At 34.5% G+C, this 72089-nt stretch overlaps 1 pseudogene; it reads left to right on the forward strand.

Annotated features, from left to right (window-relative positions):
* Positions 1-5288: 5288 nt before the first annotated feature.
* Positions 5289-56417, forward strand: LOC124095222 (large ribosomal subunit protein uL30-like; annotated as a pseudogene).
* Positions 56418-72089: the final 15672 nt, after the last annotated feature.

Genomic DNA, 72089 nt, shown 5'->3' on the forward strand with positions numbered 1-72089 from the left:
TGGGCATTCTTCCTCATATTTAGTGTGACTATTTAGTCTTCATTGTATTGGTTTTACCTGGTGTTTCTGCCTTTAAACAAAATAAAAACAGGCTAATAGTTTTTATTTATTTGGGCTCTAAAGAAAGAAAAAAGTACTGTTATTAAAAATTATCATGAGACTACAATTAATAGCAGAGAAAACATACTGAGAAGATAGATAATGGTTTAGTGCTTAAAAAATAAAACCTATGTTGGGGACAGAGAAAAAAGTAAAGACACAGATGTATCAAAGAAAAGCAACCCAGCCGTGTGCAGTGGCATACCCCTATAATACCAGGTGCTCCAGAGGCTGAGGCAGGAAGATCTCAAGTTCAAAGCCAGTCTCATCAAAAGCAAGGTGTTAAGTTAAAATACAAAATAGGACTGGGGATGTGACACAGTGGTGGAGTGCCCCTGAATTCAATCTTGGTATACCCCCCAAAATAAGCAACCCAGAAACAACAAAAGGGTGTTTGTTCTCCAAGTTGATCAGAGTCATAGAACATTCCTAAGTTTTTATAATCTTTTCTTATTATCTTATGATCATAATGAGTAGGGTTTGGGAATAGTCCATAGGAAGGGAACTTGAATTTGGTGGGCTTGGGTGTTTGAGAGTATGATGGTTCATATTCAAATGTTTTCTGACAAGAAATGCAGATGTATTGACTTCAATTCCTTTAGAAGAGTACCCCAAAATGGGATAGCTACTTCAAATGGTAGTTCTATTTTTAATAATTTTGAGGAAACTCTACAGATATTTCTATAATACCTATACTAATTTACACTCCCCCAGCAGTGTGAATGTGTTCCCTATTCTCCCCACTCTCCCCACTCTATCTTTTGATAATAGCCAGTTTACAATTTAATGGACTTATTAGCTACCCTGACTTATTCAATATTATAAACATATATCAAAACATTACATCATACTCCACAAATTTATGGAATTATTTTTATCAAAAAAATAAAATCACACAGAGAGAGAGAGAGAGAGAGAGAGAGAGAGAGAGAGAGAGAGACATGACAGACACGACTTACCTCATTTGTTTCCAAATTAAAAACTCCATACATCAGAGTTCCTTGGTTCCACAAACACAGAACAGATTTGGTTGCAATAAACAGGGATTAACAACATTTTTGAATAATTTTGACTTTAAAAGCAGCTTTCTAATTTCTTATACTTATCAGGGAACTACCTGATTATTAACAAACACACTTTCTCCAAAAACCAATTTTAAATAAGTGTTAGGACAACACAGCCTGTCTTCTGATTTTTAAAAAGTTACTCCTTCTTTCAGTTGATTTAAACTAGAAAACCTGGAGGTATAAACCTTTTATCTCAAATTCCCCAAGATACCCAACCCCAATAAAATAATAAGTCTGGAGTTCTGCTTCCTAAGGCTCCTGGCAGATTTGCACTTGCAGTTTCTCTGTGTAGCTCATTCCTTGGGTGCTATTTTATTTTACTGAGTACAATCACATCCTTGTTTGTTCTGAAGCAGAGACTTGACAAGTCTGTGGACTGTGTGTGCTATTTATTTGTAGCACAGTAAGATATATTTTCAGCCCCTGGGTGAAAGTTATTAGATTAGCACCAGAGCTTACGTGTTTGACTGTACTGGGAGCAAGATATGAAAAATCAGGGCTTTGCCCTCTTTCACTTAGTATTTCTGTTTTGTTCCTTAGTGAATCAAATTTGTATTATCTAATGTTTTAAGTGGAGAACTCATATTTTTCCAGAGTTTAGAGTACTAACCTTGTTTCTCAGTCAGAAGTAATGTCCTTTTACCCTTGAGGGGGAATCTATTGTATTAGGCTGAGCCCACAAGTCACCACGGGTAAGAGATGCTGGTTAACTGTGAATGTTTACCCACAATGGAGTGATTTACATCTTGTGATTATTTGCAGTGCAGCAGATAGACAAAATTGTGTGAAAAGGCCATGACATAAATTCTGGTGAGTGATAAGCCGTCTAGGTTCAAGGTGTCTATTCAACATAATGTAATTATGAACTCCAGGAGGGGTTCTGGGTGAGGAAGACACGTAAGCCTACTTAGTATTCTTCCTTGAATTACCATTTGATATAGTCTGGATTTCGTCCCCCACCCCCCTGCCTGCCTTGCAAGTGAAATTTTACTGTGATGATAACAACATTGACTACATGTGGTTTTTAAAAAGGTCCTTCTTTCATTGATTACTTGGTTTTATGATTGACGAATGCTGCAAATTCATCTCTAAATTCTGTCAATTTTAGCCAGGCACAATGGTGACTCCTGTAATCCCACTACTCAGGAGGTAGAGGCAACGGAATTGGAAGTTCGAGACCAGGCTGAGCAATACAGTATGTGACCCTGTTTCAAAATAAAATATAAAAAGTGCTGAGGATGTACTTATTGGTAAAACTAAATGTTCAATCCCCAGTACTGCAAAAATAATAAATAAACTCCGTAAATTTTATCTATTAGTGTCTTCACATCAGTTTACGTCCTTCTCTCTATTACTCTTCCTGGCCCTACTATGTTCCTGTTTATCTGAACTTGGGGAGGGCCACTGGGAGACTCAAGATCAATGCATTCAAGCCCCTTTTCATTTTGTTCTTCACACTACACCAGCATAAATGTCGAAGAAAGCAAATCTGGCCACACACCTCCCAGATAATACTCTTTCCAATTGGTATTAGAATGAAGGGCAAAACCCATATTAATCAAGCGTGCAGAGTTTCATGTGGCCCTACCCTTATAGGATGAATAATTATATAAGCCTGTTTGTGCTAGGCATAGTCCTGAGCAAGGTCTCAGTATTCTTCAGTGACACAGTACTCACTGTCCATGTCTCCAGCCTGATCACGAGCTCTTTTTGCTTGGCACACAGAACTCTCTTTCAGACCCTTGCCCTTGTCCTGATCTCTCTTTGTCATGTTCAGCCACTTGATCTTTCTATTCTTTCACTGGACCTCAGCTGCAAGGTCCCTGCTACAGGAAAGTCTACCTGCATTTTTTTTAAGTATCTTGCAATGCTATGAGGTCTTCACTGATTGTATTTCTCTGTAACATTTTTACATGTGAATATTATTATTTAACAAATGTCTTACTACACCATTTGAAGGGAAGCTTCTCAAGGCCAGATATGATCATTTTCTGGTCATTTTATCTCCAGTGTTTATCACAGGAACAGATGTATGAATAAACATTAGTGAAATGGGAGATTCTTACCCCTTTGTCAAAAAACAAAAAAATCTCAATTTCTGTCTGACTTAGATATGCTATATCTCAATTCATGCCACATTTTATTTTCTAATGATGTAATATTCTCTCTCCCAAGTACATGGACAGAAACAGTACAAAGAAAAAAAAGCCATGTAAAGTGCCTCAAATAATGCACAAAAATTAATGCCTTCCTCTTTACGTTTCTAATTCATTTTCTTCTTTTTTATTGAGTCTGTTTTCAAAGTTATTAGTTATTTACTTAACTGCCTTTAAAAGGTGTGATTATATATTATCAGTAGAGACTCTTTTTCCTCCTCACCATCACCCTTTTCTCCTTTCTCTCTTTCTTTCTTTTTTTGGATCCTGCTAAATTTCCCATACTGGCTTTGAATTTATAATCCTCCTGTCTCAGCTTCCTGCATGACTGGGATGATAGGTGAGCACCACTGTGTATCTTTTCCTTGCTCCATATTTTCCACATCACTGTCTACCATCTGACATAGCCCATATCTAACTTATTGTTTATGTGTGTTTTACTTACCCCAGAATGTTAAATCCCCAGTGGATAGAACCATATTTAGGACATGGAATGTATGTAATAAATATGTATGACATCAATGAACTAGTGATCACTAAGTGATCAACTTAGTTTTTACGCAGTCAGCTTTAAAATTACATCGAATGTGGGAAGTTTTTATACTTTTCTTATTTAGTATGTAATATATGATACCTACAAAATAACCTGAAATACAATAAGGAAAGTAGGATCTATAAACACATCATCCAATTTCAGTAATGGATCACCAAAACTGGGAGTTCTTTTGCATCCTGATCCAAATCCTCAGCTCCCATTTTTATATACACTCCTGAATTCATATTTTAAAATCATTGCCTGGATTTTATCTCTTATGTCCCTAAACAATGTTATTTCAATTTTTGCATTTTGAATTTATGAAAATATTGCCATAATGTAAGTGTTCTTTGTCTAATTGGTTTCTAAGGGTCATTCATGTTGAAATATTTTATCAGCTGGTATTCTGGGAGAAAATGAAATTTTAAAATTTGGTTTAAATGAATAGATTTGAATGAAGACATTGTGTGCTGTTATGTGATCAAAGAAAAGGGAACAAGCAAGGTGAGTTCATTAAGGCAGCATACCACATTGAGTTAGAGCAATGAGAGGCAGACAGCTGGTGTTCAGACTGGCTCTAGTCTTACTATCTGAAGTTAGACACATCACACACTCCTGAGTGTTTCTGTGTACTCATCGGTAAAGTGAAGAGATAGCAGTATTGACCTCATAGGACTGTGTGGTTATATGAATTAATCTAAGCAAATTACACAGCATAGTTGCAGATGTGGGGCAAGCAGTACCTAAATCTTAGTTCTCTTGTGATCATTTTTGTCATTATTGACATTACATAATGTTTTAATCTCTTCTTATGTATAAAGTGTTCTAGATTCATACCTATTTCATATTTTGGTACAATGGTTGATGATACTTTAAAAATTGTTGATTTCAATTGTTTTTTGTTATCTATTATTATAAGTTGATTTAATATTTTTACCTTGTATCCTGTAACTTTGCTAAACTCAATTATAGTTTTAGGAATTTACCTATAGATTCTTTGAGGCTTTCCCCTTTGACAATCATATCCTTTGTGAATGGTTTTTCTTCTTTCCAAATCTGTATGTTGTTTATTTGTGTTAGTTGCCTTTTGCACTTGTTAGGATGTCTAGAATCGTGTTGAATAAGAGTGTGACAGTCGATATTTTTGCCTTGTTTTGATCTTACCATGTTTGGTGTAGGTACTATAGAGAAGCCCTTAGTGATGTTAAGAATGGCCTCTAATTCTTACTCTGCTGAAAATGTCATGTATGGATGTTGACTTTGGCATTTTTTAAATACTTAATAACGTGATCATTTATTTTTTTCTACTCTAGTGTCTAATATATGAAATCATAGAGATCTTCAAATATTCTACCAGCCCTGGATTCTCAACATAAATCCAATTTAGTCATGATATTTGGTTCTTGTTTTGTGTTGCTGAATTTGATTTCCTAAGGTTATTGAAGAGGTTTGTATTTGTATAGATTAACAAAATTTGTCTGATGTTTTCTTTTGTCATCTTTGGTGAATTGTCTTATTATGATATGCTGGCCTTATAAAATAAGTTGGGGAGCTTTGCCCTCTTGTCTAAATTCTGGAAGTGATTGTGTTAGAATTTCCATAATTTCATTATTATTATTATTATTATTATTATTGGGATTGAACCCAAGGGAGCTTCACCACTGACCCACATCCCCAACCCTTTTAAAAATATTTTATTTAGAGACAGGGTCTTGCTGAATTTATTAGGGCCTTGCTAATTTGCTGAGGCTGGGTTTGAACTCATGATCCTCCTGCTGAGATACTACCACACCCACTCTTCCATAAGTGTTTTTAACAACTCATCAATTACACCACCTATCCATGAAAGAACTTTTTTAAACCGGGAAGAATTTTAACTACAGTTTTAATTAATGTTATAGGGATAGGTGTATTCTGATTATGCATTTCTTTTTGAGTGAGGTTTTTTGTTTTGTTTTGTTTTTATGTACTTAATGTCTTTGATGGAACTGGCTCATTTCATCTAAGTTGTCTAGTTTCTGTGCATGATACTATCCTTAGCACTCTCTTATTATTCTATTAATGTCAGTAGTACCTGTAGTGGTATTCTTACTTTCATTCTTGACATTGATAATTTTTTATGTTCTTTATTTTTTATGGACCCTTTGAATAGCCAGGTTTGGTTTGATGATAATTATGATGATGATAATTTTATATTTCACTGTTTTATGTTTTTTTTATTATTTTCTTGCCTCTGCCTGATTTGGGTTTCTTTTCTTTGTTTCTTTGTTTCTCTCTCTCTCTCTCTTTCTTTCTTTCTTTCTTTCTTCATTTTTGCCTATCTTTTCTTTCTGGTTTCCTAAAATAGGAACTTAATGTTTTTTGTTACTCTTCTTTTCCCCCCAATACAATAATTTAATTCTGTAGTCCTTTCTCTATAAGCTTCTTTAAGTTAATTCATAAAAAATATTTTTGCAGATATTCGTTCTTTATCTTGAATAAAGAAAAGCATGGCGTAGCCCCAATTTGGGAGGATTACAACTTTTCAGTTTTCTAAGGATAATTTTTAAAGGAAATGTCACACTAGATCTTTTATTATGTCATTTCACTGTTGTAGTTAGATACTTGATGATTTCTGACAGTCTTCTGACACATAACTCAGAAAGACAAGGAAGAGTGGCTATTATATGTCAAAACCATTTACAATATTTTTTTTCCAAAGGCAAATCCAATGGATTATTGTAATAGTAGAAACAAAGTCCTCCTCCACATGTGGCAACTCTTTTGTCATATATAAACATGTTTCTAGAAAAGTCTTCTCTAGAGGATCTAAGATGGTGGGCCAGGAGGAGGCAGCATTCTGTGTCGCTCTGTGACCTGTGTCTCCACTAGTGGGAATACTCCTTTGCTGAGAGTGATAGGGGACCCCTCCACAGCTGATCCTATGCAGGAATCACAGCCACTGTGGCACGTGGGGTCTTGGGCTTCAGCATTAGAAAAGAACTCCTGACTCCCAACTACTCGCCCATGCAGGTCTTGCAAGTCCCTTGGCCGGAATTCCCATGAAGGACACTCAGCCACTACCCATGTGCAGGAACTCCTGCCACCACTCCCATATGGATCCCCATCTACTAACATGGGGGTCCCCAGTCACCTCTATCTTGGGACTCAGCAGCTACTGCCATAGTTCCCTACTCATGGTAGCCTGTCTGCACCTGGGGCAATCACAGTCTCTGAAGGAAGCTGACAGCTGCACCACCACCGCATGCTACAGAGCTCATCTCTGAATGCATCACACAACCCAGCACACCCCACCACTGGAAGTAGCAACCTCCATCTTGGATCACCTCCATCACCATCACCATCATTAGTCAGGCAACTAACAATTTGGAACACTGGATAACCAGGTGATGTATAGGAACCCTACAGGGGCACTATAAGCCTATAGGTAAAAATGGTAATGCCTCAGATCCATAGAGCTAGAAAGGAAGACACACAAGCAACATGAAAAGACAAGGGAAAATAGTGCCCCAAACAAGTCAAGATATCACATTATTAGAATCCATGGCCAGAACAGCATATGAAATTATAGAGAAGGAGTTCAGGATGTACATAATTAGAATGTTCTGTGATTAAAGGATGATATAAGAGAGCAAATACAGGCAGCAAAATATCATTTCCACAAGAAGCTACATAAGCAAATACAGGAAGCAAAAGATTACTTCAATAGGGAGAAAGAGGTTCTGAAGAAAAACCAAACAGAAATCCTTGAAATGAAAGAAACAATAAACCAAGTTAAAAGCTCAATTGAAAGAATCACCAACAGATTAGATAACTTGGAAGAAAGGACCTCAGACAATGAAGACAAAATATATAATCTTGAAAAGAATGTAGACCACACAGCAAAAATGGTAAGAAAACATGAGCAGAACATTCAAGAAATATGGCACAGCATGAAAAGACCAAATTTATGAGTTATTGGGATAGAGGAAGGCATATAGAGTTTCAAACCAAAGGAATGAACAATCTATTCAATGAAATAATATTGGAAAATTTCTCAAAAATGAAGAACAAATTGGAAAAACCAAATTCAAGAGGCTTACAGGACACCAAATGTACAAAAATCACAACAGATCCACACCAAGTCACATTACAATGAAAATGCCTAACATAAAGAATAAGGAGAGAAAAAAAAGCCACGAGAGAAAGGAATCAAATTACATATAGTGGGAAACCAATTAGGTTACATGCAGATTTTTCAACCCAAACTCTGAAAGCTAGAATATCCTGGAACAACATATATCAAGGTCTGAAAGAAAATGGATGCCAACCAAGAATTTGTATCCAGCAAAATTAAGCTTCACATTTTATGATAAAATAAAAACCTTCCATGATAAACAAAAGTTGAAAGGATTTACAGCTAGAAAACCTGCACTAGAGAACATCTTTGGCAAAATATTCTATGAAGAGGAAATTAATATCAGCAGAGGGAGGTATTGCACTAAAGGAAAAGCTAATCAACCTAGTCAAAAGGAAAAACCTAGTCAAATTAAATAACAAAAATGGCTGGGAATACAAATAACACCTCAATAATAACCCTGTATGTTAATGGCCTAAATTCACCAATCAAAAGACATAGCTAGCTGATTGGATCAAAAAAGGATGCACAATATGCTGCTTCCAAGTGACTCATCTCATAGGAAAAGACATATCCAGACTGAAGGTGAAAGGTTGTGAAAACTCATACCATTCTCATAGACTGTGGAATCAAGCAGGACTTTCCATCCTTTTATCAAATAAAGTAGACTATAAGTTAAAGTTAATGAAAAGAAGGACAAAGAAGGACATTTCATACTGCTCAAGGGAACCATACACCAAAAAGACATAACAGTTATAAATATATATGCCCCAAACAATGGAGCATCTATGTTCATCAAAAAAAAAAAAATTCTTCTCAAGTTCAAGAGTCAAATTGACCACAACACAATAATTCTGGGTGACTTTAACATACCTCTTTCACCACTTTGTAGATTGTCTAAACAAAAGCTGAACAAAAGTGACCTGATCTGCTTCAATTAGTCTAAACAAATTATGTTTGTATACCCTTTAGCTTTACTTGATTGCAGACATTCTTGTTTTTTTTTTTGTATGTTACTGAGGAAAATAAACACATATCATATTTTCAAAAAAAGTTATAGAACTCAATAATACATCAATAACTTAGACTTAACAGACATATATAGAATATTTCATCCTTCAACAAGTGAATACACTTTCTTCTCAGCAGCACATGGATCCTTTGCTAACATAGACCATATAATTTGCCACAAAGCAAATACACAGATACAAATACACAGATACAAAAACGTAGAGATACTACCCTGCATTCTATCATATCACAATGGAATGAAATTAGAAATCAATGATAAAATAAAAAATACCCCAACAACTGGAGACTAAATGATATGCTACTGAATGAACAATGGGTTGCAAAAGACATCAAAGAGGAGATTAAAAAATTCTTAGAGGTAAATAAGAACACAGATGCAACATATCAAAATCACTGGGATGCTATGAAGGCAGTACTAAGAGGAAAGTACATTGCATGGAGTTCATTTCTTAAAAGAAGAAAAAATCAACAAATAAATAACCTAATACTATATCTCAAAGCCTAGTAAAAGAAGAACAAATCAACACCAAAAGCAGTAGAAGACAGGAAATAATTAAAATCAGAGCTGAAATCAATTAAATTAAAATAAAAGAAATAATTGAAAAAATTGACAAAACAAAAAGTTGATTCTCTGATAAAATAAATAAAATTGACAAATCTTTAACCATGCTAACAAAGAGGAGAGAAAAAACTCAAATCACTGACATATGTGATGAAAAAGGAAATATCACAACAGACACTACAGAAGTACAGAAGATAATTAGAAATTACATTGAAAACTTGCACTCTAGTAAAATAGAGAATATTGAAGGCATTGACAAATTTCTAAAGGCATATGAGTTGCCCAAGATTCAGGTTGATATACACAATTTAAACAGATCAATTTCAAGCAAGGAAATAGAATACACTATCAGAAGTCTACCAACCAAGAAAAGCCCAGGACCAGATGGATACACAGCTGAGTTCTACAAGACCTATAAAGAAGACTTAATACCTATACTCTACAAATTATTTTGTGAAATAGAAAAATAAAGAGCACTTCCAAACTCATTCTATGAGGCCAATATCACCCTGATTCCAAAACCAAGAAAAGACACCACAAAGGAAGAAAACTTCAGACCAATATCACTAATGAACATAGATGCAAAAATTCTAATAAAATTCTGTCAAATCAAATACAAAAACATATCAAAAAGATAGTGCACCACAATCAAGTGGGGTTTATTCCAGGGATGCAAGGTTGGTTCAACATATGGAAATCAATAAACATAATTAATCACATCAATATGCATGAAGATAAGAATCATATGATCATCTCAATTGATGCAGAAAAAGCATTCAACAAAATACACCCATACATGTTCAAAACACTAGAAAAACTAGGGATAACAGGAACATATCTCAACATCTTAAAAGCTGTCTATGTTAAGCCACAGGCCAGCATCATTCCAAATGGAGAAAAACTGAAAGCATTCCCTCTAAAAACTGGAACAAGACAGGGATGCCCTCTTTCACCACTTCTATTTAACATAGTTCTTAAAACACTAGCCAGAGAAATTAGACAGATGAAAGAAATTAAAGGAATATGGTTAGGAAAAGAAGAACTCAAGTTAGCACTATTTGCTGATGATATAATTCTATCCCTAGAAGACCCAAAAAAATTCACCAGAAAACTTCTAGAACTAGTAAATAAATTTATCAAAATAGCAGGATACAAAATCAACACCTGTAAATCGAAGGCATTTCTGTATATCAGTGACAAATTCTCTAAAAGGGAAATGAGAAAACCACTCCATTTACAATAGCTTCAAAAAAATAAATAAAGTAAAATAGTTGTGAATCAACCGAATGAAAGAGATGAAAGACCTCTACAACAAAAACTACAGAATGCTTAAGAATGAAATTAAAGAACACCTTAGAATATGGAAAGATCTTCCTTGTCCTTGGATAGGCAGAATTAATGTCAAAATGACCATACTACCAAAAGCACTATACAGATTTAATGTAATTCTGATCAAAATCCCAATGGCATCCCTCATAGAAATAGAAAAAGCAGTCATGAAATTCATCTGAAAATATAAGAGACAAAGAATAGCTAAAGCAATCCTTAGCAAGAAGAGTGAAGCAGGTGGCATCACTATACCAGACTTTAAACTATACTACAGAGCAGTAATAAGAAAAACAGAATGGTATTGGCACCAAAATAGACTTGTATACCAATGGTCCAGAGTAGAGGACACAGAAAGTAACTCACAGAATTACAGTTATCTTATATTAGACAAAGGTGCCAAAAATATACATTGGAGAAAAGACAATGTCTTCAACAAATGGTGCTGGGAAAACTGGAAATCCATATGCAACAAAATGAAATTAAACCCCTATCTCTCACCATGCACAATACTTAAAGTGGATCAAAGATCTAGGAATTAAACCAGAGACACTGTGCCTATAAGAAGAAAAAGTAGGTCCAAATCTCCATCATGTTGGATTAGGCCCCAACATCCTTAATAAGACTCCTATAGCACAAGAATTAAAATCAAGAATCAATAAATGGGATTGATTCAAACTAAAAAGCTTCTTCTCAGCAAAAGAAACAATCAGTGAGGTGATTTTTGAGAGAAAATTTTTACCACATGCACATCAAATAGAGCATTAATCTCTAGGGTCTATAAAGAACTCAAAAGTGTAATGGGAGCCACTTTAGGAAACACTCTAAGTCCAAATTCAGATCAATGAGAGCTTTATTTACCTGGCCAGGGACTGTCACCATAGAGACTGAAGCTCTGTGGGAGAACAGCAATTTCCTGGCCTATATCCTGGGAACTTAAAGATGAAAACCACAACACAGGGATTTCCTTAGCATCATGCAAGTAAGCCAATCACAGAAATTAGCCTGGAATTTTCCAGTTAGCAAGCAAGCCAGTACAGAAGCTAGAAAAAAAGATAATCACATTTGCAATTCAGTTAACCACATTCCAAAGTTCAAGCAGGTGATAGACAACTGTATCCTGAGTTTGAGCAGGGGTTGGCTGGGGCAAGAATCTATCTCAAAGTCATGTAGACCCATAAGTACATTCAAACCCAGGATGTAGCTCACAATGACCACCACTGAATCCTGAGTATGGTACAATTTGTGGGGTACAAAGTACAAAAAACAATTTTTATAAGAAAACAGCTTTTTTTTTAATAGAAGGCAGCAAAATGGAGTCTTCGGCTTGTCTATGACGGTTCTTTCTTTATAATTTTCTTATCTCATTTATAAAAATCTTATATCTATAATCTAAATTTTTAGTAATCTATAACCTATAACTTAGATTCTTATTGATTGTATTTGTCAGTTCATACCACAACAAAAGATAAACACCAATAAAACAAATAGCACAATCAATATATGGGCTAAGTAACTGAAAGACACCTCTCAGAAGATGGTATACAATCAATCAAAAAATACATGAAAAATTGTTAAACATTTCTAGCAATTAGAGAAATGCAAATCAAAACCACTCTAAGATTTCATCTCACTCTAGTCAGAATATCAGTTTATGAGAATAGAAACAACAATAAGTGTTGGCAAGGATATGGGGGAAAAGGTTCACTTATACATTGCTGGTATTACAAATTGGTTCAGCCAATATGGAAAGCAGTATGGAGATTCCTTGGAAAGCTGGGAATGGAACCACCTTTTGACCCAGCTATTCCTCTTCTTGGTCTATACCCAAATGACTTAAAAACAGCATACTACAGAGACACAGCCACATCAATGTTTATAGCAGCACAATTCACATAAGCTAAATTGTGGAACCAACCTAGATGCCCTTCAGTAGATAAATGGATAAAGAAACTGTGGTATATATACACCATAGGATATTACTCAGCAATTAAAGAGAATAAAATCATGGCATTTGCAGGTAAATGGATGGAGTTGGAGAATATAATGCTAAGTGAAGTTAGCCAATCCCCAAAACCAAATGCTGGATGTTTTCTCTGATATAAGGAGGCTGATTCACACTGGGTTTGGGAGGAGGAGCATGGGAGAAGTAGACAAACTCTAGATAGAGTAAAGGGAGTGGTAGGGAAAGTGAGGGGGCATGGGAGTAAAAAATGATGGTGGAATAAGATGGATATCATTTTCCTAAGTACATGTAAGAAGACACGAATGGTGTGAATATACTTTATGTACAACCACCGATATGGAAAATTGTGCTCTATACGTGTAATAAGAATTGTAATGCATTCTTCTGTCATATATAACAAATTAGAATTTAAAAAAAAAAACAGAAAATTCTTCTCTATGCAACCGATAACAGTCTGTTCAACTCTGGGACCATTTGCAATGCTCTTCTGCCACCTTCCCCAGTTGCTACAGTTATTTACAGCTATTAAATATTTTCATGATTGTACTCAAATTGGCTTGATAGAGCTGAGGAAGTGTGAAGTCTGAAACCAAGAACTTGGAAGGGTTGGTATCTTCTAGAGGCTCTGAGGGAGAAACAATCCATGTGCCTGTCTTAGCTTCCTAGTTGTTGGAAATTGCTGGAGTTCCTGGAATATAGGGGCATCACTCCAATCTCTGCCTTCATTTTTATATCACCTTCTTTTGTGTATTTCATCTGTGTCTCCATGGCCATCTTGTGAATTTTACTATTTTTTATCTTTGTTTTCATTTGATTCAAAGTGTTTTCTAAATTTCATATATTAAGGAGATTTATCTGACACTATTTTGCTATTGATGTCTAGTTTAATTCTGTGAAGGTAATTGTTAATTCTGTTAAGGTAATTGAAGTATTTTTGTATTTATTATATTCACTATTCTATTTATTTATTTATTTATTTTCTGCTTATGTTTTTAGGCTTATTTTCTTTCACCATTGTTTAGATGTATCATTTTTTTCTCATTCTAGTTTTACAGTTCTTTCAAGATGTTTATTCTCTTAATTCTTTTTGCTCTTTGATATTTGAAGACCTGAAAATGTTTTAATTAAGGCCATCATTCCCTTTCCAATCTTGGAAATTATGTCATCTAGACTTAACCTCTATGGAGAGTTCCAAAAATTTTAACCAATTAAGCATTATAATTATAACGGAGTTATACAAACTTTTTTGTTTATTCTTATTACATTTTTGATCACTTAATTTATTCCCAATTCATTCCAGAATCCAAGAGTTTGCTTCAGGGGTCATTTTTTCTTCCTTGTGTTTATCCTTTACTATTCAGTGAGAATCGATAGGTCATTATTGGAGTTTTCAAAGGTACCCATATTCTGAAAATTCAAAAAGGGTTACTCTATAAATATAAGTGGAACAACATTCCCATTACTTGTGAGACAGACTATGTGATGGTGGGTAGAGGTACTGTCCTTAGAAGGGCTGAACAGAGCATATGCATTCTGTGGGCAGCTTACTCCCAAATATAAAGAGGGATATCCTGTAAAGTTGTTTTTCATAGTTGAATTTGTTTGAATTAAGAGGAAAAGAGGGGACTAGAGTTACACTAATTCATTTCCCTTAAGATGAAGCTATCATGACTGATATATGGCAAGTGAGGAAGTAGTGTCTCTCTTTAATAGCAATAAGCCCTTTCTGTTCTTATTTAGTTAAATTACCTTTAGTTCCTTTTGGTTTTAGGGTGGTTATCTTGAGAATGGAACTTGAGATGATGGCTCTTTTTGCTCAGTATGTGGAAGATGATTTTGCTACTGTCTCATCTACAACCCACTTGTGTCAGGGCAATGGGGTAGGTGACAATCAGGCCAAAGAAAGTGCCTGGAGACAGCATGGGAGCTATAGGGTTTATTGGGAAAGTTTAAGAGATCAGTAACTGTTCAGTGGGAACAGGCTGACATATAGCCCTCTGTCCCTCAAGAATCCTAGCCCTCTCTTCTTCATGGTGTTCTGTCCACTGGAGGCTGCTCAATGAGTGACACATATTCTTTCCACAGCACCCTCATTTCCACACCCACCCTGTTGTAGGGCATGAGACCGGCCAGGGAGCTGAGGCAGCAAGGCAGTCCTTTCTCACTGGTTCTTATAAACATGCCAAAAAGAGACATGTCTTCACAGTATCAGGCACTAGGAAGGATACAAAGTAGGAAAAGGGGACACTTCGAGGGAGAGAGTGGGTCCTCTTAGAGAGAAGGATGGCATGCCCTTCCTGCCCTCCAGTTTTATTGGGGTTCCAGGAGGTTTCTGACGTCCCATCCAGGAGGAACCTAGACTTCTGACCAACAGCATAGGAACTATGTGTAGTACCTTGGGGACAGGATGGAATACTGCTCATAGAGTGGAAGTTTTTAAGGAAATTGAGTCTCCCTGTTTACCTCTCAAATTCCAGCCCCCTTAAATGGTTTATTACCATTTGAATAGCCCTCAGCATGCTTTCTTTAGGAGGGTCTTGATGTTTTTGTTGCCAGGAGGATACCAGGCCACCTGGTAAGGTGTAAACTTATCTTAAAACTGTAGCTTTTTTGACTTAGATGCCCTTATGGCTGTGGGAGGCTTTAACATTCCAAACCCCCATCTTCTAGGTGCTTATGGCTGTCACCATAAGGCTCCCTGTGGTTTTCAGTGGCCCTTCATTGTCCTTGCTCTGCTCACTCATTCATGGCTGACTAGCTACCTAACATCCCCAGTCAGAGAAGGATTTATTTTATATGTCACATAGTCTGCAGTAGCAGTGATGTCATCAGCAATAGCTTGATTAATTAGCTTGAATAACCAGTATCATAAATAGCAACTGTAATGAAGCCCATGCAAGAAAGTAGCTTTCTAAAGATACACCAATTTCCCCTAGTTACCAGTGTGCTCAAGAGAAAGCCAGTGTCCTTTAAGTTAATATGTATCTGGACTTTCAGCTTGGCCTTATTCTCATCATTCCCTTCCTTAACTTGGCTAGGTTTTGGGGAACAGAGAGGGGATTTTCAGGGACATGGTGTTTTACTATCTCCTTTTACTTGAGGGATGATGAAACCATTATGTTGAATAGGTTATCAGATTGAGTTTATATGCAGGTAAATGGTATTTTTCCTTGAGCTACATTTAGAATTTCCTTCTCGTCTTGCATGGCTTGCCCTTGAAATGTTGTGGAGGTTTAAGTAGAAGGAAATACTTTGGAGTTTTTAACAAAAATACATGTCTTTCTAAAATTCAGCCATTGTCAATTAAAATATTACCCATTTCTCTTTCTTTTTTAAAAAAAAATGTAAATTGGCAAATGATAGTTGTATATATATAGGGTGCAAAGTGATATTATTATTTATGAATATGATGTAGGGTGATTCTGTCAGATCAGGCGGGGGAGGCTTTATTGAGATATCTCCCAGGTGGAACTCTATCAGACCCACAGAGGGGACAGGGGAAGGGTCTGAAAAGAAACCGCGTGGAAGCTCGATCAGACTGGACTTTTATGGGGCTTACAGCAGGAAGGGAAGGGCTTGGGACAGGAAAAGGTGTTTCTAGGGTCCCTTGCCCCCTTGAAGTTGGTCAGAGGAGTTGGCTGAACTCCAGGATTGGCCAGGATTCTGGCAATCCGCTGGCATCTGATTGATGTTCTTTTCCGGCATGGGCTGCTTTGTTCTAAGTTGCCACTAAGTGGCCACCAAGTCGCTGCCACCGACCTAACAGATTCAATCAAGGTAATTAACATATCTATCATCTCAAGTACCTATCATTATTTTTTTGTAGGGAGAACATTTAAATAAACTGTTAGCAAATTTTGAAAAGTACAATAAACTATCATTTACTGTATTCACTACACTGTGCAATAGAGCTACAAAAAGAAGAAGAAGAAAAAAGAACCTGTTTGTGTGAGAATTCGTGTCTTTTGACCATTATCTTCTATGGAGAACTGGCTGTTCTCTGCTCTGAATTACACCATAATGCATAGAAAGCAGTTTTAAGGCTGTACCGAAACCTAGTTACTCCATTTTGTAAAGTAGAGTTTGCCAAAAGCTGCTCCATTTTGACTTTAAGTGCTGAGGTGGAATGTCTCTACACCTCATTTGTAGAAGTAAATGATGACCATCCACCTGGCATAATAATAAGGCACAAACTGACAAATATATTAATCATGCTAATAAAAATGACTACCAGGAAATTTATCAAATTAATCAGAAGCACATGGGTTTGTGGGTGTATCACACTCAAATTGGAAAAACCAGCCTATGAACTTATCAATATCAGATTACCAAATAACACAATGCCCTCACATGTGAGATCCATTAAAGGACAGGCACTCTGAGACTGGACATGGCAGCACCCTGACTCTATCACTTGGTCACTCATCATGAGTCTTCCCTGAGAAAATTACCACATGACAAACCCCCAGATTGCTGGTCTTGGGCTTTGGCAGAGCATAGTTTCTCCTGCCTGTGATGACCTTGGAAGTCCTACTCCAAGCTAACATCTCAGGCTGACACTCCAAGCTGACACTTGTGAAACTGCCATTCCTTTGGATCTTGGCCTAGAATAAGCTCTGGCTTGTTGACAGCTCTGTGCCTTGAACAAGTTCTTTGACTGTTTGGCAATCTTATCTGACCAAGCTACAGTGATTCTTTGCATTCTCATATCTGCTCTTTGCCTCTCCTTACAGTTCAATCTCCTGAACCTTGTGACTGCCTTGACTTTTCTTAGTCTTTCTGTAATGCATGTGTATGTGTGTGTGTGTGTGTGTGTGTGTGTGTATATATATATTTATAATTGTAAAATCTGATGTGTAACTTGAGTGTGTTATAAATATTAAAAATTTAAATCGGAATAAAATAACCTATGATTATCTGGCTGTGACAACCAGGCGATCCACAGTATTCAGTGAACTGCCACTGATATAAGTGGTGTAGTCTATGAGTTTATTCAATAAATTCTGACACTGTGGAAAGACACAAATGTGTTTGATCTGTGTTAATCACAGCACGTTCACAACAATTCCCCGTTTTCCTTGTCCCCCATCATAACATACCACTTTCTGCTTCTTTGAATTCCACTGATTTCAATTCCACATGTGAGAATATGAAGTATTTGTCTTTCTGTGGCTGGCTTATTTCACTTCCCATGATGTTCTCAAATTATACCCATGTAGTTGTAAATGACAAAATTTCCTTCATCTTAAAGGATAAAACTATTCTGTGTATATAAACCATATTTCTTTAACCACTTCTCTGTTAATTGTTGATTCCATGGCTTGGTTATTACAAATAGTGCTGCAATGAAAATGGGGCTCTAGGCATCTCTTTGACAAAATATTTTCAAATCTTTTAGCTAAATACCCAGGGGTGAGACTGCTGAGTCATATGTAATTCTGTTTTTAGTTTTTTGGGGAACATTCATACAGATTTCTATAATGGCTGAATTAATTAACATATGTTTTTCTACATCCTAGCTGGTTTGTGTTATCTTTCATCTTTTTGATAATAGTCATTCTGACAGATGTAAAATAAGATATTATTTTATTTTAATTTGCATTTTTTGATTATTAGTGATGCTGGGCATTTAAAAAATATATCTGTGCACCCTTTGTAAGTCTTCTTTGAGAAAAATCTATTCATGTCCCTAACCAGTTTTTAAGGTTTTTTTTTTTTTTTTTTTTTTTGTTGTTGTTTTTCTTGCTATAGAGTTATTTTCATTGCTTATGTATTTTGGATATTGATACCAAATCAGATGTATGACATGTGAATACTCTGTACCAATTCATAGGTTGTCCTTTCTCACAGTAAATTATTTTCTTTGATTAGAAGAAACTTTTTAGTTGGATGCAATTCCACTTGTCTATTTTTGCTTTTGTTCATGTGTTTTGGGGGTTATAACCAAAATCACCGCCAAGACCAATGGCAGGTTTTCTTCTAATAGTTTTTCTTTTTCTAGTGTTAGATTTAAATATCTAATATTTAATTTTTTTTGGAATATGATGTGAGTTAATTTTTTTTTGGAATATGATGTGAGATGAGGGTCTGATTTCAGACTATCTTTTTCCTTTTGTATATTCTTGTCATCTTTGTTGAAGTCCAATTTACCATTCATGGTAAGTATATTTCTGGGCTCTCTTTTATTTCATTGACTGATGTATTTATCTTTTTTTTTTTTTTTTTGCTAGTACCATGCTGTTTTAATTTGCAAAGTTTTGTGGTGTAATTTGAAATCAGGTAGCAGAATGATTTTAGTTTTGTTGTTTTTCCTCAAGATTACCTTGCCAATTTGTTGTTGTTGTTGTGTGTGTGTATGTCTCTGTGTGGGGGGGAATTCCAAGTAAATATTAGTATATTTTTCTACTTATCTGAAAAATAACATTAAAATTTTGAAAACAATTGTGTTGAGTCTATAGATCACTTTGGTACAGGTAGTTTAACATTACTAAATTTTCCATTATAATAAAATGAGATATCTTTTGATTTATTTGTGCCTTATTCAATTTCTTTCATTGATATTATAGAGTTGATAATTTTTATGATGCAAGAATATTGAATTTTGTTAATTTCTTTTCTGCATCTAATGAGATGAACATACGCTTTTTTCTTCATTCTTATTAATGTGATGTGTCCCATTTATTGCTTTGTGTATATTGAACCATCTTCCATCCTAGAGGTAAATCCCACTTGATCATGATGAAGGATACTTTTAATTTGCTGTTGATTTTAGTTTTCCAGTATTTTCTTAAGAATTTTTACATTTATGATGTTAAAGTATATTGACTTATAATTTTATTTTTTTGTGTTGTCCTTGTATGGTTTTGGTATTAGGTGTGTGCTGGATTTTTAAAAAAGAGTTTGGAAGTACTTCCTCCTCTTCAATTTTTTTTTTGTAGGAGTTTGAGAAGGATTAATATTAGTTCTTCTTAAAGTGTTTTATAAAATTCAGTCAGATTGCCATCAAGATGCTTTTTGATGGTGGGCTTTTTATTATTTATTCAATCTTCTTACTCATTATTAGTCTGTTCAGATTTCCTGTTTCTTCCTGATTCAGTCTTGATAGGTTGTATTTAATTAAGAATTTATCTATTTCTTCTAGATCATCCAATCTGATGGATGTAAGTGTTCATAGTAGTCTTTTATGATCCTTCATATTTCTTGTGCTATCAGTTGTCATCTCTTTTTTTTATTACATTATGAGCCTTCTCTATTATTTTCTTAGTTTAAGTTTTTTAAAGTTTTAAAATCTTTTTAAAAACTCAAGTCTCAGTGTTGTTAATCTTTGCATTATTTTTCCAGTTTCTATTTTATTTATTTCTACTTTGATCTTATTCTTTCCTTCCTTCTGCTAAAATAGGTTTATTTTCCTCATTTTTAGTTCCTTGAATAGCAATATTAAATTAAGATACTTCTTTATTGATTTAGATCTTTTTTTAAAAAATAATTATTTCTATTTTTTTATTTTGATGTATATGTTTATTGCTACAAACTTTCCTCTTGGAACTGCTTTTACTTTATTCTATAACTTTTGATATATTATGTTTTTATTTTTATTTTCTTAAGATGCTATTTAATTTGTTCATTGATCCATCATAAATGCAAATTTTATTAAATTTTTATTAAATGCCATTTTAAATTAAATTTAATTTGTTCATTGATCCATTGGTTGGTAGTTCCAAATTTGTTTAATTTCTATGTATTTGTGAGTTTGTTGAAACTCCTCTTATTATTTATTTCAAGATGAATAACACTGTGGTAAAAAAGATACTTGATGTACTTTCAATCTTTCTTATTTTTCTGACTTTTGTCTGATGTAAGTATAGCTACCTACCCCCAATGTTTTCTGATTTTATTTGCTTGTAATATCTTTTTTCATTCCTCCACTTTTTGTCTATGTGTGTCCTTAAAAGTGAGGTGAGTCTTTATAAGCAGAAAACAGTTGGGACTTAATTTTCTTATTTATTCTGTCACTCTATGTCTTTTTATTGGTAAAGTGTATCCATTTACATTCAAGGCAGTTATTTAGAGGTAAGGACTAGTGTTATTATGTTAAGTTTTCTGATTGTTTTGTAGGTACTTTCTCTTTTACCATCTTCCTTTGTGGCCTGATGTTTTTCTATAGTAGCATGTTTCGACTTTGTTCTTTTTTTATGTTTTGTGGATACCTTAGGATCACTTAGAATGTCTTGTATTTGTAACAGTTTATTCCAAGCTGGTAACAACTTAAGTTGGATTGCATAAAACAATGCTACAGTCTTAAGTCCCACATTTTGTTTTTAAATGTCAGAATTTATAACATGTTTTTAATGTGTATCATTTGAAAATTCATTTTTATTTACAGTTTTTATTAATAGCTTTGTCTTTTAATTCTGATAATACCAATAAAATTGCTTTACATACATATTACAGCCATAGAATACTCTAAATACAGCTCTGTTTTACTTATACATTAGATTTTTTGTGTTTAGTAATTAGTGGCCCTTTGTTTCTGCTTAAAGAAAGCCCTTTAGCAATTTCTATAGGGCAAGACCAGTGGTAATGAACTGTGTTAGCTTTTTTTTTTTTTTTTTTTCAATCTGGAAAAGTTTTTATTTCTTCCTCATTTCTAAAAGGCAGCTTTGCTGGATAAATTATTTTTGGTTGGCATTTTTCCTTCAGGACTCAGAATATATCATCCAATTTTCTCCTGGACTGCAGGGTTTCTGCTAAGTAATCCTCTGATAGACATATTGGAGACTTTCATTATTTACTATAGCCTGTTCATCTGGAAGGGCCTGCTATTGATGACCCCAGACAGACAGAACTTTTTGTGAATTTTCTAATTGTCTGGAATATTTCCTTGGCTCTGATGTAAGGTGTGGCTGTTGGATGGGCTATGTTGTCTGGAAAGACCACTGTCTGGGTTCTGCTGTCAAGGGACCTATTGACTGGGTATAGGTGATGACTTCTGGTCAGGCTGTGATGGATTCATTTGGCTGGGAAATTCCACTATTTGGGATCTGCAGTTGGGCAATACTGTATTCTGAGATCTTATTTTAACCAGTGGCTCAAAATGGTTGAAATTCTTCTTACATTTCTGAAGGCAACCAGTTCAGCTTTGCACGGAGGCTATGAAGTTGGCCTGTATCTCAGCTGGCAGGAACACAGAGGTACCACCAAGATTCATTCACTGGTCAACATGACCTTTCACAACTTTCTTCGTTTCTATTTGACCATGGGCTGTGTATGTGTGCCATTTCCCACAATATCTCCCATATGGTGATGCCAGACTGGACTTCTTGAGAATGCTAAGGAATCTGTATATCTGCCTCCAGTTCTCTTTATCCCCTCCAGTTCTCTTTATACACTACACTCCCAGGGAAAACTTTTTGCCTATTGTATTGACTCAAAGAAGGATGGCATCTTTCCTATGCTTCTAATTCAGTTTACATTTAGTTCTTTGGATTTCCCATGTGTCCTAGTCTTATTTTCAAGGATTGAGGTTTTCAAAGAAATACTCTTGTCCCTGATGTGATGTGAGGCCTGAGATTATTTCCTCTAATTTGCTAATTTGGAAAAGCTTACTCCTCATTTCTCACAGCAAATCTCCATTTCTTTTCACCTTTCCTTCATACTTCTTATACCTCTCTGCTTCTGTGTTAAATTTGATGCAAATTTTCCCATTTAACTTCCTGCTTATTAAACTTATCTTTAATTGTATTGAATCAGTTATAAACTTCTTTATATGTATTTAAATTTCACTGTATATAATGCATATATATGTGATACTTCACACATATAACGATTTATGATACATAACACAAAATATAATACATATATAAATTCTAAATATTTGTTTTTATGATTCTGGCCATTTGGGTATTTAGATTGCCTTTACTGTGTGTGAATCTTCAATTTGATAGCTCATTGTAAATGACTCATCTTAATTCCACTTGACATTGGCTGGCTGTAGCTTTTTTCTCTACATTTCATCTCCTCAGAACAACCTGATTTCTTCATAAAATATGGCTGAATTCCAAGAGAGATTATCCCAAGAGAAGGTGGAAGTTTCCAGGTTTGTAAGGTCTAGATTCAGAAATTTGTAGAGCGTCTCTTCTATTGATATTGCATTGGTCAGGCAATCAGAACTCGATTTCTAAAGAGAAATTTTACCTATCTCTCAAAGAGAACAGTGGTAAAAAAAAAAAAAAAATTGGGGGACATGTTTCAAGCCTCACAGAAAATCAGAGAAATATAGAATAAAGAAGTTATTTTTAGAAACTTTAAATTGTTTAAAAAAAACAGTACTAGTTGTTGGGCATATTAATTTTGGGGGATCACATTAGGTCAGGTACATAAGTAGTGTTAGTCATAATTCATCTTTGCCAGAATGCCCCCACTTTTGTTTTTGACACATTCTATAATTCTTGAAACACAAATGTTTAGACATTTGTTATAAAAATATTTTACTTTCATTTTATTGAAAACATTTCAGCCATCTCTACAAACTCAGTGAATGTTTGCTGATTAGTTGAAGAAATATCAATAAGAATGGTACAATATTAACTTTGAAAAGACAGGTCTATTGTTGATTTAGTAGAAAATGGCAATAAATATACTTTGACAATAAAGTTCAGTTTTTTAATGAAATACACATAATATTTTCTACAAACTTGCCACTGGAACTATTTGATATTTAAGAGTACTATTGAAACTTTTAGGGGCACAGTTTCTCATAAGCTAACATTTTAAGGTCTAAGAATGAATTATTTTTATATCCAGATGAACTTTTCAAGTTTCATTCTTGTCTGCCTACTTCTACATCCAAGTCTTTTTCAGTTGAGAGTTAAAGTACTAAATTTCATCTTGGGCTTCATGTTTTCAGTAGATTTAAAGATGGTTTTACAGTTGTCCTGCTGACAGGGGCTTCAGAGACACAATTACAGAAAGTCAGGCAATCTGTTATATGATCCGGGAAAGCAAAACAGGGCTTTGGTGCAATTCAAAGCTGAGCATCCTGAAAAGAGCTTTCTAGAAATGACTCATAAATAGTTTCCAACAGGGCTCCAGTTAAATGATGACAAAAATCTTTTAAGTCCCAAATATGTGCAAATGAATCCAAATTTGGCTTTGCATTATGATTTGTCCTTCTATTTGATTCATTTTCAAAGTCAGTATAGTGTCATCATTGTTTCTTTCAGAAGTAGCGAACACATCCAAACTTGGACATATGGAATTATTGTGCTTCTGGTGGACGAATTAATCCCCCCAAAGCCTGAAAACTTAAAAGCCAAACTTTTGGCATCTTTTCAGCTAGACTCTGAGGCATCAGACTAAGTGGATCTTAATTTAAATGCATGGATATAAATCTGTTTGTGCATATTATAAATTATTGGTGAGCAGTGCATGGAAAGCAGTCTGAATTGTCCATTGAAATCTCTATTCAGGTATTTGGAATGAAGTTCTATGACTTGTTATGTGTTCAATGTCTAAGTGCTTATTTTTCATGGGAAAGGAATAGGCTAACCTAACCAGGTAGAAAATTATTTTGCAGACACACTGATAGATGACTATTTCTCCTTGTACAATGACACCACTATTTCGGTATTGTCCTGTATGAAGTGTAATTTAGCCTCTTTCACTGTAATCCCCTTACATAATATTTTGCTGATCTAATATCTAAAATTGATCATGTTTAAAATGAAACTTGTCCTTCTCATTTTTCAATCTTTTCATTAATCTGGGACACTTGGAGACTGGTTTTGACACTTTTTTCCCCTTTCTTTCCACTTATGCATCCCAAATTCTTTTTACTTTGCCTTGGATGTTTTTTGAATTCTGTCATCCAGTCTTTTTTCTGCTTCCGACCTAGTTCAGCCTGGTCCTTTCTTTTGCTTGGACCAAAGCAATAGTTTTGTTTTTTTTTTTTTTGCATATCTTCTGGCTTCTGAATTTTTTTGCAGTTTTTCAATATGTCCTTCCCACTGTGGTTAGCTGTTAGATTTTTAAAAATTCAAGTCTGATGATGTCATTCCTTTATTTATAAAGTCATTATAATCTCGTATTGCATACCTCAGAGTAAAATCCAAGTTACACTGGCAAGCCCAGTCTTTCCATCCCTACTTCCTGCCACTTTTGTCAATAGACCATCCCAAGCAAATTATTTGTAGTTTGTTATGTATTTGTGATTTGGCTCATAGTCAGTCCTCTATTCAGTATAATATTTCTCCTATTTCCTGTTCTCATTTTTCAAGTTCAAACTTCACTACTACGTCTTTTCAAAGTCTTAGGTAAAACAAAGCTATTTTACTTTTATCTTTGTTCTTTCAATATTCTTAGTATTCTATTTCCATATAGCATGAACAATATTATCTAACATTATCAGGTACTTCCTATTTGACTACCATGGCAATCTATTTCTACAGATAAAGAAAATGAGGCAAAACGAGTTTAAAGTCACACGATAATACATGTCAAGGCTGATTTTGAAATTAAAAGACTAGATATTTAGGAAGTAGGACTTGACAGAGCAAGAAATTGAACTGTGATGCATTTGCAGCAATACTGCAGCTCATCCCATGGGGATCTCTGGGGTTAATATGGCTCTGAAGAGCCATCTCATCTAACACAACTGAACCGGGCACTGGCAATTGCATTGGTTAACATATACTGTCAACTGTGAAAAAGAGTCAACTGGAACAAGATATCTACCATCAAGGATGGGCCATCAATAGCTAACACTGCTGGTCCCTGGGGAAATTAAGACCTCAGACACTCCCAGGGCTCATGGTGACCTTCATAATACTTAGTCTTTCTATCATGTCTCTTCCTTTTATGCCATATGGTCGATTGATGAAGATCCACTTTATTTCCTACTACTTGTCTAGAAATTATACATTCAATATTTTTAGTGGTTAGCCTTACATTTTTGATATGCATACTTGATTTATTGTGTTTGAAGTTAATCTCTACTCCTTTTGTCCTCCCAGTTGACATAGGAATCTCGGTATACTTTAAATCAGATCACCTTCTATCAACTCTTATAATATCATTGTTCAGCACTTTTACTATGTTTTTCTACACTTAGCTTTTTATGATTACTGTTGTGTTGTACAGATTTTCTAACATGCTTATCATTCCTTAGTTCCTGCATCTCACTCCCTTCTCTGGGTTCAAATTCCTTAAATGTTTCTTTTTATAGTTCTTTTAGCAATTAAGTGCAAATTTTCTCTGTATCTTCTCTTATCTCAGATTCTTTTGTCTCACCCTTAAATGTTCACTTAGTAGGTTGTTGAATTCTAGGTGGGCAGTTATTTATTTTCAGCACTTTGAGCCCATCATTCTGTTTTTCTTGACTTCTACTGTCACCTTGGAGGAGTTTTTAGCTGAGATCAGTTCCTGAAGAGGGACTCAGCAGATAGCCATAAGCTCCAGCTCCGACATTTCAAGTAGCTGGGAAAACAAGTGCCTCAGTTCAGAAAGAGGAATCTTGGTGGTGTGCCAGACCGTCCACCATAGTTAACTAATTGTTTTAAAAAGGAGAAAAGTAGGGAAGGAAACAGATGAAGAAAACCTAATTAATTGGTTCATATTAAAGATAGACCTTTCATGACTCTGAAAAGGCTCTCTGCCAGTATTCTTTAACTCAGTGGCCAAATATACTAATTATTTAATCTTATTTTTATGTCTTGGAAAGTCAGATATCATTTTCTCCCTTGTTTCTAATGCCTACACCAGGCCCCAAAGTAGCATTGTAATTATTTATTTACATTGTGATTTAGTATGTTATGCTCGAATTCGGGACCCCCAAAAGACCACCAGAGACCAAGATTGATGTAAACAGCAAAGAGGTGTTTATTGTGAGCTAGCTCGGTCCTCTGCGCGGGCACACACAGCAACTGGTGATGCTGAGAGGCCCCGAGCCCAGGGTTTGCAGCAGTTTTATACATTCTTTGGAGAAGGCAGGGACTTCACATACATCATAGCATCTCTTAGCAAATCATCACACACCGCAGGAAAATCAAATAACAACACTAAAACATGATTAGCACATTCACTGGTGGGAACAAGTTGGGTAGGGGTGATTGGTCAGTACAAAAGGGGTATTCATTTGAACTGATTGGTTTAAGCCAAGAGGGGTGTACGTGCTGAACTACATGGTTTCCCAACATATTATCAACCACCATAAACTACTGGGAGGGTCATCTGGCATCCCAGGTATTTCCCTGTCTCATGCTGATTGGTGGCTGCTAGGGAGTTGCTATGGATCCCCACTGAGTCAGGGACACCTGGCGCAGCAGATCTCTCCTGTTATTTGTAGATAAACAACTTAGCAGGGTGGGAATGTGCCTAGGAGTGCTCTGTGGGTCTTTCCAAGGACAAAGGCCATGTCCCTTCCTTGGACAGGCTTTGCTCTGAGGTAGAGGCTGGTTTTTCAAGTAGAGGGTAAATTTTATTTTCATATGGACTCAAGTTGGGAAGCCTAATGGTAACATTTGTAACTCCATTAAACTGAGACAGATTTAGACTTTAAGGAGAAAAGCAGAAGCATTACTAATCTGTGAAAATTGGACAAGTTCAGCAAACTCAGTTAATTATTCCTTTCAGTCCAGGAAATTTCTTTGGAAATATTGGAATCTCATTACTTCTGTGAAGCAGAATGGGAGGAAATTCTTTGTTATATAGAGTCTATTTCAAAATTATACCCCCTGTTTTCAAAAAGAAAATCTGAGCTCACTTTTATGAACATGAGAATAGTTTTCTGAAAATAGGAATTAAACTGAGTGAATGAAAATGATCAATTAATGTAAAACAATTTACACAAATATCTACTCCACAGCTTGACACAGTTAACACATATGATAAAGGTGGCCTACATAACCTCTTTAAACTTTATGATTGCTGATAACAAGAGATGACTTAGCAGATGTAAAACTTTCATGCTTCATATAATGACATTTAGCTATGGTCTCAGTTCAGAAGTCTCAAAGAAATACCTTGATTGGATCTCCATGCACACCCCCTCCAAAAAAGAAAGACTTAAATATCTTACATTAGCTAAGGCGCAATGGTGGAAACAATTTAATTTTAATTTTTTAATTTATTCCAATTAATTATACATGATGGTAGAATGTATTTTGACATATTATACATATAGGGAGTATAACCTCTCATTTTTCTGGTTTTACATGATGTAGAATTACATTTGTTGTGTAATAATATATGTAAATAGGATAGTAATATCCTATTCATTCTACTATCTATTTTATTCCCATTCCTCCTCCCTTCCCTTCATTTCCCTTTATCTAATCCAAAGTACTTCTATTTTTCCCTACCCCCCACCTTGTGAATTAGCATCTGCATATCAGAAAAAGCATTTGGTCTTTGGTTTTTGGCGATTAGCTTATTTCATTTGGCATGATATTCTCCAGCTCCATCAATTTACCAGAAAATGCCATAATTCCATTCTTTTTTTATGGCTGAGTAATATATTCCATTGTGTATATATACCACAATCTCATTATCCATTCATCTGTCACAGGGCATCAAGTTGGTTCCATAGTTTAGGTATTATTAATTGAGCTGCTATAAACATTGATGTGCTTGCATCACTGTAGTATGTGGAAATACAAATTTACTTAATATCTGTGTCTATATAATAAGAATTTGAAATCAGGTTTTTGCAAGTATGTGAAAAAGTTAAGAAATTGTTAAGGAGAGAATAAACAATGATGTTGACATCAAAATGGCAATTGAATACTAGAAAAACTTTATAGTCCATGACTTTCCTTTAGACATTTACAAAGGTATTAAAATGCAAAGTTTAAAAAATGCTGCGAACTTTGAAATATCATAAGGTCTTAGATGTGACTGGACTGAGAAAATTACATTGGCTGAACAAATCCTCTAGGTCTGCAACTCAAGGTAGAACAGGAAGGGTAAACAGAGAGTGGCTTTTCTTCTACTGTCCCTGGGTCTCTTCTGCCTTATAAATGAAAGGCCTGCAAGAAAAAAAATCTGATTGTCACTCAGATTTTTTTCTTTGTCCTACACCTTTTTTCCAAACTCTTCATTTCTTCTAACCAAGATCTCTGGGCAGCCTACAGTCTGTATTAATAATGTCTCGCTTTCTCAGGTTTTGAAAAGACGTCCTTATACTTATTTCACTTTGCCTTTCACCTGGCCATAGAATGACTGCTTTAAGAGTCTCATAGTCAACATTCAAATCAAGTTGAATTTCAGCGTGGCAACCGAAGCTTTCTATATCATGAGTCTTCTTTAATCCCAGATTGGATTTGCAGTTTTTCAACTTTGAGATGGTGTGAAAATGATGTCCTCACTTAATAATAATTTTTTAAAAAAAAATTTTGGATTTGGATCTTTTCCTGGGCTAACAGTATGCATCACAGTGCTTGTGATGCTGGGCAGAAGGAGTAAGCTGTAACTACTGGTCTACCCTGTAATCATGGGGAAAGAATGAAACTCTACAGTGTAGGGTGAGGATCAGCTATCATGTTTGGTAGGTTAGTGTATCAATTCCATATTAAACTTGCGATATTTTTTTCATCAGGTCTGGATGTCCCTCTCCCTGATCTACATGGCTATCTCCTACTTTTTCCTTCAAAATGCATTCAAATATCCCTCCCAAGAAGCCTTCATAATGGGTCCTTCTCCACTGCCTTAAAATACCACTCTACTCAGACCACTAACAGTTTCCATTCCTCTCCCCACTAAACCCATGAGCTTGTAGTGTTTTGAAACTATTCTGTATCCTAAGAGTTTGCTAAATCCATTTAGAAAAGAAAAAGAGTGGGTTTAAGGTAAGCATTTTGGTTCTGATGAATGGTTGGTATAAAAGGGAGTCTAGTGACCCAGACAAGATTTAGAATTAGTTCTATTTTATTTCAAGTTTTCCATGATCACCTTTCTTTTAAGTAGTTAAAGATGAATATGTTCTCTAATGCATACCATTTCATTCACTATATTGCAGTTTCCATGGGAGAGATAGGACTTGATCTTTTTTTCTGAATATTGTATTAACTTCTTGCATCAATTTAGGCAAGTCAGCAAAACTTAATGCTTATTTATTAATAAATGAAATGGCTATGTCAGAGAATTCCTCTGTAGTTTCTCTCTCTCTCTCTCTCTCTTTCTCCAGCTTTAACATTATACAAGTAAGATTCTGTACTCTTACCATTCAGGTTGTATCCATTTGTACAAGGATTTTAATAAACTGCTTTAAAAAAAAATTCCCCTCAGCCTGAACATGTCTTAAGCACAAGTTTAGTTGAAACTTCTAGTTTTAGGCAGTCCCAAAGGAGCTTTCAAGTTTGATTAAAAGCTTTGTGTATTTACTAGGGTCTACCTACATTCCAGGAAAGCATTCTATGGACTTGCTCCTAAGGAATTCATGCTGCCTTTAACAATGACTCCCTTGTTGCCATGAGGTGCAGTGGGCAGCAGACATATGGCAGCATTGTCAGTATCTATAAAGTCTAAATCTTTTCTTCGAACACTTTGGAATAACTTAATGCTAGACTACATTTGGTTTTCAATGGTTGCCATAGGTATACTCTGAAATTAGGCAATTTATACTGTGATTTTTGACAGGTGACCTAAACCAGACTAAATAATTTAAAATACCAAGGAAAATATCATCTAGAGTAGAAAGGCAATAATTCAGGTGTAGCAAGAGTTCATGCAGATGAGATGGATCATTCTTTGTAACACACTTCTGTTTTCTGTTCTGTCCTATGTCATGCTGGCCTCCCAAGAAGAGAGGGTTTTTCTATTCCCTTCTTCTCTACTCTTCTTCTATTTCCTTCTCTTTCATGTGGTTTTGTGAAGACATTCTTATTTTTTATTAACTGGGATATTAGAAGTGAGCTTAGTCCGACAGCATTAGCATCATTGGTAGCAACTTTGTGTTTTTAGCTAAAGAAATAATATGAGTGAGACTATTCTTAAAATTCCTACCATAAATATGTACTCCAATTTAAACCAGAAGATGCTTTAAGAAAAAAAAAAAAACTTTAAATACATTTTTTACTTCAAACCAATATCAACCTAGAAAATAATAAATTGTATGCACAAGAGGTATAGATTCTATATATACATATTAAAAATATAGTAACAATAAAGATTGTTATGCATCAAATTTCATACATTTTTTAAATGTATGAATAACATTATTTTAAAAATATGTAGAGATGTAGAGGAGTTTTGTATTAATTATATGAAAGACAAAGTAAAAGCAGCGGGCCCTTGTTGAACATCTGCTAATTGCCAAACCCTGCTGTAAACTCAGACCTAAAATTCACAATATGTGTATGTTAGTTATTTATATCAGTCACTAAATGAAAAGATGAAGGAATCTCACCTCATAATCATTTTCAAAAAAATATTATCATAGGTAATGAATTTGTATGCATTCTTAGGCAAACTGAAAAGAATATGTTTGTATAAATCTGTATGTGCACTGTCCTTTTATCTTCTTAAATGCAATTGAACTATTTATACCACACTGCATATGGATTTTCAATATCACACTATATAATCCTATTCTATGATAATATAATCCTATCTCATGACAACATAGTAATTTATGAAAACAATATATTAATTAAAAAATTTCCCTACTGATGTATGTATTCATCATCCCATATTTTTCCTATTATAAATTATAATGTAATGCATGGTATTTGTTATTCTTATATATTTTAAATATTTTAATTAGTGTTGTTTTAGTCAACTTTTTTTCCCACTGTGACTAAAAGACCTGACCAGCACAATTGTAAAGGAGGAAAAGTTTATTTGGAGGCTTATGGTTTCAGAAGTCTCAGTCCATAGGCAGCCAGGGTCAGTTCCTAATGGCTCAAAGTGAAACTGAATATCATGGCGAAAGAGTAGGGCAGAGGGAAGCAGCTCACATTGTGATCAGAAAGCAGAGACAGACTCCACTCACTAGATATAAATATATACCACAAAGCCACACTCCCAATGTCCCATCTTCTCCAGCTACACCCCACCTGCCTTCAGTTACCATTCAATTAATCCCATCAATTGATTGATTCACTTACTGGCTTACATCTCTCGTAGCCCAAACATTTCTTCTCTGAACCTTCTTGCATTGTCTCAAATCATGAGATTTTGGGGTACACATTACATCCAAACCATTACAAGTGTGTATATATTCGGACAAAAAATGAAAGTGCAACTAATAATCCAAAAGATGTCTGCATTTAAAATTATAATGGGATATCAGGAAGAATAAGAAACCCTGGACCTTCCTTCCCCTTATTCATACCAGCCAATAGCATAGAAAAATTCCTTTTTTGAGAAATCCAAAAAGTAGTTGAAAGGCCCCTACACTCTGGGTGTGTATGAAACTATATACATCCAAGCTGGTAAGGAAATTTGAAACACTTTCTGGCATAGTGCCCACCCAACCTTAGTATGGTTCCATATAATTGGCAGATAAACATGAGTCTGCATCTTCTATTTAGAGAGGGAAAGCCACAGACCACGTGTCAGATTTTCTGCGGGCTACCATAAGGACTGGCTTCTGTTTCAACCGTTTCAAAGTGCTTATGTGACCTGGCACAGTCTAGTTGCCTAGAGCCAGAGATGGTAGCATAAATTGGCAGGTGCAATAGCCTCATATCCCAACTCCTAGATCAACACAGAGATGGTGAATGTTCAATCTCCAAGTTTCTTCTAGGAGCTGGGGAAGAGGTTCACCACATGTCCAATGATCCAACTTTTCCTGGGACTAGTCAGAAGACTACACTCTATTAAGTCTGCCTTCAGGACTGATGGGATCATCCACTGGAGGTCAGTGAGAAGATAGATAGTTACTTAAATTAGCATGCAACTAGTTTCCATGACTCAGCAAAGAACAAAGAGGCAAAAAACACAACAAAACAAACAAACAAATAAAACTCTCAAATCTCAACTTCCCTGGGGACAGAAAAAGTTGGACAGGATATCCATTGATCCAAGTTTTCTGAGGGCTTTCTGAGAAACTACTATGCTCTTTTACTGAAGAATCCTGTATACTCTAGGTAGAATCCAATATACCCTATATTTCATGGGACAAATAGGAACAAAAAAAAAGTGAGTTGGACTTCAGAATCGTTGGGTATTGACTCAAAATGGTTGAGCCTGACTCAAAAGAAATAGAATTGTATGATTTATTTGGTAGAGAATTTAGAATAACTGTCAAAAATATATATACACACAAAAGTAAGTAGAACAATTCTTCTTCTTCTTCTTCTTCTTCTTCTTCTTCTTCTTCTTCTTCTTCTTCTTCTACTGGGGATTGAACTCAGGGACACTCAACCACTGAGCCACATCTCCATCCCTATTTTTTATTTCATTTAGAGACACAGTTCCATTCAATTGCTAAGTACCTCACCATTGCTGAGGCTGGCCATGAACTTTTGAACTTTCTATCCTATTGTCTCAGCCTCCCTAGGCACCACCACATCATGGTAGAACAATTCTTGAACAAAATGAGAATTTCAACAAAGATAAAGAAAATATTTAAAAGTACCAGAGTGATACAGCCATATCAATGTTTAGAGCAGCTCAATTCACAATAGCTAAACTATGGAACCAACCTAGGTGCCATTCAACAGATGAATGTATAAAGAAGTTTTGGTATATATATACACAATGGAATATTACTCAGCCTTAAAGAATAATGAACTTATGGCATTTTCTGGTAAATGGATAGAACTGGAGAATATCATGCTAAGCAAAATAAGCCAATCCCAAAGAACCAAAGGCTGAATGTTTTCTCTGACATGCAGATGATAATTCACAATAAAGGGGAGGGCTAGGGAAGAATAGATGTAATTAGGATTATGTAGAGATGAGTGAAGGGAAAGGAGGGGCCATCGAGATAGGAAGGATAGTAGAATGAATCGGACCTTATTACCCTATGTGCATGCATGATTACATGACTGGTATAACTCTACATTACGTACACCCAGAAAAATAAGTTATATTTCATTTATGTATGATGTGTCAAAATGCATTCTACTGTTGAGTATAACTAATTAGAATTAAAAATAAAAGTACCAGAGATTCTAGAAATTAAGAATATAGTAACTGAACTAAAAAGTTCACTAGAGATCTTCACTGGCAGACTAGATTAAGCAAAATAAAAGTTCAGCATACTTAAGTACTGGTTATAAGAAATTATTCAGTCAGAGGAATGAAGAGTAATTTAAAAAAATTACAAAAAAGAATGAAGAAAACTGATGGGATTTATTAAACACTATCAACTTCATATTCATTGTGAGAGTGTCAGAAGACGAGAAAGGACCAGAAAATGTACACGGAGAAATAATGACTGAATATTTCCCAAATCCATGGAGCAAAAGGGGCATCCAGTTCCATGAATGATTTCAAATAAGATATATCCAAAGAAAGGAACACAGAGGTACATTATACTAAATTTTTCAAAATTAAGGACAAGAGAATTTTGAAAGCAGAAGGAAAAGAAACTTGTTATGTACATGGGAACCTCTATGACCATAGCAGATTTTCCTGTGGACAAAAAAGAGTGGAAAGATATATCAAATTTTGAAAGGAAAAAATAATATTCCAATTAAGAATACTATTGCTGGGGGCTGGGGTTGTGACTCAGAGGTGGAGCGCTTGCCTGGCATGCATGAGGCACTGGGTTAGATCCTCAGCACCACATAAAAATAAAATAAAGGTATTGTGTCCACCTATAACTAAAAAATAAATATAAAAAAAATACTGTTGCTGATGAAAAGCTCCTTCAAATATAAAAAAAGAGATAAAGACATTGCCAGACAAATAAAAACTGAAGGATTTTTATCTCATTAGACCTGCATTACAAGAAATCTTAAAGGGAAATATTTAACTTGAGAAGAAAGGATGCTGAACAAAGACAAGTTAGTATAAAACTCATTGGTAAAGGTAAATATATAGACATGCATGGAAGACTGCAAAATTGTATTATATAAATTCAAAAGTTACAAGAAATTAAAATAACTATAACCAACATGCTAGTGCTGCAGCTGTTGTAAAAATGTAGAATTCTTATGTGTGATTAAAGCTGATATCAACTTTAAAGTGCAGTGTTATAACAAGATATTTTACATAAGCCTTATGGTAGTAACAAAGAAAATACCTATAGTATTTATACACACACACACACACACACACAGAGAGAAATAATTGTAAAATATCAATGGAATATAAAGTAAGGTAGAGAGAGAAAGAGGGACAAAAGAACTACAAGATAGATGAAAAAATATTGATGAAATGGCACCAGTTAGTCCTTCCCTATTGAGGATTTCTTCAAAGTAAGTGCATTAAACTCTCCAATTATAAGAGTAATTGAGTGGATAAAATTAAAACAAGATATAACTATATGCTGTCCATAAGAAACTCACTTTATATATAATGACATACTTAGATAGTGAAGAGACAGAAAAAGATATTCTACGCAAATGGCAGCTACAGGAGAGTTGGGTGGCTATAGTGCATCAGACAAAAGAGGCTCAAATCAAAACTCTTAAAAGATACAAAGAACTTTATGTAATGAAGAAAAGATTGATTTACCAGGAAAATATACCAACTACAAATATGTATGTACCCAATATCAGAGTAGTTATATGAAACAATATTATCAGAACTAATAGGAGAAGTAGATAGCAATACAATAATATTATAAAAGTTTAAAATACCATTTCCAATAATAAATAGAATAATTATGTTAAATGATAATTAGCAAAAATGGTAATTGCAAAGTAGGCCTGAACAACACTATAGGACAAATGGATCTCACAGCCATTAATAGAAGATTCCACCCAATAGTAGCAAAGTACAAATCCTTCTCAAGAACACAATGGAACACTCTGAAGGATAGATTATGTACTAGGTAACAAAATAAGTCAACTAATTTGGGAAGATCAAAATCACCTCTTCTGAACATAATCTCATGAAACTAGACTTCAGTAGTTGAAGGAAAACTGGAAACTTTAAAATACTTGGAATTTGACATTTGAACAACCAAAGGATCAAAACAGAAATCAAAAGAAAAATGAGAAAATGTTTTGAGACAAACAAAAACAAAATGCAACATACTACAACTAATGTAGCAAGCATAGTATGAAGGAGTACATTGATCCTGAAAATTGCTATTTAAAAAAAGAAAAAGATGCAAATAACATCATCTTACACTACAAGGAAATAGAGAGAAACTAAGGCTACAGTTGCAGAAGAATAAAGATTACCCCAGAAATAACAAAACAGAGAATAGGAAAAAAAAAAAAAACACAAAACAGAAACAATCAATGAGACTTGAAAAGATAAGCAAGCAAAATTAACAAATCTTTAGCTAAGCTAAAGAACAAAGGAGAGAATGAGAGAAATCTCAAATAAAATCAGAATGACAGAGGAGACAACTGATGCTGGTGCAATAAAAAGGATCATAAGAGAATACTATGGACAATTATACACCAAAGACCTGAATAATGTAGAACAAATGGGATAAATTCCTAGAAACGCAGCCTGCCAGGATAGAATCATGAAGAAATAGAAAGCTTGAACAGATCTGTAAATAGTGAAGTTGAATCAGTCATCAAAAACATTTAATCAAAGAAAAGCTCAGGACCAGGTGGTCTCACTGATAAACTCTGCCAAAGATTTAAAAAAGAATTAAATCCAAGCCTGCTCAAACTTCTCCAAGAAACTGGAGACGAAAACTTCCAAAATGATTTGATGTGGCCAGCCTTACTTTAATACCAAAGTCAACGATCCCACAAAGAAAGGAGAATGACAGGCCAATATTCCTGATGAACATAGATTTAAAAATTATTAAGAAGCCCTAATAAACTAAATTCAATAGCATATGTAAGGATCATACACATGGCCAAGGGAGAACATCCATTAATACGACACACTTCTTATACAAAATAAAGAATAGAAGTCACATGATTATCTCAACAGATACAGAAAAAGCATTTGACAAAATTTGATATACTTTCATAAATGAAACTCTAAACAAACTAGTAATAGAGATAAAATTACCTCAAAATTATAAAGGTTAAATTTTAAAAGCCCACAGATAAGATCAGACACAATAATGAAAAACTAAAATCCTTTCCTCTTAAGATCTACAGCAATGAATGAATGTCTGCACCTCCATTCAACCTGGTAATGAAAGATCTAGCCGGAGCAATTAGGCAAGTCAAAGAAACAAAAGATATACAAGTCAGATAGGGAGGAAGAAAATTATCCCTGTTTGCAGATGACATAATCTCATATATAGAAAACTCTATGGGGCCACCAAAAAAAAAAAAATGCTAGAATTAATAGGTAAATGCAGTAAACTTTTGCAGTACAAAATCCATTGTGTTTGTATATACTGACAACAACAACAACAAAAAAAAAACAACAAAACAAACAAACAAATAAAACTCTCAAATCTCAACTTCTCCCTGGGGAGATGACATAATCTTATATATAGAAAACAACAAATGGGGAAATCAGAAAAACAATCCCATTGACAATAGCACCAAAAACAATAAACTACTTAGGAATAAACTTGAATAGGTGAAAGAATTTTACATTAAAAACTACAGAAGCATTGATGAAAGAAAATTAAAGAAAGGTAAACAAATGGAAAGACATCCTTTGTTCATGGAATGGAAGGCAATACTGTTAAAATGCTCATACTATCCAAAGTGATCTATAGATTTAATGCACACCCAATGACATTTTTTTACAAAAAATAGAAAAGAACACTAAAATTCCTGTAGATCCCCTAAGGACCCTAAATGAAGAAAACAATCTCAGACAAGAAAAACAAACTTGGAAGCACCACATTTTCTGACTTCAACATATATTACTAGGTATGATAATTAAACAGCATGACTAAAATAGACAGACCAAACAGTGGACTAGAATATAAAGCTTAGAAATCATCAATCCACATTTTTATACTCTACTCGACTGTGTTTTGATAAGGGTTCTAACAATGGTCAATGGATAAGGGATAGCCTCTTCAATAAGTGACACTGGAAAAACTGGGTAACTATGTACAAAAGGATGAAATTGTACTGCTGTCTTAAATAAATTGAAAACCTAAAACTAAAACTTGAAAACTCAAACATCTGGAAGAAAGTGTGAAAGAGTTTTGTGATATTAATCTCATAATAATTTTATAGATGTGACCCCGGACACACAGATAAGAAAAGCAAAATAGGTTAAGTGGGACTATATTAAACAACAACAACAACAAAAAATTAGCACAGCAAAGGAAATAATACATAAAGTAGAAAAGCAACTGATATCCTGGAAGAAAATATTTGCAAACCATTTATCAAGTAAGGAGTTAATTTCCAAAATATATAAAGAATTATCATATCTCACTGGCATGAAAATATAACAAAATTAAAAAATTGATTTTTAAAAAATGAGTTAAGAATCTGAATAGATATTACTCCAAAGAAGACATACAAATAGCCCATAGCTATAGAAAAGATGATTAACATCAGTAATAATCAGGAAAATGAAAATTAAAGGCAAAATGAGAAATTATTTCACACTGTTAGAATGACTATTATCAAAAAACAAAAGACTAACATGTTGGTAAGGATCTAGAGACATTTAAACCTCTTGTACATTGTTGATGGGAATGCTAAATGGTGTGGTAGTCACTGTGAAAAGTAGTATGGAGATTTTTCAAAACATTAAAAACAGAGCTACCCCATGATTCAGAATTCCCATCTTTGGGTATAAATAAAAAGAAATGAAAATCAGGATCTTAAGTGATATTAGTATTCCAGGGGTCACTGCAGCACTATGCACAATAACCAAGACCTGGAAAACATCTAATGTCCACTGAAAGATGAATAAAGAAAGAAAGAAAATGTGCTGCATAAATGGTCAGAATATTAGTCTTAACAAAGGCAAGAATACTAAAATATGTGACAACATGTATGAATCTTGAGGACAAGTGAAATGACCCAGTCCCAGGACTAATGCTATACGAGTCCATTTACATGAAGTATCTGATGTGGTCAAACACATCAAGTCAGAAATTCTGACAAAATTCCAATTCAGAAAAAAATTCTTAAGTGTGTTTAAAAAATCTAAATCAAGATGAATGCTGCTGATGAAAGTTTCCTTCTCTCTATAATCAGAAAGTGGAGTGGTGCTTGCTAGTGACTGGGGCCAGGCAGAGATGAGGGGTTGCTAATCATTGGGCATAAGATCTCAGTTATGCAAGATGAATATTTTTGAGAGATCTGCTGTACAATATTATCTCTGCAATTTATACTGCATTACACACTTAAAAATTTAGTGTATATCTCATGTCTCTTCCAGCTCAGATTGAACAAGGATCATAAATAAATATGTATCTAGCCAATTTAGACATGGAATGAGGAGATTTTTTTTTAATTTGGCTAATAAAATTCTTCTAACTAAAGAATTGACTTCATTGGAAGGAGGTGGAAATGAATGGCATGACTCTGTGAAATAATACGCCTAAAAAGCAAAATCTTCCAACTCCAGTTTTTAAACTCCAGTTCCCCATCACATGACCAATTATCAAAACCCAGCAATGAAATGAACTTTATTTTGTTAATATCCAAAAGAAAGTAAAATAAGTAAGATAAAATTGGGATGGATATTGTCCATTTGCTTATTCCAACTCTATATCCATTTTACCATGATAAGAATCCAGCTCAGAATGATTGAAAATATCAGTACACCTCATTACAATAGCTCAGTGTAGTTTAAGTAGTAGAATTTGCAAAACAAAATGAAAAGCAGTCATAACTAAGCAATCAAAATAGCAGCATTTGTTAAGAATCTGAAAGAAAATTGGGGTTCTACCATAATTATCTGTTTATCTGTTTGATTTTAGTAATGTTATGTAACCTCTCTGGTTTTATTCTTTGAGTGGTAAGCTCATGAGCCATTTTTTCCATTAAATAATGAGGAAGATCATATCAGAAAATAGAGAAGTTTAAAACATTAATTCTATATGTGTGTGTGTGTGTGTGTGTGTGTGGAGAGAGGGGGGAGAAACGGAGGGAGGGAGGGAGACAGAATTGGAATTTTTACAGGGAAACATTGTCAAAAGATTTTCCTGGATTTGATTCGTAGATCACCATGTTAATTTCAATAGAACGATGGAGAGTCCATACTTTCAGTCAAGGGTTATCAATGGGCATGTAGAAAAGTTAACTAGTTCTTAAATTCCAAGTCAGAAAAAAATTCTTTAGTGTATTTTAAAAATCTAAATCAAGATGAATTCTGCTGATGAAATTTTCCTTCTAGGAGAGTGGAAAAATTGAATAGAGACTTCATGAAGAATAATAGGCCAAAAAAATGTATTCTTTCACTTGTGTTTGCTTTTAACCAGGTACTTCTGGAGTTGCCCTTACTATGAAAGAAGCATTATGTTAAGGGACCTAGAAAGCCCAAGAAACTAGAAGGGGATTGTGATTCTCAAGGAATTCACAGTTATCCATCCATTCAAGAGGAAAAAACCTAAGAAAAGATGCTATAAATTAGCATATAACTGTCAAATAAATATTACTGTAAGTGAATGTCCAGGATCCAGTTATGAAAGATGATTTAAACAAGGGGTTTTTTATAGAGAAAACAAAATTTAAAACGAAGCTAAACTCTGAAGAGGTATGAGCTGGGGGGCAGAAACTCCTGGGGTAAAGCAAATCCTGTTAATTAATCTGAGGTTTAATAACAGCATTGTTTTATAAGTTAGATCCTTCAGAATTGAATTGTTTAGAGAAACTCAAATGTCTCCTTTTCTTTCTTTTTTCAAAATTTTGCCCAAGTTAAAATGCAGAGGGGAGTTTGTTTTGTTGTCTTTCTTGTTTGGTACAAATACTATTTTGAGGAAAAACTAAATGAGAAATGGCAGAATTTAAAATGATTTCACCTGTCTTGTTATCATTCGATATTAGATGCTCTATGCTAGTTGTGTTTTTTCATGACCTCTCTTTTGTCACAAACCTTTTGACCTTTATCAATAGTGTTATAAAATTTGAAACAGAAGGTACTAGGCTAACTGAATCTGCATAGGCCAACCTGAAAGAAATAAATGGAGAAGTATTAAAAGATCTTATTTATCTAAGTTATTCTCTCCTCTGAGTCTGCTAATTATTATCCATGGCAGAAATCCAACCCATTCCATTTTTGTACAGCCTATAAATTTAAGAGTACTTAAAGTATTTTTAAAAATCTCTGATTATAATAGAAGACTATTTTATGACAAATGAATATTTCAAGAAATCCAAATATCATCATTCATACTTCATTTTTTGGGGGGGGGACATTTGTGTGTTACAATGACAGACTTGAGTAGTTCTAAAAGAAACTGTAACATCCACAAAATATAAAATATTGACTATTTCTATTTTACAGAAAACTTCATCAACCTTCAGGTGAGAGAATATTCTTTGGAGGATCACATATTAAAGTGTGGCCAAGATATTACCAAGATAGGGAAATTATCAACATATTAATACCCACACTAAGATATTCCTGATTTTGTGTAAGAAAGGAGGTGACTCTGTCAGGCTCCATGCTTTCTCCCCCTCTTCCTTCAGTCTCAGTGTCTTCACCATAGTGTAATGTAAGTTAAATGTTAAGGGTATTAGAACCAATTTCTAATCCACTTCTGTTAGGCAGCTTTCTATTACTATAACAAAATACCTGAAGTAATCAACTCAAAAAGAGGAAAATTTATTTTGGCTCACAAGTTTGGATGTTTCACTTCATGTTTGATAGGCTCCATTACTTTTGGACCTGTGGTGGGTAGCACATCATGATGAGAGTGTGTGATGGAATGAGCTACTTATCTTATGGCAACTAAAATACAATGAGTAAAAGAAGAGGAAGAGTTCCACGGTCCACTTGAAGGCATGCCCCAGATAACCTCATGTTTTCCTATTATATACCACCTGTTAAGGGTTTTATTGAGGCAGGAATATAGGTCTCCCACAGGCAGCCAGGATTAGGGCCCTGGAGAAGGAAAGGAGGGGAGGGAGACATCATAACAACTTGAAAGGAGACATCAGGTCTGAAGAATATCCTGTGACTTTCTGCTCTCTGAAAGATTCAACCACGTGACTCCATCTTATTTGACATCTATTTCTGTTCCTCATAGCTTCAACCATAGCAGCTCCTCCTTAGTTACCCTTGCCTCTACCCTGCAGTGGCCAACCACAAAGTAGACCCCTATCTGAAGGGCTTCCTCTTAACAGAGGAGTCAAAAGGTTGGACCTTTCCTCTTAATTATGTAAATAAGGGATTGAAATTATGCACCTCTGATTGGTTTATTAACCACACAGCTTGAAGAGCTCATTTGGTCCATGCTGGCATCCCTCACCCCACCAAACACCTGTGCTGGGCCATAAGATATGCCTTAACCCCTAGACAACCGGGAGCTCTGCTTTATTTCTGTTATGCTAATAAATTCTGTTACTTTGCTCTGAACTTTGTGCCTGGAATTTCATTGCTTGAATTTGTAAGACAAAGAATCCTACTGCCTAACTCCTTATTACATTAGGCTCCCAATAGTCCTATAGGCTGAGGACCACACATTTCAAATAGGGGCCTTTTGAGGAGAGTATCCAAACCATAGCACAGCTAAAAATTCCTCATCTCTCCTGCCTCAGGACTGGAATCCCAAGGTTTCTTCTGGATCCTTCCTTACCTGTTTCTCTTTCTCAGAAAAGTCCCTCTTTTCCATTTCTTCATCCTAAGAAAAGTTGAGATGTGATTTGACCAATGATTCTCAAATCCTGGTCCATGGACCTCTAGAATCTCTGAGATCCAGAAGGCCAAGCTATTTGCATGGTAATACTAAGATGCTACTTGCTTTTTTCCACTGTGCATGTTTGCACTGATGATATAGAGTAAAGGTAGGCAAAGACTACAGGTTCTTGAATCAAGAACCAGAGTGTAATAGTTATCTTCACTCTTCTCTGTATGCATTCTCAATAAGGAAAATAAAAATAATTTTTTTTTCTGTTAAAGAATAACCTGGGGACTGGGGTTGTCGCTCGCTTGGCATGTGCGGGGTGCTGGGTTCAATTCCTCAGCACCACGTGAAAATAAAAAATAAAAGTATTGTATCTAACTACAACTAAAAACCAAAATATTAAAAAAAGAATAACCTGGATGAGGTATTAATTTTACCAAACAGCAACTCTTGGGTCTCTATATTTTTAATATTCTGTGTGATGGAATGGTTTGTACACATGATTTACTTATGCTGTTTAGTGGGGTTAAGACAGTGCCCAGAAAAACAAAATGTGTGGTTTTTGAATTGTGGACTGACTAGCTGATTTGGGCATGCAGCACCTTTTTATCTTGAAGTATGCTTGACAGACTAAAAGCATATGTTACACATACATGGAAATTTGGCAGACATTTTCTTGAAAATAAACAATGAGCCTGTCACTTCAAGGAAAACAATTGAAGTCATTTGTTGCCTGTGATAAAGTTGAAGCTTTTCAATTGAAAATTGGAATTCTGAAAAACTTGTATCTACCCCATGATATTAACAGCTTCCTAAAATACTTCTACACTTTTCTGAAGAGATACATGGTGATATTAATGAATTAAGTTTTAAAATATTACATCATAAAATATAGTAGCATTTGGAAGAGATGTAGAACACAGTAAACTGATAGTTCCATAATGTACCAAATCATGTGTGGGTAAAATAAATGAACTAAATAATAAATAAAAAACTCATTGTTATGTTCAGGATTCATATTACAAACAACCTCAAGATCTATTCTTTACCAAGTTTCACTTTGTTATCAAAGAAAAGTTACAATTAGCTGAGTGACTGCTTGACTTTTCTAGCTATACATCTATAGGACAGGTTTTAGTATATTTCCACCCAAACTACATTTCACAATGGATGGATAAGCCCAACATTAAAGAGAGTTACAAAAATGTAAAACAGTTCCACTTTTTCACTTAATTTGGTTTTAGAAAATGTAGTTATTCTAAAAAAAAAAATGCTACTAGTGTTATAGGCCTCTAATCCCAGCGGCTCAGGAAGCTGAGGCAGGAGGATCTCGAGTTCAAAAGCCAGGCTCCGCAACTGGGAGGCGCTAAGCAACTCATTGGATCCTGTTTCTCTATAAAATACAAAATAGGGGGGGTGGCTAGGATTGTGGCTTAGAGGTAGAGCGCTCGCCTAGCATGCGTGGGGGCCCTGGGTTCGAGCCTCAGCACCACATAAAAATAAATGAATGGAATAAAGGTATTGTGTCCACTACAACTAAAAAATAAATAAATATTTAAAAAAATACAAAATAGGGCTGGGGATGTGTCTCAGTGGTTGAGTGCCCCTGAGTTCAATCCTTCGTATATAAAAAAAAATGCTACTTATATTAACATTTATTATTGAGGGTTTATTACTGCTGTTTCTAAATAAATATTTAAAACACTTTCAGTATTAATTTCTTATATGGTAAATACTGACTGCTGTAATTCACATTAATGAAAGGTCTTTGGGGTCTTGAAGTCGTATTTAAGTTTGTAAACAGATCTTGAAACCTCAGGATCTCACAGAATTTGAGAACCACTGCCCTGGAGGTAAGACAAAGGATTGAAGCAGGAGGAAGTTATATTCACCTTGCTTACATCTGAGGGAATATTACTCAGCCAAGGTAGGAGAAATTAGGTTGAGATTGAGTTTAGTTTAAGACCTATGGAGTCAGGGGAGCTAACTCCATGAGACCTTGGATTTTAATGCAAAGGGGAAAGCAGGGAGGGGGGGGGGCTTAGGAGATGTGTGTATAGAAACTGCTTGAGGGCTCTGGACCCAGTTTGGGAAATGTAGGCTTCAAGTCTTCCTACCGCTGCTAGAAAAAGCTTATAATGTTAATCCTGAAACACACACACACACACACACACACACAGGCATTCCCTGTACACAGCATGCAACGTCCTCTTTGTACCCCTCTTATTAGGGGAATCTCTTAGAGGACGAGAGCCTCATTTCTTCCTATCTCCTAGCCACCATAATCTAAAAACCAGTTTTGGCTTCAGGGTAAAAAGTAGATTTGGCTTCGTATATATATATTTTTTCAGATGTATGACTGTTTTGGGGAAGAAGTATAGGACGTGAGCCATTGACAATGATTTTGTATTTCTTTCAGAATATGTAAATTTCAGGAAGATTTTGCTCTTTCTCAAGCTGAATTTTAAAACCTTGCTTATTTCTATGACATAAATAATTTCACTTTGTAATTAGGCATAAAATGTTTATATCACATATATGATTGGGACCCTTTGATTTTCATACTCTGTTCCCTGCCCTCCTGTTTTCTTTTAATCTGTTTCAAATACACAACTTTGTATGTTGCCTCAATTCCTTTCATAGAATAAGGTTATATGCAAATAATAGCAAATAATAAAGAATAACTTTGTAGGAAAAAACTTGCAACAATGCAAGAGATAACATTCTTGTAAATGAATTTAATCCAAACTATAATTAATAATATCCAACTTTCTATTGTTTCCTTGGAATAGTTTGCATTTTCTTTCATTAATGTTGAAAATATTCTAGTTTAATATTTTTGCTCTGATAATATAACAATATGACAGTAAAAATATGAAAAGTAGAGAAACAGAAAAATTTTCATATGGAAGTAATGGATTTTGGTAATCCAAACTATTAACTCATGTGTTTACAAATTAGCTTTTTATATGAATTTCTTCTAATAAATTCATGCTTTTTAACATCATATTAAATATGGGAATTGGCAAGGGGAAGATGGTAAAAGTAACCTGTCACAGGTCAGAGGAATAAGGAGGGATAATAATAGACAATAAGAAATGTGGCATCTACTTTCTGGATTTCTTCATATTTTCTCTCTTTCCCATTGCAGACATAACCAAGAAGATGATGATGTGACAAGTTGAATGCATTAAAGTTTTGGGAAAGAAGTATAGGACATGAGCCACTGACAATGATTTTGCGTTTCTTTCAGGAAAAGGATCAGAAAATCATAGAAAGATCTCCATATATGTATGATGTAACCACTGTTTTATTTATCCGATTGAACTTCAGAATTTTCTGTTGCAAATGTATTATTTTCAAACAAATTTCTGTTATTTTAAGGCTTATTTATATTCTTTCCTATGTGAAGTTGGATCATTGTGAGATGCATAACAGTTTGCATGTTGCATAGTGTTTTGTACAAACCAGGAGTTAATTCTGTGTCTGCCTTTCAGGATACTTGGCACACTGTGGAACTAGATGATTGTTTTTCTTTTACATTAAGCAAATATTTGTAGTGCTAAATGAGTTGTATATCTGTTACAGACACACACCTTGTATCTACTTAATGCCAATACCACCATTGTGAAAAACTGGTTAAAACCAGTGATTTATAAGTTATTTTTTTGAATTCTATTTTTTTCTTTTCATTTGAATTTTCTTTCACACTTTCTCTTATTCAGTGCAATAGATTCATATGTGTGAACATCCAGTTTCTGTTTTTTGTAAGGGACTTTTTTTTTTCTAGAATGCAGGTGACATACTTTCCACTTTAAGTAAATAATTGGGCTGACTTTATTTTTTATATTTTTAACATTATAAATATTTTTAGATGGAAGTACATTATAAGCTCAAATACTAATTGGTTTACCTTTCTGGAGTTCTAAATCAACAGAATTTCTTCCTTCAATTTGAACAAATTTCAGATGATTTCTGATTTACAATTAAACTAGCATGTCACAATATGTTTGTATAAGCTTACTATGTTTGTTAATTTCATGGTGGTGGGAGGTGAAAAGTTTATACTTCATTACTAATAAATACTTGGCTATTTAGTACATGATACAATATAAATCTAGACAGATTGAAAAAGCTGATTTCAAAAATAAAATTTTAAATCTATAATTAAATGCTTTTATATGAAAGGATTTTCTATTTAATCATTTGACATTGCCCTGTAATATACTGTAATATTTAGTCAAAATTCACTTTTCTTCAAAACAGAATATAATTAAATATTTTATAGGTCTAACTTTAGAAAAATGGGCAAAATTGAATCTTTTCTCCCAATTAAACTATTTTGTTTCATTCATTCTAATACTATTCTAAGTAATATACACTTTTAAGTTACTTGAAGATTTGCAAACTTTTATGAATAAGTACATAATTCTGGTTTTTATCATTTTAATACCTTTAAATTACCTAGTACTGTAGTTCAATAATTGACAAGGAGTTTTAAAATATTGTCATAGACATTATCTTAAAGGAATTTTAATATTTTTCATTCTAAAAATATTAGCAAATGCATATTTTTAAAACAATTTGAGTAAGCATAGGGTAAAAAAGAAGCACAGTTTATTGATGTGTGACCAAAGTGCCTGCTAGAATTGTCGGCTTCTACTGCTGCAGTCTGGCTGGGCACAAATGCCGCAGTCTGGCTGGGCACAAAATCACGAGCCACCACACAGCTTGTAGATTCAAACAGCAACTCTTTATTCCCAAACTCACACCAGCCATCTACAATCACGTTCTGGGGAAATCCACGTTCTCTGCCCAAATCCACATCCACTGGGCTTCTATCTCCCAAAAAATACTGTCTGAATCCTGTGAGAACTCAAGGGGAACTCAGGCAACAGGATACGCCCTATTCCCAGCAGGAATAATCTTAAACCTGGAACCACCCTAAACCCGGATAGTCCTAAACCGGAACGCCCTATACTCGGATCATCCTAAACCGGGAACACCCTAAACCCGGATCCGCCTTGGTCCTTGAGCAAGGTCACCTACATGCAATGTCACTGCAAAATGTCCTATTTCCACGAGTCCTTCCACTAAGCAACATGGGGTACGCTGGCAAGGAAATTGTCATACCTACTTGGCTAATGGCTCCCAGCATACTACAGAGGAAGTTTTAATGTTAACTGGAAGCCATGTAAGATATATTCAATCTCAGAATCTTTAGTTAATAGAAGAATCACTACATCTAAGCATGAATGTAGTGGAATGTATATTTGAGTTAAGTTGTTAATGTGACATGGTGTTAATTACACATTATGTTTAAAAGTTTTTTTTTTTGAGACTCAAATATAGAGCCTAGGGAAAATTAATGATTTTTATGGGTAGAATTTTACATATACAAAGAAGGCCTAAGTGGCCCTAACTCTGAATTTTGAGTTACTAGAGGTCAGAAATAACTAGATTGCTTGCTGATAGTAGGACTTAGACTCACAGTGAATGTCTAGTGGCCACCTTGTTCACTTTAAGCACAAAAGGTCAAGGAGCTGCAAACCTGAGGACTTGGAACAATGAACCAAAATGAGGATGCAAATGTGTTTGACTCCTGCAGCTAATCTGCATGCTCCACAATTGGTTAAAGACAATGATGGCTCAAAGTTATCAAATCAATAAGATTATCCTCTTATAATGAAGTCATTTGATATTTCCCTCTAATATAATGTAACAATTTTCCTTAAAATAGGAAATCTTCTCATCTGGGTTGCAGGTTATGTAACAACTTAATGACAGCCAATTCTTAATAATTTTATAACTATTATGAGAAGATGAGTTCTCAGTTGTATATAGGCACTGACCCATAGTTCACTGATTAATCATTTATGTTCTTGACAAAAATTAAAAACCTCTATGAAGTTGACTCTAAATAGCATTGCTACCATACCATTTTTGATGTTGAATTGATTCTTTCACATTAAAAAATAGTTAGGATACATAGCTCTAACTTCATATTACAACTTTAAAAACCTAAAAATAAAATTAAAATTGATGGTGCCTTCAGTAGAGAATGTGAATAACAGAGCCTATAGCTAACTCTGGATCGTCTTTAAATCTCTCTCCTTCCTCCTTTCCTTCCTCCCCTTCTTCCTCTCTCCCTCCCTCTTTCTCTTCCTCCTTCCCTCCCTCCCTTCCTCCTTCCCTCCCCCCCTTCCTTCCTTCTTTTCTCCATTCCCCCCTTCCTTTCTTCTTTGAGCTCTAATAATATATAATTAGTTCAAAAATGTTTCGGTACCAGTTTGGCTAATATCTCAAACTTAAAAAAAAATGCTTTTGTTAACAGAATTAAACTCTACTTGACCTACTCTAAACAGAACAATTCTTTTTTTCTAATAATTATCAAAAACATTTTAAATTAAGAAGCTATTAGAATAATGTAGACTTTAAGAAAATATCTAAGAGATGTTATATTTTATAAACAAGTAACTAATGAAGAAAAAAAAATTACATTTTTGTTAGTATTAAGATCAGTAAATTAATGTTAAATTTTAGTATGTATTTTGATCTTCCAAAGTTGTTATAGACTGAACCTGATCATATATTTTTTTTCTACATAATTTTGTTTTGTCTCATCCAAATATTTATTCCACAGGTCAAAATGGAAAGACGTTGCAAGAATCATAGAAAACAGCAGCTACAGATCTGTTATTAAATTCATAATAATGATAAACATATGGATTGATTCCCATAAGTACTGAAGTTCCACAATTCAGGGCAAGGAGGTGAAGATGGACATCTGGGGCCTTGTTGCTGACTCCATCACTTTTTGGAAACTAAGACAGGTTGCCAAGACAATCAAACATGTCAATTTATCTCTCAATAGAATTTTATTACAGATACCAAATTGTGTTAATTATGTGTTATAAGTGTTGTCTTACAGGGTAGCCAGAGATTTATATGTTAAATTTAAATTTTCACTTTCCTGTTTATCTCTTTTAGTTGGTGTGTAATTGTTTTATGAGCCGCTTCGATGATGTCTAAGTCTTGAGTGTAGTTGTTCCCAACTAGTACTATTTCCAGATTTTAGAAGACTTAAGAAATCAGAATCTTTTCCCCCCTTAGTTAAAAGAAAAATGACAGAGTGATAGAATGAGTAAGAAAATAGACAGGGTGGCCTCTTTTTCAGGCTGGAACCATGGAGGGTGTCGAAGAGAAGAAAAAGAAGGTTCCTGATGTGCCAGAAACTCTTAAGGAAAAGTGAAGGAATAATGCGGAGCTGAGGTAAAGCGCCTGAGGAAGAAGTTTGCCCAAAAGATGCTTTGAAAGGCAAGGGGGAAGTTAACCTATGAAAAAGCCAAGCATTACCACAAGGAATATAGGCAAATGTACAGAACAGAGATTCAGATGGCTAGAATGGCAAGAAAAGCTGGCAACTTCTATGTACCTGCAGAACCCAAATTAGCATTTGTTATCAGGATCAGAGGTATCAATTGTGTGAGCCCAAAGGTTCCTAAGGTGTTACAACTTATCCGCCTTCACCAGATCTTCAATGGCACCTTTGTTAAGCTCAACAAGGCTTCAATTAACATGCTGAGGATCCTGGAACCTTACATTGCATGGGGGTACCCAAACCTGAAATCAGTGAATGAACTAATCTACAAGCATGGATATGGCAAAATCAATAAGAAACGAAATGCCTTGACAGATAACGCTTTGATTGCTCCATCTCTTGGTAAATATGGCATCATCTGCGTGGAAGATCTGATTCATGAGATCTACACTGTTGGAAAATGCTTCAAAGAAGCAAATAACTCCCTGTGGCCCTTCAAATTATCTTCTCCAAGAGGTGGAATGAAGAAAAAGTCCACCCATTTTGTAGAAGGTGGAGATGCTGGCAACAGAGAAGACCAGATCAACAGGCTTATTAGAAGGATGAACAAAGGTATCTACCATGGTATTTTTGTAATCTGGTCAGTTAATAAAACAGTACCTGCTCTCAAAAAAAAAAAAAAAAAAAAAAAAATAGACAGGGTGAGGTTGGGGAGAGACTGCAGCAAATTTAGGTGGATACAATGTTAAGTTTTGACTGATAAGCTGAGAATAAAAGAAAAAGGTTTGAGGTATTGCTACAGTGACTTTCTCAAGTTTCTGAATATGCAAAGTGAGTTCACCTTCCACAGCAGGTAGCACTAAGTGTCCAGAGTGTCTCTTTGTAGCACTCAGGGCATTAAGAGTGCACAGCTGGCTGTGGGTATCCACTTGCCAAGACAGGAACAGAAGAGACCAAACTGTGTACATCTAGTTCCCCCTTTCAAAGCTCACAGCTCTGGCCACCCACAAGATGTAAAGACGGAACAAGGGATCAAGAATGTCCAGAGGAATGCCTCTTTGTGATAGCCAGAGATGTAGAGAAGAAATAATCTAAAAGGCCAGTTCAATTATTTTTCTTATGTGGGCTCCATCTGATCAAAGAACTGTTCCTAGCCAAAGGAACTTCATTTAATAAATAGTAAATATAATATCCAATTTTAATTAATCAAGGCACATAAAACTAACAGCCAATTAGAATGAGAAAAAAAAAGCCAAAACTAACCCATGTTCCCACAAATGAATTAATATTATTTCAAGCAAAAGCAAAGAAATTTGACATATTATTTAGCTTCTGGTAAAATAGTTTTGAAATTTTTCATCTGTGATAATTAATTACTACTTTGGTGACCCTCCATGGACCAGGGTGTTATGGACTGGGAATTGCCATCCCCCTCTTCATCCTTGGAGACACTAAATCACTCTTTAGAAGTCATTTTCCTTTTTATTCAGGCAATTAATGACATTAAATGTTAATGTGAAATAGCAGACCTTCCCATTCTGCAATTTTCATAATGAACTTACAATCCTGCTTAATAAGTTGCAATCAAATTTACCAAGTGCTGAGTTGTTTCAAAATGATTCTATAAATAATAGCAAGCATCAAGAATAAAATCAACTATGCAGGATTAAAGTAGTGGAGTCCAGTGGGGGAGGGGAGAAAATGGGGGTATGTTGCCAAAGACACAAAGTAGCAGATACCTAGGATGAGCAAATCTAGTGTACAGCATGAGGACTAAAGTTAACAAAACTGGATTGTATTTGGGATTTTTGCTAAATTGGTAGGTTTGGTTGCATTCGCTATCAAAAAAGGGGTGACTGTATGAGATGATGTTAACTTACTTCACTATACTATACATTTTACTCTCTGTATGTATTCCATAGCATCATGCTGTATGCCTCAAATATACACAACAGAATTTGTTTTTAAATTAGTAATGTTTTTTCATTGGTAGTTTACCATATGTAAAACACTATGCTGGGCTCTTTAACCTTGACTCTGCAATTTACTTCTCTAAGGTTCAGACAGCTTAAGTAAATTGCCCATAGACACATAGTTTATAAGTAAAACATTCAGTATTTAAACCCTAACCCATTTTATTCCAAAAATGTGTTCTATTTTCACTGCACTATTACAAGGAAAAGAAAGCTGACTTCATTTTGGTATGAACTTTTATGCCTAATTATTACATATATAAAAGATAGACTGATCTTGTATTTCCTGCTGTGAAACATTAAGAATTTTAATTTATTTTAAATTATTTTCATCTCCCCTTCCTTGTTTCTTCAGTTTTTGTTAATACTATATTTTAGTACTTCTATTAGTAATAACTTTTGTAATTTAAAATATAACTTTAGAACTTATTTGTCTACCAAATTTTGATGGTGTTTCTTGCTCTACTTGAATTGTGGCATGATTCTTTAGACAGATTTTTGTTTTTCCTGGTGTTTCCAGTTGTCTTTCATTTTCTTATTGATAAATGATAACTTTGCTGTACCACCAAAATTAAATTTTTTAACTAGTGTCTATACTAAAGAAATTCTTCCTGATGACATTTTACTTGGATTTAGGTTAACTGATCAGTGCCGAATTGAAATTACTTTTCCTCTAAAAAAATAACTTTATTTTTCTTACATACTTGATACTTTCATGGGATACAGAAATTTAAATTCAGAATTTCTGCCATGAGGACTTTGAAAGCATTTCTCCAATTTTCTTGTGGCGGTGTTAATGAGAAATCTTTAAACAATGCACGTTATTATTTGTAACTCTGCTATTTCTACCACCATAATCTTTCTTATTCCTTTGTGTCCCAGTTATTGATAAAAAAAAAATCTTGCAATTAGTTCCTTCGTTTAATGTCCCAATTCTGTTTGTATTCTCCTAGTCAGCAAATGTGATTTTCCTAGCACTTCCTACACTCCCTACCCTTTCTATTTCAGACTCTTATTTATTCAGCCCTATGGCTTTTTAAATTAGTTCATTCTATTGTTCCTCAATAAGGAATTAATTAACATCTTAAGTTTGTTTATGGTCTCCATTCTCATTCTTAGCACTGCAGAAAACATTTTTTTAAAAAAAATTACTCTTTTTTTTCAGTGGAGAATTGGGAGAAAAATTGTGGGTGTTTTTGGTCAACCTTTTTGAACTAGAAGCAATAGGATTTAGGTAAGTCATAAATAAAGGGAGAAGAAATATTATAGGAAAACCTCAACTGGCTTGTGGACATCATCCAGCAATTCTAGATTTCCTTAATCAGTTATATTTCCTATTTTTCCCATTTATATTTTTACCCCTTCAGAGTATCTGATGTTTTCCCTAGAAAGAATATGGAATTAAACAAAGTAATTTTGTAAACAGACACATAGAAACAGTGGAACATATTAGAGAACTCAGAAATGAACCCACATATTTAGAACAAATTTATTCTTGACAATGATGCCAGAAACATGCAATGGGAAAAGAACAATTTCTTCATCAAATGGTGCTGGGAAAACTGGAAATCCACATGCAGAAGATTGAAACTTGACCCCTCCCTCTCATCCTATACAAAAATCAATGCAAAATGTTTCAAAGATCTTAATGTAAGACCTGAAACCCTGAAGCTACTAGAGGTAAACACTGGGGAAACACTTTGAGATATTGATAGAGACAATGATTTTCTGGCTAGAACTCTGTGATGGAAGCAAAGGCAAAATATTGACAAATGGGGAATGCATCAAACGGAAACACTCCTGCACAGCAAAGGAAACAACCAACATAATGAAGGGGACAACCCACACAATGAGATAAAGTATTTTCCAGCTGTTCATCTGACAGAGGATTAATATCCAGAATATTAAAGAACTAAGGAACACTTAACAACAACAAAAATAAGTCAATTAAAAAATGGGCAAATGATGTAAATAGACACTTCTCAAAAGATGAAATACAGATAGATGGCTAATAAATATGTTGAAAATGTTCAGTATTATTAAGTCATTAGAAAAATTCAAACATGTTTATAAAATATGTGCTAATAAAAATAAATGGAAAAAAAGTGATTTCTTCTCATTGCTAAACATCTCTTCACTAAATCTATAACCTGATTGCTTGCACACCCATTTTTTTTTCTTCCATCATTACATTTGGGAAAGATGTTCTTCCTCTTCTACTGGGTAATCCCCTCTCTGTACCCTAGATCACATCCCTTTCTGCATTAACATATGCATGTTTTGCTATATCTGCAACATTTCCTCTATGCTACCTTTCTCAAGGCAACACTTGTAGATGTTTATTAATCAACCAAGCCACCCTTGATTCCATGTTATCCAACAGCTTTTCTTCATATCTCTCACTTTCCTTTCATAGAATTCTGTCTATTCTCTCTCCCATTTTCTCACTTTCCTATGTATTATACATATGAAATTATGTTTATAGGTATTTATGTATATAGATAATATAATATTATTTATTATGTGATAACCTACTCTACATGAAATGTGGTTGCTTGCTTGATTCAACTGAGATCATACAAAAGGACAGTTTCAAATAGTTGCAATATATTCCTTTCTTTGATTGTACACTAATTTAGCTAGCTAGATTCTTATTCTATAAGTTTTAGGTTATTTTCAGTCTTATTATAAATATTAATGCAAAAGATATTGATGTCCATATATCACTTTGTCAATGTATACCTATATAGAAAATAAAACTGAGAAGTTAAATTACAGGTTGAAAGATATGTGGGCTCTTAATTTTGACAGCTACCAATAAAGTGCCTGTCATAAAAATTAAACTAATGTGTTTTCCCATCAGCAGGGTATGAGAAAACCTGTTTGACACATGCTCATCTTTCTGAAGGCAACTCTCTGACTTTCCTTGTCTTTCCCTTTCTTGTCCTATTCAACCTCCTTTGTAGTCCTCTATTCCTCTTTAATTAACTACTGATGCTTCTTAATCTCTTTCGGGACCTTATGTTCCTTTCACTCTACACTCTTTCATTGAGCAATATCATCTACTGTTTTGGTTCAACTTCCAATCTATATGTTGAAGACTCCCAAGTCCTTACCTCCATTCTGAAGGCTCTTGTGGACTGGGTGTTAAATTTCCTCTGAAATATTTTTGGCAAGATGCCTTTCAGGCATTGCAAACTTAATGAGTCGGGATCTAAACACATCTTTCCTCTGAGACGATTTTACTTTTAGTGTTCCTTTGCTCAGTTCATGTTTTCACTAAATCCTATTTAGAGACCTGAGAGTATTTATTGCATCCTGCTTTCCCTTCTCATCCCCTTCCCTTAGCCCCACATCCAAAATACCCACCAAGGTTCTATGTTCAGCTGCTTCTATTTTCCAAACATTTGTCAAACCAATCTGTTCTACATTATTTCTGTTACTACCCTCATCCTGCCCACCACTGACTCTGGTGAAATGATTTTATTATCTACTGCTAGTTCTTTGCTCCTATCCAATTGCCATCTTCCAACTAGAGTAATTATATTTAGAAAAACAAAACAAAACTGAAAAACACGAATCTAGTCATTTCACCTTCTGGCATAAAATCTTTCAATAACTGCCCAATTTCCTTAGGATAAAAGATAAATTCTCCATCCTCCCATTACTTTACTACAAGAGCTAGACAAGTTGAACTTCATGCCTTCTCTCATTTTCATGGCTTGTTGTGCACAATCTTTTTTTTTTTTTTCTGCTTGGACCACACTCTTCTCCACCATCAGATCAAGGCTGAAATATTTATCTTCTTAGAGAGACATCTACTGGTTTCTATAAACTGTTAGGTTCCTCTAAACTCTCCCCCTCATGATGATTTAATATTTGATTATAAATGCTTGCTTAATGTCTGCACTCCTTTTTAGAGTATGTTTCATGATTCCAAGGGCCTATTTTTGTCTTGCTCACCAATATATTCCTAGTGAATACGTAGGACAATGCCTCACACAGAATAAACACTCAATAAATTGTTATTGAAATATATGAGTGAACAAATGATTAATTGCATGTGTTGGTAGTTATAAGATAGTGAGGCAAAAAATAACACACAAACATTAAGTTGTTTTCTCAGAAATATGGACAGAGTTACACTATGACATCATTTTTTTTTGTCTCCCTGTGATCTGCAGCTTGCTTTTCTAAGATGTCTGGTTGATGGTGTAGATATTCTGTGAGTAGCCTTGGAACATAGTGGGAGAGCAGGCTCACTGTGGGTAAAACTCATGATCTTATCCTTATTAGCATAGCTCAATCAGGGAAGTAGTATACATGGCTATAAATTTTTGTCAAAGGCAATTTATGTAAAATTTGACAAACCATATGCAGAAAGCCACCTATGTGATTGTTGATGATTTCTATAGTTATTGCTCAATTTTAATAAACTCCAAACAAAAACTCGAGAATCTCTGATTATGACCAACTATTTTAGTGTTTTAATGTTTTTTCTTCTCTGCTCTATGGTGCCTGCCAAAAGTGGGAGTAAAATGTCTGGATTACTTGGCATTTATTGGATAAACAGCATTTCATTTTTACACAAACGTTGACATTAATTAAGTCTTCCTACATCTGGGATGTAGGTAAGTGTTCTGCTAATTTTGTAGAAGAGGAAATGAAATCAGAGTGGCTTGGCAGTTTGTCAAGGTCACTAAACAAGTCAGTGTCAGGACTGGGAGTACTACTCAGGAATTTTTGGCTATGAATCTTCTGTTCAACTAAACTACCTTCATAAGGGATAAGCACGCTGGGAATATATTCCTGGTTTTATATTTCCTATCAAACCTAGAAAGCTCAGTAATCTCACGAGAATTCCTGTTTCCAATTTCAATTTTATGAGTGAGGGCACCCTAATAAGCATCACACAGAAATTTAAAATGTCATACATTCATGTGAAACAGAATTTTGAAAAATGTTTTTACTTTCATTCCTTTTTCACTTTGAATTCTTCCTAGTGTTCTGTTTTCCTTAAAAAAAAATTAATCCGTGGAGTCTTTGAAGGATATCCTTTAAAGAAAATCCTTGTGATTATAAAGTGAAAAATATGCTAGACAAACAAATATCACACTTAGTATATCTAAGTACTATTTTGTAGAATGTGTTATTTTGGTCCCATTGTGTAAATCAAAACTATAAGAAATTACCCATCTTTGAAAGAATAATTGCACTGTAATTGCTTAGATATTTATAATGTAATATCTAGATAATATGAAATAAGACAAAAGTAAACCCATCATCCTCCTATTTCACAATAGTTCTTTGATTCACAAGTTTCTTAGGAAAAGAAAGAAATTGCCCTGGATCATCCATGGAAAGTTCTGACATGGAAGAGGGCCTAGACTCTGTTGCTAGGTGGCGGCTGGCCTGGGTTCTAGTTCCACCTCTGTCACTGACATGCCCAGTGTCCCTGGCCAATCTTTTAACTCTCTCATGCTTTAATATCCTCATTTGTAAAACAGGGACAATGGCAGAATGTATCTCATGGGTTATAATGAGGATTAAGTGAGTTGGTCTATGCTCGGGACACAATTATATGGCATGTTGTATGAGAGAATCGTCAGTTATTCACATCTTTTGAGGTCTAATTGCAATATTTTGTATTTCTGAAATTAGTCTTGGATAAATGTTGTATATCATATAGAATACATTAAGTGCTGAAGGAGCAAAAATGTTAGAACAGGAGAAAGAGAGAGAGAGATGCAGTTTGGCAGGAAGCCAGGTTCCCATTTGTAGCTTATTTCTGTAACATTTCCATAAACTTCCCTGGAGTACAATGAAAAACTGTGTAAAGTGATCCTGCTGGTTTTGAATGAACCCACAGCACAAGGGAATTCTCACAGTAAAATTGAAGAGGCTGGTGAAGAATGTTCGGCTACTTTTCCCTCACAAGGATGAATGCAGGAACATGTGGGCATATCATTTTTTGCATATTTTAACATTGCCCTCAGACATTAGACAATTTTTTCTAAACATTTTCCAGGGTAATGGCAAACGTGGCTATGCTTTATATTGTATTTAGCTGCATGTAAACCTGGTATTTAGAAGGAACAGCCTCTTATTGAATTAGAGAGAACAAGCTGACAGAAGGTGCTCTTTGATGAATATAATAATGTTTGCAGGGCATGTGTAGGTGCCACAAAGCAGAATTTTAGAGAAAAAATGTATACTTTTTGACTTAATAGTCATCAATAGACTTAATAGTTAAACATAAAATTCCAAATTTGGAGTTGCTTTTCCATTTTAAATAGCATTTGAAGCAAAGGTGTAGAAAACATACTAAAAAACTGAATGCATTCATTATACAGAATCATGTAAAAGCATCCTGAGAAAAATCTCATCATATATACTTAAACTTGTATTATACAACTTAAAAAATCTAGATATATCCTTCATTTTTTAATCTCAGAGACAAATCTGCTATCATCACTTTGAGTTTTACATCTTCATAGAAGACTTGTGAAAAACACAGATTTCAATAAGATAGAACACAAAGTGTTTGTATTAAAAAATAGAAAATAGGTATCATTCATCAAGCTGAAATGCAGTGGCTGTCTGTGACAGACATTAAGACTATGTCTGGATAATATGATCCTTCCCGGTTTTGTTGTGCCAAATAAGACTGGAAACCTATGCCCCTTACTCAGAGGACATTTTCATTTTTATTTTTTTAATTTAATTAATTTATTTTAATTAGGTATATATGGCAGCAGAATGCATTTTGATTCATTGTACACAACTGCAGCACAACTTTTCATTTCTCTGGTTGTACACAATGTAGCATTGCACCATATGTGCAGTCATACAGGTAATGATGTCCATCTCATTCCACCATCTTTCCTGTCCCCATTCCCCCTTTCCACCCTCCCCTCCCCTTTCCGCCATCAAAACTACTTCTTTTTTCCCATACTCCCCACCCCATTATGAATCAGTATTCAGCCTTTGATTTTTTTTGGATTGGCTTAGTTCACTTAGTATGATATTCTCCAACTCCATGCATTTGCCTGCAAATGCCATTATTTTATTTTATTTTAATGCTGAGTAACATTCTATTATATATATATATATATATATATATATATATATATATATATATCACAGTTTCTTTATCCATTCATCTATTAAAGGGCATCTAGGTTGCTTCCATACATCAGCTATTGTGAATTGAGTTGCTATAAATATTGATGTGGCTGTGTTACTATAGTATGCTGATTTTAAGTTCTTTGTGTATAGACTGAGGAGTGGGATATATGGGTCAAATGATGGTTCCATTCCAACTTTTCTAAGGAATTGCCATACTGCTTTCCAGATTGGTTGCACCAATTTACAGTCCCACCAGCAATGTATGAGTGCGCCTTTCCCTCCACATCCTTGCCAACACTTATTGTTGTCTATATTCTTATATCTGCCATTATGACTGACATGAGATGAAACCTTAGAATAGTTTTGATTTGCATTTCTCTCATTGCTAGAGATGTTGAATCTCAGAGGACATTTTAAGGTTGTAGATTTCTACTCCAATTTTTTCTAGATGTGGAAAATTAAATGATGAATAGGATTCTCACATCTTATCTCATGCTATTTTCTCTAGAAATTTGCATGATAAACTTCACCTTCAAGATGGAAATCTCTCCTGGTGAAACTTCTGATAAGTGGATTTGCACTTATTTGAGCAATTTAGGAAACACCATAGTTGTTTAAAGTATACCAATAGAAAAACCTTACTACAACTACATGCAATTTTTAGGAAGAAAATACAGCTTCAGTGTTTTTAGCACCATTCAAACATTGTAGTCCATTTGCAATACAAGTTGAACTACACAATTGAATACAAGGGGGATAAATAAGGTAAATTTTTTTGTTTTCATGTAGTCAAGTATAAGAAGACTTTTACTGGGTATCAGTTTGATAGTCATAAGACATAACTAGGAAAGGAGCTCATTGGAAATGCTCACCCTGATTTTTCTGAATCAAAATTTGTGTTTCAGCAAGACCCCAACTAAAATTGGCACCTAAAAGATTTGTATGGTGTATACAATAAATGTGCTCAATAAATCTGTTGATTTACTTGATGATTACATAAATACATGATTCTTTAGGAAGTTTCCCATTAAGAAAACTTGGAATAAAATAGTAACAGCAACTTGCTTTCATAAAATCTTCTATTCAGTGCATAAAACCTGGCATTGCAACCTAAGGTGACCTCTGTGGGTATAATGTTAATTCCCATGGAAAAAGGTAAAGTACTGAAAGTAGTCTCATGAATGAAACAGGATTTCTTTCTGGTTCTGAAACTGAAATGATTGTATAATGATTCTGAAAGGGGGGGGGGAGAGAGAGAGAGAGAGAGAGAGAGAAATATGGAAGGAAGGGAAAAAAGAAAGGAAAAAAAGAAATAAAGGGAATGAATTAATCCTCGATGGCTTTAAGAGCTATCTCAAAGAGTGATGTTTGAATTTTCATCTTATTGTTGTTAGATCAGTGAACTTTGGTGACATTTTAGCAATAACTTTTTCTGGTATAAATCATAATAAATTCTTAAAGTAGGATGTCTGGATAATGATCAATGCAGCAAATGAATATTAACATACCATAATGACCTGCAATTTGAAATAACACTACCAAATCTCCTCTAGCAAGGCACAGCTCTGAGTAGCTTTTCTTATGGGCAGGAAAGTATGAACTGTGTGCACCAATGAAGAATTCCTCTTCCAACTCTTTGACACATAGCCAAAGTAGGGGTGCAGTCTGTTTGTAGAGCAGAACACAAGCAAACTGGCCCCTGTTGGAGTCAGACCCTAGCCCGGGCCTCATTGGCACAGGGACACATAGCCTTGCTCTCTGGCTACAGTGTGTGCCAAGAAAGGATTTATCCTACTATGCAGAGGTAAGGAACATAGCCAGTGTGTAAAATGGAAAATGTAAGACAGTATGCTCAACTAAACATCCTGCTTATATGAGCATTGTTATCCTTGTAAATCATAGAAACAGTCAATATTTCTCAAGGAAACATAATAAATTCACCAAGCTGCATCATATGGCATGATAAAATCCTGTGGTTAAGAATAGTTATTGATTCTGTAATAACTAAAATGATTCTGAAAAAGTCTGCTTTTATGTTTTAACAGTTTAAGCATTTTTTTTCTTTCTACAACAATTATTTTACCCTACAGTAATTGTCTTATTTAAAAATACAGATTGTTTAGTCGTCATCACAGGCTGGTGGGTATGGGAGGCTGAAGAGAGGTTGGCCAATGGGTACAAAGTCAGCTAGGAAGAAAAAATTCTAGTGTTCTATTGCACAATAGGGAGACTCTAATTAACAATAATGTATAGCATTTCAAGATAGCTAGAAGAGAGTACTTTGAATGTTCCATCACAAATAAATGATAACTATTTGAAGTGATAGACATACTAATTACTCTGATTTGATCATGACACAATATATACAGATGTTAAATAATTATGTTCATTAATTTTTTTAATTAAAAACATTGATTGTCAGGAGAATCAAATAAAATTATTATACAATCGTGCCATGAGTTTTCTTAGGTCGATGATCCAAAAACTATTAAAGTGTTTATAGAGAAGAGAGTAAAAATTATCTCTGGACATGAAGAAAAATAAAAATTAAAACAAAACACATAGAGCATATGACCTAGATGCTTATCAGTGTGTAGCTGCTGAATAAAATGAAATATTTAATTTTGAATTTGATTCCCACAATAAGATGTGGCTGTCTATCATATCACTAACACCACCACTTTTATTTTGTATATATTTTTGTTTTAACATTGAAAAATTGTTCATCTCTATAACATCCTTTGACAGGACTATCATTACTATTTCAACTTTTCTGGTGTAGAAAACTAAGACTCAGTACTTTTATAACAACAAGTTGACTATATAAATTAATTTCCTTAACTGTAATGCTATATAGTTCTTTTAAAACATTTTTTATGACTGTAGGATTTTTATTTGAAAATAAACATACTAAAATGTGCTTTTATTTCCAATTCACTGAATATGATAAAAATGACATAAATAAATTCTCTGTCACAACAAAATTCAGTTTATCAATGGATAATCAGCATTGTAATATTCATATTCATGACTATTAATAAATAGGTACATTTCTGAAATCTCTCATTTGGGTCAATAAAAATTGAGGGTTTATGGTGTAGCTTTTTCTTAATTAATGTCCATGTGCAGCCCTGTGTTGCATATCTTGTTAGTGGTACACAATTTCCATCTCCACCCCCCCTCCACAGCAAGTATTCTCCCACCTCCACAACCAAGGTCCTGGAGGAGGAGGAGTCTTTGCAGCTGCAGTGGTTTGAATATGTGCTCTCCAAAATTCAGATGTTGAAACTTAATTTCCAATGTGTTAATATTTAGAGATGGGGCCTTAGTGGGATTAAACTTAATCCTAATAAAACCCTAATAAAAGAGCCTTCACACAGTGTTCAATCTTGCACTTCTGTCTTCCATAATGTGAGGACACAGCATTCCTCCTTTCAAGAGGATGGTGAAACATTGTGCCATCTTGGAAGTGGAAAGTAACCTTCACCAGAATCTGTCAATGCTTTAATCTTGGACTTCCCACCCCTCAGAACTGTGATAAATAATTTCTGTTCATTATAAATAATCCAGTCCAAATATTTTGTTAGAGTGCACCCAAAAAGAAAAGAAAAGAAAAGAAGCAGCACTTCCTACATTTATTCAGTGTCATCATGCTCAATTCTTTCTATGTATCATTTCTTCTAATGCCCACAACATCTCTATAAAGTAGGCACTATTAATTTCCTACTTGTATGGAAGAGAAAACTAAGTATTTACAAAGGAAAGTGACATGTGCAAAACTCTTCAACTCTTAGCTGAAGGAACAGGGAACAATGTTTGAACTTTTTACCTCCAATTTCAAAACCTGTATCCTGTCCTCTGTATGTTTCTGCTTTTCCACAATATATCCACAAAGGACACACCATTGTTCCAGCCGTGAGGTAGTTTTAGGTTCATTTATATGCATTCTGCAAAAGTAAATAAAAAATACATTGCTTTGTCAGGTCAAAAGCTAATTAATGGTTTTGATTTTAGAAGAGAATAATCAATAGCATTCATCCACTTAGCACTTACTGGGGACCTGTTATCCTCTATGAAAAGTTATAAAGAAGACTGTAGCACCTGACCTTTTGTCTAATGGGGGAGATATGTATGTTAATCAGTAAGTTAATAAATACAATGATTTTAAATACAAAATGAAGGGCTTTGGAAACAGTAGATGAAGCACTGACTATGCCTGGGGCATTCTGGAATACTTTAGAAGAAAGGTAAAACTCAAACTGTGTCTTGAGGGATACTGAGGAATTTCCAGGTCAGGTAAATAAATGAAGGATATGTTGAGAAATTGGCATGCACAAGATGTGAAGGTCTAAACAGATGGGAGAACTATAAACAGCTTAATCCCAAAAGGATTAAGCCTCATTCCAACTTTTCTAGACAATTCACAGATAATTTTTTTTTTTAACAATCTAGGCATGTTCAATTTTGAAATGGTACATTTTTATTTTGGGCGTAAGTCCGGTTGGGAAGAAGTCTCCATACTTGTACAGGGAATAAGAAGGATGGGGTTATTGATAGGATTTGGGACAATTGGCAAAATCTCTTGGCTTGTTTTGGAAATTATCCAAGGACTTGGCAGTAGCTTGTGCCAGCTCCTGAGTTGCAAGTCTTTTTATTTTTTTATTTTTATTTTTTTTAATTTTTTATTGTTGGTTGTTCAAAACATTACAAATTTCTTGACATATCATATTCCACACTTTGATTCAAGTGGGTTGTGAACTCCCACCTTCACCCCATACACAGATTGCAGAATCACATCAGTTACACATCCATTGATTTACATATTGCCATACTAGTGTCTGTTGTGCTCCCCTGCCTTTCCCATCCTCCACCCTCCCCCCTCCCCACCTCTCCCCTCCCCTCCCCTCCTCTCTCTCTACCCCCTCCACTGTATAACCCTGAGGGTCTCCTTCCATTTCCATGCAATTTCCCTTCTCTCTCCCTTTCCCTCCCACCTCTCATCCCTGTTTAATGTTAATCTTCTTCTCATGCTCTTCAACCCTATTCTGTTCTTAGTTACTCTCCTTATATCAAAGAAGACATTTGGCATTTGTTTTTTAGGGATTGGCTAGCTTCACTTAGCATAATCTGCTCTAATGCCATCCATTTCCCTGCAAATTTTATGATTTTGTCATTTTTTAATGCAGAGTAATACTCCATTGTGTATAAATGCCACATTTTTTTTATCCATTCGTCTATTGAAGGGCATCTAGGTTGGTTCCACAGTCTTGCTATTGTGAATTGTGCTGCTATGAACATCCATGTAGCAGTGTCCCTGTATCATGCTCTTTTTAGGTCTTTAGGGAATAGACCAAGAAGGGGAATAGCTGGGTCAAATGGTGGCTCCATTCCCAGCTTTCCAAGAAATCTCCATACTGCTTTCCAAATTGGCTGCACCAATTTGCAGTCCCACCAGCAATGTACAAGTGTACCCTTTTCCCCACATCCTTGCCAGCACTTGTTGTTTGACTTCATAATGGCTGCCAATCTTACTGGAGTGAGATGGTATCTTAGGGTGGTTTTGATTTGCATTTCTCTGACAGCTAGAGATGGTGAGCATTTTTTCATGTACTTGTTGATTGACTGTATGTCCTCTTCTGAGAAGTGTCTGTTCAGGTCCTTGGCCCATTTGTTGATTGGGTTGTTTGTTCTCTTATTGTCTAATTTTTTGAGTTCTTTGTATACTCTGGATATTAGGGCTCTATCTGAAGTGTGAGGAGTAAAGATTTGTTCCCAGGGTGTAGGCTCCCTATTTACCTCTCTTATTGTTTCTTTTGCTGAGAAAAAACTTTTTAGTTTGAGTAAGTCCCATTTGTTGATTCTAGTTATTAACTTTTGTGCTATGGGTGTCCTATTGAGGAATTTGGAGCCCGACCCCACCGAATGTAGATCGTAGCCACTGAGTTGCAAGTCTTAATTGGATCCTTGTAGATTTTCTCTTTCTTTTTGTTATCTACTGAGGAATTCCTCTGGGTTAAACTTCAAAATCCAGTCTCACAATTTTCGCCACAAAGGACCTCTAAAGAGGGAGATACAGAAATTACAGGACCTGAGAAAAGTAGGTTCTTGCTCAATTCCTTGCTTCCATATGACTTTACAAATACCCAATTTGTTTATGTAAATCTAGTACTATTTACAGTCATGATAGTAATAGCCCCAATGTCTGTAGGATGCTAGTGATTGCGTTAAGCACTCTACTACATTATTTGATTTGTTTGATTAACATTAAACAGGGACAAGAGGTGGGAGGGAAAGGGAGAGAGAAGGGAAATTGCATAGAAATGGAAGGAGACCCTCATCGTTATACAAAAATTACATATAAGAGGAGGTGAAGGGAAAGGGGGAAAAAAAAACAAGGGAGAGAAATGAAGTACAGTAGATGGGGTACAGAGAGAAGATGGGAGGGGAGGGGAGGGGAGCAGGGATAGTAGAGGATAGGACAGACAGCAGAATACAACAGACAATAGTATGGCAGTATGTAAAAACGTGGATGTGTAACCAATGTGATTCTGCAATCTGTATAGGGGGGGGAATGGGAATTCATAACCCACTTGAATCAAATGTATGAAATATGATATGTCAAGAGCTATGTAATGTTTTGAACAACTAATAAAAAAATAAATAAATAAAATTTTTTTAAAAAATGATTTGTTTCCCTTAGAAACCCCTATTGTGGCTCTGGATTTACCTCCCATTACCTGGGAAACTGAGGTGTAGAGCAGGTAAGATACATTCCAAGATTGGGTCATTTGGCAGGAGAAGAGATGAAATTTCTTTGACGTGATTGACCTCTCTCATTTATCTTCAACTATTCTGTAGCATGATAACAATTATTCAATATCATTAAATAAAACATTAAGCTTCTCTATTAATTTTTTATTACAATGACCTTGTTTACAAAGCCATATCTTTTCTAGGTTTTTGTCACTTAGTATCATTAAGCAAATAACATTTAGGTAAATAGAAAGGAATATTGACTGTAAGTGGATGAGTTATTGCTTTATACAGGTTTCTGTAGTTTATAATCTGGAAACAGCCCTATACTCATTTAGAAACCCTGTCAATATTTGAAAAGACACATATATATATATAAAGTGCTATGACTTTTATCACTTTGGAGTTGTTTAATCATGAGTGAAAGTAGCCAGGGTGAGTCTTGATAGAATGTCTGTTTCAGAGTTAAGGTAGAATACTTTGGAGTGAACCCTGTGGACATTTTATTCTCTCACAAAAGTCTAATTCATTTGTCAGCTTGAATATATAATAATATATAAGTTTCTTAAAAACCCATTAGGGTTTCTGGAAACTAATTGGATAAAGTAAGAGCATTTTCAAGTACTTCATTTATTTCCCAGAAGATAAAATTTAGGTATTAACTATTTTAATGATTTTTATAATTATATAATTTAAAACTTATGCTTTCATTTGAAAATTTTACTTATGTATCCCTGATGTTTTCCTAAAGAAATCTGATTGAAGTTTATTGGAATTTATGTTGAAAAACATTCTGGAGCAGAAGGTCTAAGCACTGGGTCAGAATTTTCATATTTTTGTGTATTTTTACTTGCATATATTATTTTGATTTTTAAGAAAAACCTAAAAGAGCAAAAAAAATATAATCTAAGCCTACATTTTATGACTACTTGAATTTTTTTTTCAGAGAAGGAAAGTTTCTCCTTTAACTGTAAGATCATAGCTCCTGGATTATAAGGACTTTAAAGATTAGCTTGTCCAACATGCTTAGAGAAAAATTTCCATTCTCTTTCAGTGTTGGGCCACTTGATTCTGAGAATATGCTTCAATATGAAAGCTAAACTGGAGTGGTGTGTTTATATGAATTAAAACAAACAAACAAACAAACAAAAAGATGATCATTTAAAAAATAAACTTGAGTTTTGATCTCTGTGTAAGCTCTAACACAATAATTTTGGAGTGTATCTTCATTTTTCTATTCTCCATGGTTTGTAGATAACTTTGAGTTTTCTGTGCTGACAGTTACATTGTCCTGAGATGAAGGTCTAGTTATTATAGAAATGTATCTCAGAAGTTTATTTACCTCTGAATTTGTTTTACACTACATATTTATTGGAGTTTTTTAAAAAAATGACTTTAAATATTACTAGCATCAAAATATCTGATTTTAAGTAGACATTATCTTCGTGAAAAGTGCATCAGTGGATTTGGTTCCTCATTGTGCATCCTTACTGAAAGATGTGAGAATGCTTTCATACCAAGAATGTTTCTAACATCTGTTTTGGTGGGTAGAATAGAACTTTTCATTTTCTAACAGAAGGATGTTCAATAGCTCAGATAATCTAGGGTTTGTTCTATAGTCACTTCTTCTATAGTCCTTAATCTACAAATGCTGCCAATTCTGAACTTCATAAGTAAATAAAAGACTAAAGGCATTCTAACTCTTAAACCTTCTTAAGCCAAGAAAAATAACACGTGTAAAAATGAGCCAAAGGCATGGATAATTATACATCCAGTGTTCTCTGTGTCTTGGGTTTCGAATGCAACTGCTGCTGCACAATTTGCTGAGGGAATTTTCAGTTCTAAATTCATCTACCACTTTGCAGTATTTCTACTCTGTGACTGCCAACCATATTCAGTTCAACTGGTAGAGAAGAGTGAGTTTTGTAACAATTTGATTTTTACGCTATATTTATCCCTTACCAATAAGAAACTGACAGCAGTGACAAGAATTTCTTCCCTTATTTGCATTTTTATTCATATATTTTTAAGAATAGCTCTTCCACATTTAAAGACCCTCAGCAGCAGTGGATATATCTTGTTCCCTATCTTTCTATTATCTATCTATCTATCTATCTATCTATCTATCTATCTATCTATCTATCTATCATGTATCTCTATTTATCCAACAACTAGATAGCTGAGGTAATAACATTTGACATAAAATAATTAAAAAGCGAACACACATTCTTATACTCTGAATTTATGTAAAGAAAATATGTTATGCTTAAAATTCATGAGCATAGGGGTCACTTTATACATATTTTTTTCTCGTCTTTAGGGTTCATCTTCATTAGCTACAATACCAATCTACTTAGACTAAGTTCTCCATTAGGTAGCAAATTAATATCATCAGTGTTGAGGGTGCAGCTCCATGGTAGAGTGCTTGCTTAGCATGCACAAGTCCCTGGGTTCAATCCCCAGCACCAAAAAATAAATAGAATCAGATTAAAAATAAATTGACATTATCATATGGTTAGATCTTAAGTCACTTCAAACAAAGAGTCCTGGTTAAAACATGGAGTATTGAGAAGATATGTTTATCTCTTCTTCCTACTAAAACTCCAATATAATGAAAGTTAAGGAATTTTTCATAAATAAGTTTAATATACTTTATAGAGAATGGTGAGATCTTAGCAGGTGGAAACACACTAGTTTTGGAAAGATAGAGTTTAAGGAGTGATTATGACTTAGCAAAATAGAAGAATAATTTGAGACCTGTGGAAGTCAATAGTACTAATAAGGTCGGGTCAGTATGCTCTGGGCAATCTCTGAGGGGTTCAGTATTTAGCTGCACAGACCCCTGAGAAGGCAGCTGTAAACAAGACATGGGCAGAAATCCACTTTCAAATAACTCCTTTTTTCTATTCTGCTCTTGCAGAGGTAGACCTTTGCCCTTACTCCTGTCAGCCTTCCTTGTTTACTGCAGAAACAAGCCAAAAAGGCTCCAGATTTGGTGGAACTAGATACAACAGGCAATAGAGATGCTGTGTGGAATAAAAACAGGGAGCATAAGAAAAAGGAGCTTCTTTTCCAACCCAGACATAAAGTTCTCCCCTCCACAAACAGACATCTAGGAAATTCTAATTTGGAGAAGCTGAATGATTAAACAAACAAACAATGAATAATTAAAATGTCAACATAGATATCTGGAGTCCTCTTCAGTATAAAAAAAGGCCAGAGACCTGCTTGTTTGCCCTTTATTACATATACCATGTAATAATTCCCACTCTGATACATAGGTCTTCTAACTAGTTCTTAGTGCCTCAAATAAAATGACAATCCAATCAATCACCAGACATTCAAGGGAAGCCTCAAACTAGAAGAAGTAAAACTCAAATTAAGGAAAAGATGGAAATAAGGAAGGAAGAAATGAGGAAAGAAATAGATAATAGAGGAAGCCCTAAGACAAACTAAATAAAACAACAACAACAACAAAAATACTGTTGGATCATATAGGATTTCTATTTCATTTTAATCTTTCTTTGTGTGTGTGTGTGTGGTTCTGGGGATTGAACCCAGGTCTCATACATGCGAGGCAGGCACTGCCCACCCTGCCTTACCTAAAAGTCATGAGGTGATATTTCACTGTCATTTTGACTTATATTTGTGATATTATACTTTATTTTTATAAATAGTACCTGTTATGTATTTATATATCTTGAACACCACCACAACAACAAAAAGGCTGAAAATATTCTAAAATAAATGTTCTTAAAAGAAGAAAAATATGAATAAGCAGCAATAAAAAAATAAGAACCTTAAAGACTAATATTGGAAGACAAATTTGAAAATATAGAGAAGAAAATAAATAACAGAAAGATGGCAAACAGTTTGGAATAAGTAACACAATTGAAAACTAGACTAAAGAAACCCAGAAATAAATTGACAGTCATTTCTAAAAGAAAAAAAAAATTAGAGAGCAAAAATTTACCCAAGAATGAATTAATTCCCAAAAGTGAATGCCATGAAATGCTTCCCAATTGAAGGATATTGTAAATGTAAAAATGTCTGTCATAGAGCCTTACTGTAAGAAACAGATCCTAGACAATTTTAGAGGGAAAAATTATTAATGCACAGAAAAATTAGAATCAGAATGACATTCATTAGACTTTTCAACACCAACAAGGAAAGCTACAAAACAGAGAACTAAGTATTTTAAAATTCTAAGGAAAAATTCTTTCCAATTTATAGCTCTTTCCAAGAAAAAAAAATGAAGTCAATGATGAGGTTTGATTATATATATATATATATATATATATATATATATATATATATATATATATAATATATATATTATATATATATATTCAAAATGCAAAACTTAAAAACAAAACAAAACAGAAAACACTAGATTTCTTATCCTTTCATAGAATGTTCCTAAATGATATATTTCAGGAAAACAAAGGATCCAAGAAATAGGGAGTTTAACATAGGAGAAAAGCAAGAGCCATTGTACGGAGATGTGTTAGAGATAAAAAAAAATTTCAAATATGTGTTTATGTTGATCATACTGGAATTATAGATAAGATGTTTGAAATCAAAAGAATGGGGCAGTTAGGATAAGAGTTTTAGTAATAAAATTACAAGTGAAATTTCTAGGAATTGGTGGATTATGAAGTCCTTCTAGGAAAAGAGCTACAGTTAGGGCATTTATCATGAGGATATTAAAGTATTATGCTATAAAAGTAGGGTAAATGGTCCTCATATTAAACATGAAAGCCAGAAATGAGTTTAACTGATGTTCTGCTAGGTCAAAAGATATTTAAATAAGATGTATAAAAAATATATAAAATCTTCCATATTTTTATGGTGTAGATATGAGGTGTTCCCCAAAAGCACATGTGTGAGACAATGCAAGAAAGCTTAAAGATGAAATGATTGGGTTATGAGGGACTTGATATAATCAGTGCATTAATCCTCTGATAGGAATTAACTGAGTGGGGCTAACTGTGAGCAGGTAGGGTATGGCTGGAGGAGGTTGGTCATTGCAGGTGTGCCTTTGGGGTCTTTTTTGTTTGTTTGTTCTTATTGAGCAGAGGTCTCTCTCTTTGTTTGATGGTACCATGATTCCAGCTGCTCTACTCTACCATATTGTTAGGTCATCATATCCTGCCTTACTTTGGCCCCTGAGGAATGGAGTCGACTATTGAAATTAGTCATTTCAATAATCTAATCCCAATCTGAGAGTAGGAACGATGGGATGCAGCTCATATAAACAAATGTATTGACTGAGATCTCCAGAACTGTGAACCACAAATAAATTTTTACTTCTCTAATATTGTTCTTTTTGTGTTTTTTGTTCACAGCAGCGAAAAAGCAGACTAAAACACACTCACATGTATATTTGTGTGTGTGTGTGTGTGTGTGTATCCTAATATCCTTTAATCAATCTTCTTTTTTATGCCAACTTCAGAGGGATAGTTGTAAGAGAAACGAGTATATATTCTAAAAAAAAGTATTCTAAAATTATAAGTTTTATAACTTTTATAACTATATACACGCAAGCACCCATGTACCTCCATATATATATATATATATATATATATATATATATATGCACTTACCAAAGTATTATTTCCTAATATCTAAAATCCATCTAATTGAATTTATTTACCATTACCTAATGTATATATGTATGCACTTACCAAAGTATTATTTCCTAATATCTAAAATCCATCTAATTGAATTTATTTACCATTACCTAATCTAATAATTCATCATTTAAGGTTAACTTCTTTTTGGGGGGAATGGGTACCAGGGATTGGACTCAGAAGCACTTGACCACTGAGCCAGATCCTCAGCCCTATTTTGTATTTTATTTTAGAGTTGCTTAGTGGCTCACTTTTGCTGAGGCTGAGTTTGAACTCATTATCCTCCTGCCTTAGCCTCCTGAGATGTTAGGGTTACAGGCATGTGCCACAGCGCCTGGCAAGATTAACTTCTTGATGATGAGAAAAAAATGTTTCCTTTTCAGTTTCTGGTACAATTGTTACTGCAAAGGTCAATACATAGATTTGCTGAAATAATTGGGAAACATTTTTAGTATTTTTATTATAAAATAGTAATTAGTCATTTCAATAATCTAGTAAATGGTGGTAATGGTTATACAACAATGTGAAAGTATTTAATTCCACTAAGATATACACATAATACTGGTTAAAATGGTGTATTATAGAGGCTGGGAAATCCCACAATCTGTTGTCTGT

This window comes from Marmota monax, unplaced genomic scaffold (genome assembly GCF_021218885.2).
Source record: "Marmota monax isolate L192 unplaced genomic scaffold, Marmota_monax_Labrador192_F-V1.1 WCK01_AAM20220418_F8-fsc00066, whole genome shotgun sequence".
NCBI classification, from domain to species: domain Eukaryota; kingdom Metazoa; phylum Chordata; class Mammalia; order Rodentia; family Sciuridae; genus Marmota; species Marmota monax.